At 35.7% G+C, this 72,089-nt stretch overlaps 6 protein-coding genes and 1 long non-coding RNA gene across 11 annotated transcripts in view; 4 read left to right on the top strand and 3 right to left on the bottom strand.

Moving 5' to 3' along the window:
* The window catches only part of dpy (fibrillin-like protein dumpy), a 166,973-nt gene extending 152,762 nt beyond the window's left edge, over positions 1-14,211 (bottom strand). The window contains exon 1 of the mRNA XM_025300206.1: positions 14,016-14,211. Coding sequence (XP_025155991.1) covers positions 14,016-14,025 — 10 coding nt within the window. The 5' untranslated portion in view covers positions 14,026-14,211. The remainder of the gene's footprint in view (positions 1-14,015) is intronic.
* Positions 14,212-33,870: 19,659 nt separating this feature from the next.
* On the bottom strand, positions 33,871-36,656 carry LOC105184600 (protein pelota). 2 transcript variants are annotated; one of them, XM_011143492.3, is made up of 11 exons: positions 36,550-36,656; positions 36,255-36,459; positions 35,830-35,895; positions 35,660-35,752; positions 35,427-35,577; positions 35,176-35,289; positions 34,971-35,111; positions 34,669-34,891; positions 34,371-34,563; positions 34,186-34,292; positions 33,871-34,073 (listed from the first exon to the last, which is right to left on the bottom strand). In XM_011143492.3, exons 3-11 carry the CDS (start codon positions 35,868-35,870, stop codon positions 33,976-33,978), a joined length of 1,161 nt encoding a protein of 386 aa, XP_011141794.1. In that variant the 5' UTR covers positions 35,871-35,895; positions 36,255-36,459; positions 36,550-36,656; the 3' UTR covers positions 33,871-33,975. The 2 variants fall into 2 exon arrangements, with proteins under 2 accessions (XP_011141794.1, XP_011141795.1); XM_011143493.3 differs by having other exon boundaries at positions 35,830-35,891.
* Positions 36,657-46,631: 9,975 nt separating this feature from the next.
* LOC105184599 (aryl-hydrocarbon-interacting protein-like 1) lies at positions 46,632-49,329 on the top strand. 2 transcript variants are annotated; one of them, XM_011143491.3, is made up of 7 exons: positions 46,632-47,051; positions 47,358-47,445; positions 47,569-47,748; positions 47,837-48,005; positions 48,258-48,405; positions 48,552-48,694; positions 48,775-49,329. In XM_011143491.3, the coding sequence occupies exons 2-7, from the start codon at positions 47,368-47,370 to the stop codon at positions 48,975-48,977; spliced, it is 921 nt and encodes a 306-aa protein (XP_011141793.1). In that variant the 5' UTR covers positions 46,632-47,051; positions 47,358-47,367; the 3' UTR covers positions 48,978-49,329. The 2 variants fall into 2 exon arrangements, with proteins under 2 accessions (XP_011141793.1, XP_019697635.1); XM_019842076.2 differs by having other exon boundaries at positions 48,219-48,405.
* Positions 49,330-49,581: 252 nt separating this feature from the next.
* LOC112588890 (uncharacterized) lies at positions 49,582-50,974 on the top strand. The gene is made up of 2 exons (XR_003113109.1): positions 49,582-49,855; positions 50,346-50,974. It is a non-coding gene; the product is annotated as an uncharacterized LOC112588890 (long non-coding RNA).
* A 4,816-nt stretch (positions 50,975-55,790) lies between these two features.
* On the top strand, positions 55,791-60,958 carry gry (trafficking protein particle complex subunit 11 gry). Of its 2 annotated transcripts, none has more exons than XM_011143486.3 (20): positions 55,791-55,979; positions 56,075-56,244; positions 56,325-56,513; positions 56,602-56,775; positions 56,853-57,020; positions 57,095-57,299; positions 57,380-57,553; positions 57,676-57,754; positions 57,848-57,902; positions 58,056-58,263; positions 58,344-58,549; positions 58,647-58,952; positions 59,034-59,236; positions 59,348-59,484; positions 59,561-59,773; positions 59,865-60,025; positions 60,130-60,352; positions 60,429-60,537; positions 60,627-60,703; positions 60,799-60,958. In XM_011143486.3, the coding sequence occupies exons 1-20, from the start codon at positions 55,791-55,793 to the stop codon at positions 60,814-60,816; spliced, it is 3,264 nt and encodes a 1,087-aa protein (XP_011141788.1). In that variant the 3' UTR covers positions 60,817-60,958. The 2 variants fall into 2 exon arrangements, with proteins under 2 accessions (XP_011141788.1, XP_025155993.1); XM_025300208.1 differs by having other exon boundaries at positions 55,924-55,979; positions 56,181-56,244.
* Positions 60,959-61,251: 293 nt separating this feature from the next.
* Positions 61,252-62,509, top strand: LOC105184598 (uncharacterized). Its single transcript, XM_011143488.3, has 3 exons — positions 61,252-61,452; positions 61,567-61,681; positions 62,130-62,509. Exons 1-3 carry the CDS (start codon positions 61,364-61,366, stop codon positions 62,259-62,261), a joined length of 336 nt encoding a protein of 111 aa, XP_011141790.1. The 5' UTR covers positions 61,252-61,363; the 3' UTR covers positions 62,262-62,509.
* A 1,927-nt stretch (positions 62,510-64,436) lies between these two features.
* On the bottom strand, positions 64,437-68,238 carry LOC105184596 (probable serine hydrolase). Of its 2 annotated transcripts, none has more exons than XM_011143484.3 (5): positions 68,024-68,238; positions 67,879-67,923; positions 67,311-67,546; positions 65,706-66,053; positions 64,437-65,583 (listed from the first exon to the last, which is right to left on the bottom strand). In XM_011143484.3, exons 1-5 carry the CDS (start codon positions 68,079-68,081, stop codon positions 65,335-65,337), a joined length of 936 nt encoding a protein of 311 aa, XP_011141786.1. In that variant the 5' UTR covers positions 68,082-68,238; the 3' UTR covers positions 64,437-65,334. The 2 variants fall into 2 exon arrangements, with proteins under 2 accessions (XP_011141786.1, XP_011141787.1); XM_011143485.3 differs by lacking the exon at positions 67,311-67,546 and adding an exon at positions 66,380-66,615.
* Between the last annotated feature and the right edge of the window lie 3,851 nt (positions 68,239-72,089).

Raw genomic sequence — 72,089 nt, 5'->3', positions numbered from 1 at the left:
TCGACCGAGCTGAGCGGGGAGGAGGTGGCGTAATGTATTTCGGTGTCTATACACGGTTATGTGTTATTTATAGCGTCTCACACTCGCGTTCGGATCGAGAGGTAAAGGAGTACCTGTGCACACATGATAAACGCCGGTGCGTGTCGCGTGGGGATTTCTCGGTTCTTTTCTTCCCTTTTTAAGACCAACTCTCTGATTGCGATCTCTCGCCCTCGGATGGAATGCGGTAAATAGTTCACGATTTTTGCTCTTATTTCACGAATGCGCTCGCGCAACCGCACGAGATCGCTGCTCAGCGAGATTCGCAGCATCGCGTATCGCGTTGCATCGCTGTGTATATCACGTGCATATGTGTGTATGCATACGTGTGATATATTAAGCCGGTATGATGATAACAATAATATGAATATATTTTTCCGTGAAAATGAATTTTTTCGTAAATTCTCGCTCCAAGGCAATGATTCGCGCCGCGGTAATAAGAGGTAGTGCATTCACAAGGGAACACAAGGAACTCGGAAATTCAAAAAATTCTGAAACTTTGTGTGGAAGTAAAGTAGTTCATCCGTAATGCAAAACTATATTTTGTTCGTGCGGAATGCCAATCTGAAGGGGTGAAACCACCTTTAAAAAAAGAATCATTTTCATTGTCAGCGTATATTTTTTAAAATACGAGGCATATGCAAAAATGATTTGTATGAAAGTTGTAGCGTATTTCATACTCTTTGCAACTGTGTATTCAGATTTTACAAAATTGAAAAATTTTTTAAACCTCCTCCCTCCTCCTCATTATTTTCACAAATTTTTGTTCTTAGGGTAAAGAAACGGTAGGTACTTTTGAATGTGCTCAATAATGCGTCTTGTTATCGAGTTGATATTTTCCAATACTGTAAGATGATAAAAACTTAATTCTAATAACATTACAACGTATTATATAATATATGAACGAGAGCAGAAATTAATTTGCTTATATAAAATTAATTACATGTGTGTGCTTCATTTTCTTCACTTCTTCATGTTACGTTCGAATAGTTTTTAAAACAAAATTCAGGAGGTGCGAAACTCTGTCGATTTTCTCGGTACACTTATCTATAATATTTCTAAACCATGTATATTTAAATAAATTTTGAAGGCTGAACGGCGAGAAATAATTATGCGGCAATAATTGCAATTTTAACATATTATTTTTAGATTGGAAATCAATTGCAAGATCTAACACCATGACAGTGTTAAAAATATGTTTAATAAAATTTGTATGTAATCTAAAGCTATATACGTCCGATGATTCTATCTGTACCTCTTCCAAGGCGATACGAAAATCTAATCGTCAGCGTAACCTTTGTTGCTGACATTGTTGACGCATAACATTTAACATTGATTAACCTTTGCAACTTGGATGATGTATGATGACAGGCCTGCTCACGGTTTGCGCTATCTTCGCGAATTCGGAGACGGCAATTCCTCTTACTTTATTGTATTTAGTTTCCTCACAATTAAAAGGATTGTACGTTCTTTAGCATTCATACGCTGTTTCATACCTATTCTTAAACATTAATTTATCGTTCCATCGCTGTTTCAAAAGCTGTAGTAGGACGTGTGAATTATCTACTGTTGTGATTACTGGTGTTCATATAGCATATATAGAACAGATAAGTAAACAATAACGAAGTAATATTTTTTTTAAGAGTTTTAAATCCTATCAAGACTATTATCTCACGTGCAAGATAAGCTTTTGTCAGCATACCGAGAATGATATGTCCATATCCGCAGCATCCCTATCCCCTGACACACACTATTTTTACATAAGCAAATTGATCTCTGCTCTCGTTCATATCTTATGTAATACGTTGCAATTAGGATTAAGTTTTCATCATCTTGCAGTATGGGAAAATATCATCTCGATAACAAGACGTAGTTATTCGAGATGTGTGAAACAAGAATTTTTATGTCGAATCGAATCGAATCGAATCTCATTTTTTAAATTCGAATTCAAATTGAATCGAATCTATGAAATTTCACTCGAATTCGAATCGAATCGAATGAAATTGAATCGAATTATTAAAAAAATTAACTATTAAACATGCAAATAATGATGGAAGATTTTAATATGAAAGGGAATATTGATATTGTAATATCGTTTTAAAGTAAAATATATATTTAAATATTTAAAGTAATTTATAACTAAGTTATTAATTATAAGTTAAGTTAATTACAAGTTAAGGATTCAAATATACAGGCCCAGATGGCCCGTTTTGTAGCTGATGCACGCAAACGATAATGTATTTGATTCCTATTCGTATTATTCGGATTCGAATTCGAATAGTTCGCATATCTCTAGCAGTTATCGAGTACAGCGCAATTCAAAAATGTCTACCTACAGCGCGGCGCCCGTAGCTCTATATAGTACTTATCTCTATTTCTAAAAGATGTAATCACTTCCAGTTTTTATTGTTATATATGGATAAATTTGATACATGATGCTCTTTATTTTTGTTCTAAGAACAATTTTAAAATTTTTTTAAGTAATGGGGAAGGGGAAAGCGGTTTCAAACATTTTTCAATTTTGCAAAATCTGAATATACAGTTGCAAAAAGTATGAAATACACTACAACTTTTATACAAACCATTTTTGCATATGCCTCGTATTTTAAAAAATATACTAAAGACGCTAAAAATGAAAATGTCCTTTTTTCAAGGGTAGTTTTAACCCCTCAAACTGGCATTCCGCACGAACAAAAAATAGTTTTGCATTACGGATGAACTACTTTACTTCCACACAAACTTTCAGAATTTTTTGAATTTCTGAGTTCCCTATGTTCCCTTGTTAGTCGCTTATCGATGCACTTTGATGATCCAAATTGCCGCGTATAATTTTCTTATCAAACATGCAATTTTAAAGGTGTCCATTCATCGGGGTTCTCGTTTTGCTTGGCGTTTGCTCCCTCGATGCTCGCTGCAGTGCGCGTTGCGTCGATTTACCTGCACAAACTGAGAAAGCGCGCAATGCAAAGTACATCAACGCGTTGCTTCTTTCTTCCTATCTTTTTTTTCTGGTGCGACGACGCAGCGGGAAATACAATGAGAGAGGAAGTTATGTTTTTCGTACCATTATTAACTATTTAAAAACATGTGTGTCAATCTCACCGTTTCACAGCCGTGAAATAGTGAAAGCAGAACTTTTTGCGCCACCTTCAGCTTGACCAATGCTGACCCGAAAGGAAACGAAAGCTTACTTATCATTCTAAATTAAGTGTCGCATGTTACGTTCGTACATGTAAGATAAAATGAACATTGCACAATACATCGGCGATTAATTCGCGAACGGTTGCATCGTGAAACCGTTTCTCAGTTGAGCGGAGTTAAGCGGAGGCATTTAACCTTATCAATGCGTTACTTCCAGTGCGTTCACGGACGTCGATTTGACGGACGTCATTTAACTTGGTCGCATCAACTCGACTGATTCTTCAGCGACTCAGCGGCGATTTCATTTAGCGTCCGACACAGCCGTTCGTCCACAAATTTCATTCGTCATGCGCACAAGAGCACGAAGTGAGAGTCGCGGTACGATGCGTTTAACGATAAACGTCTGAATATACGCGCGCGCACCGCACGGTGCTTTTTCAGCCTTAATTCTAGAACGAGAAGAGGAATCGACTAAAACCAAGGTTAAAGTTAAACGTTACCGCCGCCGCTGCCAACGACGAGGACGACGACGACGACGACGACGACGGTGGCCGCAGCAGCGGCAGCGGCAGCGGCGAAACCGGCTCTCTAAGACTCCACCGGCGAAGAGCATATATATACGGTGTTTCGTACGGTGCCTTCTATACATAGTTGCGAATTAAAATGTGAAAAGCAAACGCACGCTCACGCGTAGAGTGCTGAGCAGATTAAATTCCAGCGCAACAGGTAGATCGGCGCGAGGATATGGCACGCGAGCGCGTGAGTACGAACGCGCTTCCCCCTCCCCATGATTACGATCTTCCGCCCCTCACGGAATGCGGTAAATAGTGCATGATCTTTAATGTTTATTTGCAAATCCTGAAACGCCGGTCCTTATCATGCTCACCCACGCCGCTCGTCGTGACGCTTCTCTCCGACAAACTGCTGCTAATTATTCAAATCGCACATCTCAAATGCGGTCTCGCAGAGACTTAGTCGCGCGTCGTCTTATCGCGCACGCGTTCGTCGTACAGCCGAGAATACATCCGAGGACGCTCTCGCACAATTATCCCGATCGTCTGTCAATTGTAACGATCGCGGGCGCGGCGAAACCTATCCCCTTACCTCTCGACCTGGCCGCGACCAATGCATGATGCATTTGCATACGTGCGGAACTCCTTGGATGTTTGCACCTGCATGCAGCTCGGCCGACGCTAAGCGTGATTTAAAATAGCAAAAAGTGTACGCGCGCGCGCGTGCGCACGTCCGCTGCACCTCCCTGAGCCCGAGGATTTATATGGACATCGGTATTCCGCTCTTCTTCTTCTTCTTCTTCTTCTTCTTCTTCTTCTTCTTCTTCTTCTTCTTCTTTCTCTTCTTCTTCTTCTCTCTCTTCTTCTTCTTCTTCTTCTTCTTCTTCTTCTTCTTCTTCTTCTTCTTCTTCTTCTTCTTCTTCAGCTCACGAAAGGATGAGTGAAGCGCAAAGTTGCAGGAGGATGCAGTGCGCGCGAGTCTCTCTGTAATAACTGCAGCCACACTGACCTCAGAGGGCTGCTCCGGATCGTCGAGAATACAACCACGACGGAAACAATTGCGGGAATCGCAATTGCGGATCCTCGAGGTACGGTTGTCCGAGGATCGCAACTACGAAGCTGCATCCTTCTCCGCGCGGACGACGCATCCTGCGATTCCGAGGGAGAATCGCCAAGCCGGACGAATGAAACGGCGCGTCGCGAGGGGAACTTCATCCCGCGTATCGATGAATTTATTCAAGGAAGCTGCAAGCTGAAGTTGATCAAGCTTCGTAGCTCAGTTGATTAATATGTAAGACTTCTCTGTTTGAAATAGTACGCTTTTCAAACTGGTAACACACACTTAATAGTTTATTACCTAATAATTATTTATTAAGTCTGTGCATAAATTCTTGAGTTTTTCGGTAACTTAGTTTATGTATATTGAAGAAACAATATTAGAAGATACTAAGAAAGATTGCTGGTAAAACGCTATTAGATAGAAAAAAAACGACATAATTAGAGCGAAATGTGGAGTAGAGAACATAAATAAATATAGATGAAACCTATAGTTACTTATAGGTATAAATGAATGAAGGTACATAAGCGAAAACGAGAATGGTTTGAACATATCGATAGAATGCAAGAAGACCGTGTGGTAAGAATAGCTAGAGATAAATCACCTCTAGGATGACGAAGTATTGGACGACCACGAAATAGTTGGAGCCACAATTTGGACATATGAATGAAGCCAGTCGAAGATCAAACAGGCAATTGCCTATAGAAGAAGAAAAAAAGGAGAAGAAGAAACAATACATACATATAGGGTATCAAAAATACTTGGACAAACTTTGGGGGCGGGTTCTTCACACCAAAACAAGGAAAAAATGTCATGTAAACATGTGTCCGAAAATGTTTCGTTTTTTAGTTATTATTGAAAGTTTATGTTCAACGCGTTACGAGGTACAACCTAATAACTTAAGTCATGAAAGTCTGCGAAGCCATTCGACACCGTGTGGGAGTCTTTGAAAGGGTGCGACAGTCCATAATCCGAGGAGTTCATACGTATGTAAAAGCAAGAGGAGGACATTTTGAATACTTCCTATGAGCTGACAATTTCAAACAGATAATATTAGGCAAATCGGAAAGTTTCGTCCATCTAGCGGCAAGTAGCTATAGCGAAAACTGTCGTTAATCTCTAATGTCTAAACGAAGCTTAATGGGTTTATTTTGACATCTGTCAATAACATTCAATACATAAAGGTATACGTTTGCATCAATAACATTGTTTTTTACTGCATCGAAAATGTCGAAATTTGAGCCAAATAAGCGTCATTTGCGCGGTGTTAATCTTTTGCTTCAATTGGAAGAAAACTGCAGCTGAATCTCATCGAATGCTTGTAGAAGTTTATAGTGATAATGCTCCTTCCGATAAAACATGCACACACACACACACACACACACACACACACACGCACACGCACGCACGCACGCACGCACACACACAAGAGGTGTAAATCCGATCGTGCAACCTCCACGCGGTACACCTTGGGTAATGTTAATGCCGACGGTACTGTAACTTTGAAGCTTCATAACTCGGGATGTACTTAACAAAAAAATACTTTGTTGTAGTGTTTTGGAAAGCTCTTGAAATACGTTATAAGAATATGCCAAAAAAAGTAGGTCATTCTATTTGAAAAGTTCAAGGTGACTTTGCCCTGACCTTGTTGACGCTAACCAAGATCAAATTGATAAGATCAGTAAATAGATCATTTTAAACCTTACAACTTTTGCCTGTAACATTTTTTCCAAAAACTGATTGTTTTTGAGATATTTTATCGTTCGAAGACTTTTTGAGAACCCTGTATATTATTACATCTATATCATTTACATTATGTACATTAAAATATGATAAGTGGTATATGTATGATTGGGGCGGGAGTTCGCCTCTTCACCTGTACCTCTTCTCCATTTTAAAATGAACCCAATCTCTGCTTTTAGTGACTATATAATATTTCTTCGTATAGTTTAACATATGGATATTGATACGAAGAAATATTATACAATTACTAGAAATAGAAGTTGAGCTAGATTAGATTAGGATGTCGGGGAGGGAATGCTGGCGCAGTTTCCCCGACTCCCCCCACTCCGGCCCGCCTGGCAGGCACCCCGGGGAGGTTTAGCCGGTAAGAATCCGGCATAACCCCGACCTTCTTCCAAGGGGGTGAGATATCCATGAGAATTTCTCCCCCGTAAACAAGAAAAAGATTAGATTAAGGTAGGTTGAATTAGTTTTTGAGTGGGAAAAAAGTGCAGGGGGAGAGAATTAGCCCCTCCCTCACTCATACTGTTTACTGTATTATAATGTACATTGTGTCAAAAAATTATTTTTAGGAAAAGTTCTTTTATTAATAACTTTGTTATAACTAATGAGCATAGGCTAAAACTTTCACAACATTACTCAGGGTAATGACCTTGATAACGTGTTTCAATGTCATTGAAACCAGGAGGTGGTCCTTATCTCATAATAACCAATATTATGGCTTTGATGTCAAAATAGAGGGTTATCTTGGATCTAATCATTGTTTAGGACTATCGTAATAAATCCATTTCTTATCGCCAGAGAGTTACTATTTTCTCTAAAAAGTTCTTTCTTTTTTTCGAGCAAACTGTGAGATGCAGTTGAACCGGTTGCCAATAGCTCATTCAGATAGTTGATGTTGGACCCATTTCTCTTCCTTCTGAATCTTTCTAAATATATGTAAACATCCAGTATAGTCATATGATTAACGGCAAGCTCCACAGACGATTGAACTGCATCTTCGGCAAGCAAAGCTTCCAAATTTTCGTCTTTCACCTCTTGAGGCTGTCCAAAGCGATGTTTGTCATTAATTTCGAAACTTTCACTTTGCTTTGGAAATCTTTGGAACTAGGATTATATTTTGAGTTACAATATGCTTACTATACGTGTGGCAAATAATTCTGCTTGTTTCAGCAGCACTATTTCCTTGATGACAATAAAAGCAATGCAACATTTAATGTCAGATATACATCTTTCCGATTAAATTAAAAATATCTTTAAATAAACAAATATGAACTGTCATATATATATACAGGTTGAGTCTTTTTAATCTTAACAGGCAAATATTTCGAAAATGTGCAATTTTATAAAAAAATATTTCAAATAAAAGTTGTATGGTTTAGAGGAAGACATACAATAATGCTCTTGGTTTGACCTTGAATCTTGTATTTAAGGTCAGATGAAGGTCAACGTAATTTTTTAAACAAAAACCTCAACTTTTTATTATGTCTTCCTTTTCTACCAATTAATTTTAACAACTTTTGTCTGAAACTTTTTTTTATTTGCCTAATATTTTTTGAGATATTTAAGGAAAATTTGATAAGTTTTTCAATATTTAACTTTCGATATCTCGCTAACTATTTGTCAGAAGAAAAAGTAATACTAGACTTTTTTATTCTACTTGATCTTAAAAATATATTTTTATAATAATGCTCTAATTTTTATTAACTTGATGATTTCAAAATATGCAAAAGTTGATAAGTGAAACATTTTTTTGTAAAATTACACATTTTCGAAATATTTGCCTATTAAAATCAAAAAGACTTACCCTGTATATATGTAAGCTTGAAGGCAGGTTAGTTGTATTAACAACAGTATTAACAATAGTATTAACGTAAAACATAACTTAGTTGAAAAGAGAGAGAGAGATTACGCATCTAAAATTTTAGTGCCATCTAAATATAGCCCCAGAAACTTATGCATAGACCTAATATTATTCGTTCTTCGGACTGGACTCGCGATTTTATCGAGAATCATGCGATGAAAAAAATAAGGAACAAGTGAGGAAAGGAGTTTGTTCCTCTCTGTCATATCGTTTACTTTGAAAAATAAGTAGGATAATACCCAGGCATAACGCGCACAAGTGAAAATTACCGATGAGCTATTGGGAGATTACCCGAAGGGCAATGCTTTGATCAGCTCAATCCACAAGCTACGGGTTGATTCCAGCTTTCAAACTAATTAAAGGGTCGCGCGAGAAAACAGCTACAGGGGCGCAATGCGGCCCGTGAAAGCTTTACGATATATCTGATGTATTCGCCGTAATTTTCATACGGCAAAAATATGAGAAGCACGAGATATTCGGTTAGGTCGAGAGTATGATCCAATCTGCCGTGAGATCTTGGTGAATTTGTGAACTGCCATTGTCAGTCTGTTAAAGGCATAACCATAATGACAGATTACGTTAAACCGAAGTCGACGACGAAAGTATCGCATAACCGCAACACCGTGGACAATAATCGCGAGTTGTAACAGGCAAATCATCCGGTAGTACCAACGATGATTTCGTTACGCTTATTAATTATTTCCAGCAGAGACGCGCTCTCTGCGGCTGTGATCGATAGAAAGCATTTAAACTGGGTCTTGCGTGCAATATGTGTTTTTTCGTTACACAATCAGCACGATTGTCAGCATCAAGTTCAAACCAGATCATTCGCGGCCGCTAAAAAATTTCGAACGTGTTATGTATGCGCGCGAAAAAAACGAGCTAGGAATACATATCAGCGAATATATCAGCGAATTTAAATCAATACAACTCTCGCTTAGAATTTTATTTCTATCGTCTCGCCTAAGAAGTTTTATTCTTTTCTTTTTAATAATATCCCCACGATTACTCTCTTAACATTGCACTGTTAGGGCGAAGTACTTGAAGGTTTGGCAAAATAAATATGTTTGGATTTTACTGCGTGTGTCGGAAAGATTGAATAAAACATTAGACATAAGAGCACATTACGACAGAGGTAACGTCGAATATATACTACGAGAGTCTACGGCGATGCTTTTATTTACCGTAATAGGTGGAAAATTAGCGAGTGTAATGCTATGTAATCTGGAGGAACTGGTACCTCGAATAATCTCTATGACACAGTTTTGTTCGTTTTATTAAATCGAATAGTGCGCATTAAGCTAAAATGATCGTGCATATGTTGATCCATTTATTACTTTTTGCGTTCATGTGGTTTGTAGAATATATGTCACAACATTAAAAAACACATTTAAGAAATCCTTTATTATTAAACAATATCGAAGTAAAAGGAAGAAAATAGCGAGAAGTGACAAAGTATTGTATAAAATCAGTTGGCGAATTATTTTAGATAGGTCGCTAAACAAACATAATTAACAACTTTTCCAAACTGGAGTATCTCTCCGAGAGATTCTTACTATGTAAGGCTGCATTCTCGAACTCTATTAATAAAATTGACGTCATTCACGGTCACACCCAGCTGCAGAAAGGATCGAACCGGTTCGAAAAAAATGCAAATTCACTGTGTATCAGAGTCCTACTGCCGAAACACAAATATCTTATTAGTTCAAGTAACGCAAATATACCATATAATTATAACAATATATAGAAAAGTCTATAACAAATTTTTCCCACTGAAGTAACACTGAGTTCACACTAAGTGACGTTACATTACGAATAATCTTTCTACATAATCAATAATTATTGTTAACATAATTATTATTTGCCCTTTTGCTTTTGTATTATTCCCCGCAGTTTGCTTTCGTTCTCCATCATACGCGGAAAATCGTTAAGCGAAATATCGAACCACTGACGTAACCAATCGACCATCGCGGTTATTTGCTCCGCCATCGCTAATTTCCAGCGTTTCCCATTATGATTAGCGAAACTGTAGGTTCTACACACAACCGCGACCTCGGCAATGCCAAACCTTTCGCTATCGATCTAAACCGACGACAACGACGACGACGACTACGTCACGTACGACTACGTCATTGGAATCACGCTAAATAAATCGCCGCGGCGGAGTGCATTGCGTTTCAAAATCGTATTAACAATTGTACATAACAATCGAGTAAATTCTGGCATATAAAGTGAGCGGATAATCTATTTCCTTGGTAGACCGCATCGAGAACGAGAAGCAAGTGAATGACACGCGTTTACGAATATATTAGTGAGATAATGGCGAATACCAAATATGAACGTATTTGTTACAAGGTACAATCGTTGTTAACCTTTTCACCTCCGATGGCAGACATGTAGCCAATCATTCTAAAAATTCCTCAACTAGAACCTTACGTACGTCTAAAATATGATTAAAAGCGAAATGCAATCTCACGCGAGAAATCGCGAGAAATCCATGTCTCTTACCATATTCTTATGAATACTGCACCAGTCAATGCTTTCACGTAAACCGCGATCTAATAACACGCTCACGCCTCTTTGACGTACAAACCTCGAATAAAACGTATCTAAGCAGTTTAAAGGCAAAGTTTTCAACTCGCGCTGTACTTCTTTCTTGGTGAAAACGACGATGGTCGTTTTCTGATAAATTTCTGATAAAGTAACTTTCTGTAAAATTAATTTCATCACTTTTACAGCTCGCATCTTTCGGTACATAATGTGATGGACATTATGACAGTTTTGTACTTAACGGATGTTGCATGAGTCAAAAGAAGTACAATTTGAAAACATCATCTTTCTTCAGCGTCTCTGTCGTCTAATTCGGAGATAAGGAAGTTAAAAACAGGTGCTTTACATATTTCCAGGTGTAGTAGCGCCGAGAATTTTGCAAAGAATCACTTGGAAGATCGGTTCTGTCAGTCCACGGGTATCTTTGATATGCTCACTCGCTAGACGCGACTAGCTCCTCTTTGCCTATTCCCCCCATTTTTTTCTCCTTTTCTTCCCCTTTTTCCCAATCGTTGTGTCGTCTCTCCGGCCGCGTCATAGAGACCTTTTTTGCACGATGGCTTTATATCGTTCCCAGGCGCGCACGCACTCGCGGTGAAAACCGGATCCGAGAGCCGCGGTGGTATGCGTCTTGTCACAGAAAGTGTCCGCTCGAAATCATTGCACTTTAGAGAGCACGCTCGGAATAGGAATGTCGCGGATAAAAGTAAGATGCATATCGCTCTTTTCCTTTCCTTTCTCAAATCGAACCCAGCAGAAAAGAAGAGAGAGAGAGAGAGAGAGAGAGAGAGAGAGAGAGAGAGAGAGAGAGAGAGAGAGAGCGAGAGAGAGCGGAAAGGAGGGAAGGAGAACCTATTGCCAAGCTTCGATGAGTTCCGGCTTTTTAATGCGCAATATAACGGCGTAGGATGAAGGATGAATATGTGCCGCGTCGTTAGATGCGAAGAGGAGACGACAAGTCGCTTCTCTTTTCTGTTTTTGCGCTCCTGTCATCCCCAATATCAATTTAATATTCAATAGTTAGAGAGGGTATCTAAACAAGACTTCAGCGGAATCTTTTACTCTCGTTGCTGATAGTAGGTAGATAAATAAGCGGGAGATTACAAGAGCGAGTAGAGGGAGGGAGGGGGGGCTAACTGAATCAATGAGAACTGTGCGAGGAAAAGTATAACATGAGAGGTATTGACTTTCTGGGCAGGAAAAAAATGCCGGGTAATCGACGTTATTTGCGTCATTTTCGTTTGCGCAACGTGGCGATCTTGTAACAAAGTGCAGGGAGACTAGCAATAACTCCTACTAGATCATTATCCGCGCCACCTATTCCGTCCATACTCAGTCTGAATTAAGCGTTTGCTAATCGCCCTAATGCGAGAGCTTCGTAATACCTTCCTCGTCGAGAAGAAATCAATTGTGATAAGATATAATCCGTTGAATAAATCACCCGCGAGCTTTCACGTACGACTAACTGGACGCGTGCGTCGGATTCATCCTTCGTTTTTTTTCGTAAGGTGGGCCACTTAATCGAAAGTATGCACCGCGGTATATATATCGCCTCGGTCACTTTCTAAAGCGATTTAAAGTGTCTGCGCACATACACGTGGGCGCACACATACACAAACCGACCGTGTAACCGGAAACTACATGTTACCAATATTCGATGATACGATTACTTTCAAATATTTTATGGAGTGAGCGAAAGCTCAGAGATGCATTGCCGATTCGTAGTTACTCTAGATTTTCGAGTTTCTGCAACGCAGAATCGTGTGTTGCAACTATAATAAACCCACGAAGTGAAAGGAAGAAAGATCGAAAACAGTCCGTAAACAATCACGCATAGTAAAGAGAGAGAGGGAGAGACAGAAAAGCTTGTGTTTATCTCGTTATGTAAAAAAATAGGTATCTGATTTGCGTTACGCCTAGGCGGCCGCATAATTTCTGATCGAGCTGCCAACACACCTCGCGCATCATCCTTGACACCATCTGCCTAAAGGATGTACTAAAGGTCGGTACCGATGTACATCCTGATGTAATACCAGCAGACGTTTAATTTCACGACAGAGGCGTACAATATGCACGAACAGATTTTCATTTGACCAAGTGTTCCAAGTAGAAAGAAAATATGAGGGAGGGAGGGAGAGAGAGAGAGAGAGAGAGAGAGAGAGAACCTTATGATCGAATTATTTCATTATTTCAAGAGAGCAATTTCTCTTTCTCTCATTTTATCGATCAAGTTATCAGTCGGACGATATAACGAGATTTTGTTCAGAGAGCTACTTTGCAAAAACAAACAGGATCTTGTCATCAACGGCGAGATGAAAGTGCTTTTTGCATAGGAGGACTCGATGAAGGATCTCGCGAAGATTCTCGAGAGGGAGGAAACAATAAGACGAATTTTCGTCGGCCGTGATGAACTGATCGGGAAGAATATCGTCGATAAAAATGTGCATGTTACATTACGGGTAAACATCTGTTTCAAGGCGAACTATGCGATCCTTATATCGTGCAAGTTCGTAAATCATGCTCCAAGATGATACGACCGCCTTAGCGAGTCATCATTCGCAGGACGATGGAGAACAAGTTTAAGGATAAGCGGAGATTAACAGAGACGGACGCTCCCCGAGTCATGTCCTTGAAAGTCTAGTCCCAGAGTGATTCCAGTTGACGATAGGCAGTAGCGAATAATCTCGACCTTGACTCCCGAAGAGGCCAAAGTTGCGCGTTATTAGCCTCTCGATAATCGATAATCCTCGGGGGTCGTAAAAAATTCACGATACGTGAATTAATCGATCGATCTCTTGACGCTCGCCTCCTCCTCCGCATCTTGCGGACCGTCAATCAAACATCGTGAAAAAGATCGGTGCAGCCCGCGTACGCGCTATTGCGCTGAATTCCTCCAAAATAGATTTCTGAGAATTCTCTCAGGTTAATTCCCGTCGCTCCTCGGGAACGGGACGCGGGTTTCTCGAACGGGACCGATTAGGATATGTCCGAAACGATCCTTATGAGCCTATCGCGGAAGTGACGCGATGCGGTAGGACACGATACCCAAAGGGTGTAAATAATTTGGTACCAGAGATCTAAAATTGTTTTCGCGGACACCAGGACTTACCCGTCCCCATGGCTGACAGCAGCAGCCTCCTTCCGCCTCAATCCTTCCGCGTATCCAGGATGCAATCTTGGCTGAATTTGTGTTTCACTGCGCGAGGGGAGAAACTATATTATAAAAAAAAAACCAAGCCGCGACGAAGACGACGACGATCACCGTGGGTGATACGTCGAAAGGACGACCTCCACGTCCAATCGGGAGACCGCGGACGAACTGGTACCCGAAGAAGACTTTTGGCGAGACTTGGACGTGAGACAACCACGACGTCATCACCGGCCTGGTGTCTCATTGGCCGATGGTCCTCTCGACTTAGCTGCTTGCCTCTCTCTTTCTGACGGTTCCCTTCCTCTCCTTTTCCTTCTACAAGTTCCTCTCTCTGACCGCTTACGTACATGTCCTCCTCTCCCTCTCCCAGTCTCTTCCTCCTCTTCCTCCTCTTCTTCCCTCTCGTGCTCGTTTGCTCATTTGGCTCTCTCCCACCTGTGCAGCCGGTCGAGATATTTCCGTCTCGCTCTGTCGCATTCCCACGAGAGAGTACTAGACTCCGCACTGGAGTCACTACGTGCGCGAAGTCAGTGAGCTCAACGCCTGGAACCGATCTGCCCGCCTCGACTCGCGCGAAGGTCTGTATAAGGCATATGAAGCACGGGTAGTCGCGGTTAAAGTGTCTCGCTGGATAGACGATACTGTAGGTAAAGGTCAGTTAGCGTTAGCGAAGACAGACCCGGCGCCTCGTGTATATTTAGAAGGTTAACGGGTTACCGCACTCTCCGAGTCTTCAAAGTTGCGCCGATGGTTGCGAAATTCTTCGTGTATTGTATGTAATGTTGACAACAATGACAAGTAGGCATTAATATATTGAAGGAAACAACAATACATTGAGAGAGGAGCAAGAGAAATGTGTAGAAATCAATATTTTCAAGTCAGAGTTATTCAAGAGATCATGTCGAGATCATCATACTCTGAAATCCTTTAATAATCTATTTAAGTCGTCCAAATGTCCAACTACGCTGTTCGATTATTATTTCTTGGGTTGATTTACACACACTTGCTGCGCAAAGATAATATCATGGAATCCAATATGAAATATAATTGCTCAATATTTTTCACAAACATTATTGGCGATTATGCTAAAAGAATAATAATTATTATCTTCAAAGTAACAGGCATCCCTTTCCCGAAAGATTCAAGGATACCGATCGAGCCCGATAAGAAAAGTGTTAGGTGAGAATCGAAGTTTGCTGGTCTGAATATATCGCAGCTATCTGAGATTCATGTTCACCTTCGCGATCGAGTATAATTTTTTTTCTACTCGTTGCGATAATGTGTGTGTGTGTGTGTGTGTGTGTGTGTGCATATATGCAGTATATAAAATAATTCAAAATTACCATCCAGTTTCCCGCCGTGGTAAATATGTAAAAACTGAGCCGATATGTTAACGATGTAACGACATAATATACCATCGATGATAACATCTTATCGAGTAAGAATTCTCCGGGAGAAACATAAAATAAATGATTTGAAGACTGGGAGATACGAGCAAAGTAATATTAAGATACTTTATTTAGAGTGTGCAGTTGCTTTGTATAAATTAAGAAACGCTCGAATACTCATATGCGCAAGTTCAAATCTCCCTCTTTTCTTTTTGTACCTCTTGATTGCTGATTGAACAATAAATAATGAGACCGCGTTGCAAGCAGAGTCGTCATTTTCTACAACGAGTAGATTATTGTTCAGGAAGCCAGATCTTATGGATCACTGCTCGATGCCTCAAAAGATTGCACTGTGTAGCATGAATCGTTGCGCCGATCTGCGGAAGAGAAAAATTCATAGGATCTAAAGATCTTAACGAGTAATTACGTCGTCGGGAGTCCTTATATGTTGAGCATCTGGACGAGTGCCGGCTTGTTGCTCATCTTTGTCAGAACGAGAAGGACAAAATCCATGCCTGGAGTGATCCCTAGGCTATCAGGAGAATTCAACCGAACTCGAAGACACCGAAAGAGATTGGATCCACACATGCATGCGTTGAAGATACTTAGAAAGAAAGAAACTACACAAAGAAAGAGAGAGAGAGAGAGAGAGAGAAAGAGCCTCCATTTATTTTCAGTTGGATATGAGAAGATTCTTCTCAAACTTAATCCTTTAGTCGACGCGTTGGAAAGATTTTTCATTAGAAAAAGACGGGAACTGTTGATAAGTTTCCATGATACTCCCTGATTCAGCTGCTAATTTGAATATCTCGAATTTCATACAAGCTGAATGAATCTTCGAGGTTTTATTCGGGTTTAGTTGCCTACATAGTTCTACCTTTCTGGTTCCTTTCACTTAGATTTTTTCAAGCGTATTCTTCGTGACAGAAAAAAGGGAATGGGCAATTGCATTTTTTTTTCGAAGGTTTTGTTCCGTCTTTCTTGATCTTGGCGCGAGATCTTCGATTGCAAGAGACAACGAAGCGGATAATTACACAGCGAACTTTACACAGTTCTAATGACATCGTAGCCCGCAGAACCTATGAGCACGGTGGTGTCGGTGAACTCGGAGGCGCCTCAGGACATTTCACAGGCGCGGGTCGCGAGAAGAATCTGCGGACGTGCTAGTATACAGTTTGCGCCATTATGTTTAATTTATCGCGCGCTCTTGTATGCGGTTTGACCGATTCATGCGAGAGCCTCTCTCCGTACAGACATACGAGAAACACTCGAAACAATCAGTGTTATGTGAATAGAGCAGAACTTTTGCGTGCCGACACGAAGCTTTAACGAACACACACTCGCGCTGAAAAAGAAAAACTCGTCGTCGCAGCAGAATAAACAGACGTTTCCTAAATTTTATAATGTACCAGATAATGCAGATTCTAAGGAACGGATTAATTTCTACAAGAAGGGCAAGCGCTTCTTGCACCTTGATTTTACAGCGGGAGAACAAAACTCTGGGAATGTACAAATATTCGAGGAAGAAAACATCTGTGCTTGCGAGTAGAACTGATTGCAACGCAAAAGTTTATAAATTGTATAGTTACAAATTGTGAATTGTTACAACTCTTATAGACCGTAAATTTTTATGCCGCACATGAACGTTTTGAGATATAATCTGAATAGAACTTATTCGATCGACTCACACAAGTATAATTTACTCAATCACAAAATAATATTATTTTAAGGAACATGAATTTAAAATCAAATAAGAAAATACGACTAGTTTAAAGAACACTTATCCATTTTCATTTAACGAATGTGCATACAAAAGAATTTTGTAGTCATATCTCTTCTTTCTTTACTCACGAGTGTCTTGAGTGTTTTGACTACATCCAACTTCATGCTTTACATGTTGTTATTTGTGTTGAGCTTATCAATACTGGTTGCAATTTTCCTTCCAATTTCGGTCAAGTTACACTCTATGTACACTCTACGTGCATAATTCTCCCGTGAGTTGATTACAAGTCAAAATTCACGATTATATCTTGCCGAGAGAATGTCAGCTACGGACACAAAAATATATATATTCACCTCGCTCTCATAACTTATTCGTGTTCGACGTACGCTTACGGATAATTGAGCTAAAATAAAAAATTTCCTTGCTGACTCACTTACATTCACCATGTCTCGCTTTTCTTGCTCTCCTACTGATCGCAGTGCGATTATTTTCACGTTCGTTCGTTGCTTTCTGCTAGGCGCGATTATTTTCATGAATTGACTTTGAAAACTCGGATTACGACGTAAGACATGTGCGAATCAGCGCGAAAAAGGTTGTCGCTTCGTTGTTGCGATGAAATCGCTCTGTCCGCGCTATGTAAAGTACAGACCCCGCGAAATCATTCTCGGAATCTTTAGTAAGTAACGCGCAGTGAATAATTTCACCCTTTACCTTGCTGCGCTTCAAGAATTAGTACTGCTAGAGTTAATATGCCCACATCGTGAAGAGACATAATATTTGCGCGTGAGCACAACATGCAAATGAAGTTTTAATAAAATAATCACCGAATGTGTGGGGACGATGATAAAATTATCATAGTGCTCGGTAGACGTTCAACGAGACTCAAGATATCTACGTTTTATTGACGCGCCGCAGAATGGACGTCGCTGGTAATGCTTGCGCGCGCGTGGTGGCCATGCCTTCTCTGTCCTCAGCGTTCTCACCTTCGTTCAGCCAACGGCGTTCAATATTCTAGATGCCGCTTTTTGCATTTCGAGTTATATCTCACATAGCACGTAATATTACAACAATATCACAATAATATTACTTCCCCATTGCAATATTACAACGTAATATAATAGAAATATTATTAATGCATTATTACACAATGATATCACAGTAATATTAAAATGTCCGCCGAAATGCATCACAGCAATATTATAGTGATATACTATAGTATGTATGTGAAAATATTGTGAAAATATTGTGAAAATATATCATAGTAATATTGTAGTGATATGTCATAATAATATTATATAATACTGTAATACTGTGAAGTTACAGAATACTCTTACGGGAAAAAACACTCAAATATTGACTGTTCTTTCCATAAAAGTTAATTTTATGTTAGTTAATTTAATATTAGATTTGAAATGTTATCGTTGAAATGTTATCTTTATTATTAATATTATTTTATAAGAAATACACCGTGCAAATCATAATATCTTGGAATAATTATAACAAAGCAAAATAAATCTATAGAATCATGGCTTTGTCAAAATGCAAAAGCTTATAAAATTCCTTACCACGATAAATTTATTATCTTGCATACAATTATACCTACTAGAAAACTATATGCATAATAAATTTACTTTGATCACATTTTATTCCGTGAAAATTAATTATATGTGTATATACTTGTGTACATGTATGATTTTGTGATGTTACAAATATATTTTTCATTAATAATACTCAAACGTAAATATTGCAGCGCAGAGTGTTTATATATATGTATATATATAATAATTGTTTGAATAATATTAATGAAAATATGTTCGTTTTATTACAAAACAATATATTATCCTGCAATATTTTATTCATACTTTAATGCGATGTATAACTTTAAAAAGCAAGTAACAGTAAATGACGTCTCAATGACGTTTCTAACGTTCATAAGACATAATAAAAACGTCATTTGACACCATCTTGCTACTTGGGATGAGATATATTGCAATACGATATTGCTATATTTTAATATTTTATATAAACGTAATATATTAGTATTATTACTGTAATATTTCAACATTATATATAAACGTAATATATCAGTAATATTTTTGTAATATTGTATTATAATATATAATATTACTGGTATATTGCAATCTGACTATGATATTTCTGTAATATCACGTGCTTTATGAGATCTTATCGATACGACGTCGCATTCGACACAAAGAAAAGGGAAAAGATATATATTTCAATTGAGAAAAAATAAAGATTGTATAAAGCCTCTGAAAGTGAATTACCAATGAGAGAAAGATAGACTGACAGGAGTACCATCGCTAAATGTCGAGAAAGCGCGATAATTAAAATCTAACAACATGAAGATCCAAAAGTCAGGTGAGAATCAATGTTCCGTGCGGCGGAAATACGGGCGAGAGAGTGTGGCTGCGCGAGAAGGCGCTTTCCGAGAGCGCGGAGGTCCCGCGAATTCCTCGCAGGCCGATTCCTGCGAGACGCTAGTGTAACGGGTTCACCATGGACGGAGCACGTTCATTTGGTATTCCCTTCGACGACGTGTCTCATCCGCCTCGGCGGGACTATAGCCCGGCGACAGCAACGGCAGCGACGTAACGGCGTCAACAGTATTGGATCCCTCGACGAGGCCCGGCATGGCGAGACGAAGCGAGCACGCTCCTGGAGACGGCGGCTCGATCGGATTTCAAAAGCCGGCACGCGGCTAAGCGTCCGGTGTGAAACCGCCTTGTAAACGGTCATCGATGTTTTGTACGCCCCGTCGACCACGTTTAGGGCACGCGCCCGCATGAGACGAGATTACCACCAATGCTACACACTAGTCGCGTGTCCCTAACCGCATCCTGCGGAGAAAAGCGAGAGACAACTGTGCCCTTTTTGCATCTGACTAGGACAATAACGCCGAAGCCGACGATTCAGCCCTCTCGTGTTTCCTCTGCGCATCTCCCGCCGACAAAGTTAATTTCGTTGATTGTTCCATCGTTGTGTGACACAAATCACAAATTTTGCGAATTGGTACTCAGAATCGCTTACGTGTCGCCGCTTAGTTTGAGACTCGCCAGTTCCTCGTCGCTTGCGAAGCTACCGAAGTTTGTTTGAGAAAGTTCTCCAAAACAAAGATTTACTTATCTTCACGCGGAGGAACGAAATCTCGCAGCAATGATCGCAATAAAACAAGAAGAAACGAAATTCGCAATTGACATGCTCATCAGGAGGTAGGTTCCATGATTACACGAATGAGCATCTTCAATAGCACATAAACTCGTGGACGCGGTGACGGGTATTCGTACCTCCTTCATGCGATATTACACTAACGAAATCTCTCGAGGGTCTCAAACACGCGCAGTCTGCATGGGTCCTCCATTACATAAAGAATTATCTTTGACTATTCGCGAGCGGCTCGCTGCCGTGAATGGTCACGCCCGACGCAAAAAAAGTCGGCGAGTAAAAGACGCAATATTACTCACGAATGTTATAATTTACTATCCGCAAATAGACCGTGAGCACTACGGTTAAGCAGCATCACTTTTGATAGCGACGTGCCATAGTCGAGGTCGAGCAGCAGCAGCAGCACCAGCGGTAGGAGCACTGACGAGGTCTATCGTGATAATTGACCAATTTGCAAACACGGCAAAACGGCACGTGTCTGTCTCCCGATGCAGTGAATGATCGCCGGCCCGTTGATTCATCGTGGCCATTACGTAACAATGTAAGTAGCGCACGCATCGCGCGATCAGGCGCTCGCTCGCTCGCTCACATTCATGACAAACGATAATGCGTCTCTTTCCGTGAGCCAAGCGTGCAACAGAAATTCCTAGATTGGCCGATGCCGTAATGCGTTAACCGTTCTAACAATAATGCCATCGAAGTTTCCAGCTGTCGTGAGCTGATGTCACGAGCGAACGTCATGAAAGACGAGAAAACTACGGAAAGAACAGCGTTTGACATATAATGGAAGCGATTAAGCTCAAAATCTCGCTTTAAGGATTATTCGTTATCTAAAACATCTCGAGATTTCGTACATTTCTTGTTCGATTAATTATCTTATTTTATTCGCAAATAATTCAATACGCACTCATATGTGTGTTCATTTTTCGTTTCTTAACATTAAACGTGGAATTATAAATATTTGAGGGTCAAACGAAACGACTGATTTAACGGAGCAAATATATTGAAGGAAAAAATAAAGAAACAGAACCGAGAGATAATGAAACTTTTTTTCTGCTTTTAAATCTGTTGCGTATATCGAATTCGAATTAAGAAAAGCGTGGCTGACAGCGCTATTATCCGTTCTTTCCTTTTTTTATTGGAGAATGGCATGACGGTTACTCGAGCACGATAATGATATCATATGCGTTATGAGGACACATAAGCATCGAGGTGATACTTTTGCTTTAGCCGCTGAAATCATTATTGCTCCGCAAGTTCGTTTGTATCTGGCGTTGTAATCACTGCTGTGTGCTCGTTTATATCGCATGTTGAAATCACCGAAAAGGATTTGATATTGGATTTAGTTAGTATACAATTAACTCCAACTATGTTGCAACTAGGACTGCGTTCCGTAATTCACTGTCAATTCACTGGCAGTACTGTAAAAGCCGTTTCAAAACTCAATGTAACACACTGCGATGGATCTGCGAAAGAGCAATGACGTCATAAATTTTGTCGTCATTTCCTACTTTGGCTGCTGTGTCCTGAATGTTGCAGTACAAAATGGCGGAAGATTTGACGATTGTAAGCAATATGTCGATAGATTCATCAAACAGTAACTTTGATGCCGAAACTAATATTTCTTGTAAAATGATAATATCAGAAAAAGATGTGGAGAAAGTATTAAGGTAAGAAATTAGCTATAACCAAAAAACAAGCGATACTTGTTTTTCCACAGGAATTGTATAACTGTCTGATATCCCACTTCTCTCTAGCATTAGCTTTACTAGTTCCATTATGAGATAAAATGTATTTTGATATAATCTAAAAATATAATATTCTTTTTAATAATATTGTAGATATCATACATACTACAAAGCTTACAAAAAATTAAAAAAATTATTGATGTACCGAAATGATTTTTAAATTCAATATCCATATATCGAGACTATCTTTTACAACGCATTCGTGGCACGTTAACTGCTCTATTTTCTTTTAATATTGTCAGAATTTCTCCTATTTCAGTATCGCTATCAGATTCACTTAAATCAACAGTGATGCATAGAACATGAGTAATTACTGCACTTTTTTCCATATCAAATATATCTAATATTTTTTTTATTAAGGAAATACCAAAGACAATTTTGCATTTTAATCTGACGACATTATTCCATATACAGGGTGTTCATTTGAAAACTTTCCAGCTAATTATCTCGAAAACTATGAAAGATATTAAACAAGGATATTAAAACACGTGTTCCATGATTTCCATGAGTTCCATGAAAGGGAAAGAGAATGGCATTATCAGTTTTTTATTTAGAGGGCGTTTTCTAGGTCATTCGAAGGTCAACCTTGTTTTTTTAAATGGAAACCTATATTTTTTATTACGGGATATTATTCTACGTAAAAAACCAGCAACTTCTGTAGGAAACATTTTTTTGTCTGAGCACTATGTTGAAGATACTTAAGAAAATAGCAAGGCATAGTTACTTTCAAAGGGCCTAAGCATGTAAAATCTGTCCCCGCAGATATCGGGTTCAAATTCATGCTATAAGTTCACGTCAATGTGATATAAAATTTCCCTAAATAATAACTTGATATCTCCATTTTTTTAGGAGATATGGAGGGGGAAAGAAAAATTAAAAAACTTAATTTTCTTGAAAACGGCTCGACCGATTTTGATTAAAAAAATATATTATGAATATCAATGAGACAGTTTTCTAAAAAAAATTAAGAAATTTTTTTAACAAAAATAAAGATAAACAAAATTTTTCTAATTTTTCATTTTTTTTCACTATGTTGCACCACTTGAAAAAATTGAGCAAAAATATGTTATAGAGGATATTCTAGGGAATACTTATGTTTAATATAATTGGTGTAGACAACCTCAAAAAAATTGTTGAAAATTTAAAAAAATTTGTTATCCTTATTTTTGTTAAAAAAATTTCTTAATCTTTTTTAGAAAATTATCTCACTGATATTCATAGCATATATTTTTTTAATCAAAATCGATCGAGTCGTTTTCAAGAAAATTGACTTTTTTTATTTTTCTTTCCCCCTCCATATCTCCTAAAAAAAATGAAGATATCAAATTATTATTGAGGGAAATTTTATATCACTTGACGTGAACTTATGGCATGAATTTGAACCCGATATCTGCGGGGGCAGATTTTACATGCTTATTCCGTTAGGTCCTTTGACAGTAACTATGCCTTACTATTTTCTTAAGTATCTTAAGTATCAGCATTGTGCTCAGACAAAAAAATATTTCCTACAGAAGTTGCTGGTTTTTTTATGTAGAATAATATCCCGTAATAAAAAATATAGATTTCCATTCCATTTCCATTTAAAAAAACAAGATTGATCTTCGAATGACCTAGAAAACGTCCTCCAAATAAAAATCTGATAATTCATCAGCCATTCTCTTTCCTCTTTGAAATTATGGAACACGTGTTTTAGCTTTGTTTAATATCTTTCATAGTTTACGAGATAATTAGCTAGAAAGTTTTGAAATGAACACCCTGTATATAAAATGAACGTCATCAGCATGTGACGTCAGCTATTGCAGTACTTAAAATCCCGTTCCGTTTTCTTTGTATTACAGTGCATTCGACAATACATTCGTAAAGACAAAACGCTTGTATCAATGCACTGCGATGACGTCATGTTTGCAGTACTGGCAGTGAATTATGGAACGCAGTTTAAGTTCCTTTTTTTAATTCTTGTTTTTAAAATAAAACAAAAGTCTCTTAGAAACATTATTTCTTCGTATAAAGTATAAAAATTGAGAGATGTAAAATATATATGACATAGAAGATATAAAAAAGTGAAATATAGAAAATAAAAAGTGTAAAATATAGAATATAGAAAAAATAAAAATATAAAATATAGAAAATGCAAGAAGAAGGAGTACGAATAAGTAAATAGAAGAAAAATCCATTTTAAAAATCGTATTCAAAAATATTGTATTAAATAGGTATACCGCAATAAAAGTGACGTATAAAGTAAATAAAAACAGAAAATCTTGTTGAAAACTGCTACATGTGTATAAGCTTAGGGCACTAAAGTGTTTAACTTCATCACTGCATCGAGTTACTCATAACTAGAATCATGAGCGATTCACGGAGATTCATGAGTGTAATGTATGTATAGTAACGAATTTTTTAAGCTGTAAGCTACGCCGTATAACGGAAGAATCATAAGAATGGAGACTACTTTACTTTCTGTTTTCAATATACCTCATTATGCGTTGTGATTAACAACTCAATCTCGTGATTACTTCGCTTGCATAATTATTTGGTTATTCCCACGGTGAACACCTGTTATTGCCTTTTTTTCCTTTCGTCCCTTTGCTTCGTAGCCAGCGTAAATCTGTCAACGCAAAAAGAATCTGATCTCTGTAAAAAATTAAAGAAATCGGCTTTAGAAGAAGAAAATCGGCGAGAGTATGAGAGAGAAGAAAAGAAGGATCTTGCAAGATAGACTTTTTTATCTTTGAAAAATCACACATACGTATGTATGAATTGTAGAAATGTTTGAAACTTCTTTATTTTGGTATGAAAGCTACTTCTTCTACATCATGAATTATCTATTCAATCTCTTTCCTGAAACGAATTGTAGCAACTATAACTAATTACAAAGTGCGATACGGAGAAACGGTAGATAATTTTTCTTTTTTTACGAAAGCGAAAGATCTTCATGTCAAACGTACAGCTTCTACCTAAAAAAATTTTTTTGTTTCATTTTAAATTATTTCAACGGATGAATTGAAAAATTCTTTTTCATAAAAAAACTCGAAAAAATGAATTTGATATATTTAGAATTAAAAATTTGATTTTATATCAAATGTATTTTTTATAATGTACTCAGTGCACAAGTAACTTTGAGTGAAGGCGAACTGTTAACGCAACGTTACAGGACGAGAAACAAAAAAATTATATAGGAATGGCACTTTCGCCGAAATCGGCGACTTCGCGGAGCAGTATTTTCGAGAACTCCGCGATTTCGCAAACGGTTGTATTATAGTCAGCTACGTGGGCAATCGAATGTCTGTGTGCGACCCACGCGCGCGTCATCGCATTTCACGCCAAATCGAGCGTTGGTATTTTCTTTTCGCTGAAAACGAAACATGCATATATATATATATATATATGTTAAATTGTTAAAATTTTCATGGCTTTGAATTTGCGCAAATATATAACATCTTTCTTTTCATTTTTGTAAGAAAAAAATTATTCCATGATCTTTTTATCCGATGCAGAAAACGCGATCCCTTTTGATATAGATATCAAAGTAAATTGCGACAGATTGTACTGAAATATCGAAAAAACCGCCATTGATAATTAAATCAACATTCCTGTCCAGTAGAGCAAAAATCCAATTGGTACATGTTGATTTCACATAAAAGTGTAATATAGGCGTATCCTGGATGTGATATGACGCAGGTGCGCGATGTGTGGATCTATAATAGCCAGCAAAGTATCATCGAGGTTATTCGATAGGCACCCGAGGTCGAGCAAAAGACGATTAGGATATTCTTCGGCTGCTCGCTCGTCCGTTCACTCGCAGGTTCTTAAGGACAACGGTTCTCAGGATGTGCGGTGGAGATGGGTTGGAACAGGAATAGCGAGGATGACGTAAGCGCCCAATGTGCACGCACCGCACACATCACATGTCCATGTCGCACGTACGCATACACCTATACACGATTCCGGACCCGTTCTCATATTAGTCTCACCGTCACGTTGGCGAGAGCATCGGTTCAGTCACCACTGTAAATAACCGAAGAAATCAATATAATTGGCTAGCTGCCCACGATGTTTCCTTCTCACCTGAGGTATTTTCATTTGGAGCTTTTAACTTATTATATCCTGAAAATGCAGATATACATTATGGACTCTGGAACTTACGGTCGGAATTATTGGGTCTATGCATAATTCCGTAGCGAAAATCGAATAAATTTCAAACGCAAAATATTTAGCAAAAAAAAACGATTTCAATCAACTAAATATGTTCCATTCTATTCAATGACTTTCTGCCATCTCTCCACGAGTTTCATTATCCCTCTTTCATAGAAGTCCTTTGTCTTTGCAAAGAAGCCATCCAACTGGTTTTTGAGAACGTTCAGGGAACTGAAGGTTTTATTATTCAAATTGTTCTATAGCGGAACAAGTGATAGTCTGAAGGTGCAAGGTCCGGACTATACAGTGGATGCACCAAACATCCCACCTAAGCCACAATAACTTTTACCGGGTCATCAGAGAAACGTGTGGTCTAACGTTGTCCTGGTGGAACACAACGCCCTTTCTGTTCGTCAATTCGGGCCACTTCTGATCAATTGCTCGTTTTAATTTGGCCAGTTATGAGCAGTACTTGGTCAATCATTTTGTTGGGTGGCAGCAGCTCATAATAGACGATTCCTTTCCAATCTCACCAGATACAGAGGATGACCTTCTTCAGGTGTAATCCAGCCTTTACGACCGTCTGAGCAACCTCTTCGCGCTTCGACCATGATCTTTTTCGACTGACATTGTTATAAACAATTCACTTTTCATCACCAGTGATCATCCGCTTTAAAAATGGTTCGTTTTGATGGCGTTCGAGCAGCAAATCGCAAGCTGAAATTCGGTCCATTAAATTCTTTTCGCTCAGTTCGTGCGGCACCCAAACATCAAGCTTGTTTACCATCCCAAGCTTCTGTAAATGTCTCGAAATAGTTTATTAGTCAATGTTGAGATTATGTCCGATCTCTGTAGTCGTCAAATGCTGGTCGGAGTCGATTAAAGTCTTGATTTGATCGACATCAGTAGTGACTGGCTGACCAGAGCGAAAAGCATCTTGGAGATCAAAATCTCCACAACGAAATTTCGCAAACCACTTCCAATACACACTTTCGCTTACGACATTCTCTCCGTACACGGCGCATATCTTTTTGTGAGTTTGCGACGCGTTTTTGGTTTTTCGGAAATAAAAAAGCGAAATGCACCGAAAATACACCGAAAATTTTTTCTTCCATGTTCAAAATATAATTAAATTTCGTATACATCACGGATCTCGATGAATACTTTCTTAAAATCGGCGCAAATTTCAGCTTTCACTTAATGTACAACACTTCATATGTTTGATACATATGTGAGCGGAAAAACAACTGCGAACGACATCTGTCGGAATTTCACTACGGAATTATGCATAGACCCAATATAATAAGCATGTCGCTTAGTTTGAGCTTGTATCTTCTCGTATCAAGATAAGAATATCATGAAACAGGATATTTTTTAAACAGATTAAACAATTTAAAAAGAAAACCAAACTCCGCTTCGTTGTATGCGGAGAAGATATTATAGATTTTTTTCGTATACATTATTTACAATTTTATTATATTTTTTAATAGCGCAACAGTAAATTGTCAGTAGAATTTATCTTGGGTAAACTTTCATATTAATGTTCTAATTTTCAATATTCAATAACTTTATTTTTAACATACGTTGCTAAAGTCATCCTCTGAGTACGTTCAAAAAGTTTTAGTCTCGTCGTTCATTGTTTATTAAAAGGTTATTAATAAAAAAAGTTTGAAAAACAAGTAATAATTAATTTTAGCATTGAATTATTATATTTCTACATATACTATACGCAGTATATACAGGGTGCTAAATTTCAAACGTAACAGGTAAAAAATCTCGAAAGCTATGAAAGATATTAAAAAAAGCTGAAACATGTTTCATAATTTCGAAGGGAAAAGAGAATGGCATTATCAGTTTTTTATTTGAAGGGCATTTTCAAGGTCATTTAAAGGTCAACTTAATTTTTTAAAATAAAAATGCTTAATATTTAAAATAGAAAGCCCAATTTTTTATTATATCTTCTTTTTCTACCAATTAATTTTAACAACTTTTGTCTGAAACATCTTTTTATTTATCTAATATTTTTGAAATATTTAAGGAAAACTTGGTAACTTTTTCAACATTTAACTTACGATATCTCGCTAGCTATTGTCGAAAGAAAAAATAGTATTAGACTTTTTTACTTTATTTACTATCAAGAATATATTATTATAATAGTGCCTTACTTTTGTTAATTTAATAATTTTGAAATTTCCAAAGGTCGATAAGTTAACAAAAGTTAGGACATTCCATTAGACAAAAATCCATTCGATGTTTGTTATAAAATTGTCCAAATAATCGTCGAAACATATAATCCAATTTAAAAAAGTGATTTGAACCTTAAAATCTCCGAAAAAGATGATCTTAAGAAACAATGTTCCTATTATCATATTTATCCCCTTAAATACCCTTATGGAGAAAACACTCAAATATTGAGTATCTACACTCAATATTGAGTATATATACACTCACATTTGAGAGTAAATTCGAACAATTGAGTATAGACTAGATACTCAATATTTGAATATTTTTTCCGTAAGGATAGTATAATTTTTTAAGATATTTTCTCGTCTTATTAAACGCAACAGAAATATTTTAATAATTAAGCGATCAAAATATATATGAAATACTTTGTATAATATTATTGTATATTATACCATAAAATTGATTTATCGTGAAGTAAGATAAAATTAAATTAATTTAAGTTAGGTTAAGTTAAATCAAATTAAATAAAATCATATATTAAATATAAATTAAATAATAATAAATTAAATATAAATAGATCATTGTGTCAGTTTGTAAAGATCCCCCGCGTACCAAGATTTCAGATAATCTCGTGGAAAGGATAAATTTTTTTCCCAAATTGTTGACGCATTTGGCAATCATTTACGATTGCACATGTGTAAGGAAGGAAAATCTACCCCCTTATTCCACTCAATATGATCTGGTCAAATCGAGACAATGATCTATCTATATTTAATATATTTATAAATAAACCCCAACTCTTCCCCAGGAGGTGAGATACACATGATGTTTTCTCACATTAAAAATAAAGAAAGGATCAAATTAAAGAAGAGTAAGTTAGATTTATGTAAGATGAGGAGCTTTGTCTACTATTATATTACTTCTACATACAAAATATAGGCTTTAGTACTGAAGTTAATTACCATAAATAATAAACAATGAGCGAGGAAGTTAAAACTTTTGAATGTTACTCAGAACGATAACTGTGACATGCGTTACATATATTACGATTCATCTAGATGTTCATCTAGATTATTAACATTAATATGAAGGTTTACCTGATTATTAATCGATTTAGTCGAATTAATCGAATTAATCGATTAGAAAATTATCTCTACTACAAAATTCTATGATAATTTTTATTATAAAATTCTCTGCATATATATAGGATGCTAAATTTTACATGTATCAAGTTAAATATTTCGAAAGCTAGATAATATCGAGGTCCGTTTTTTTTTGGTTGTATTGTTTCGAAGAGAACACATTTTGATAAAAAATTTTAATTTTAGGTGGAGTCGTCAAGGTGAAATAAAAGTCAAATTATTTTTTAAAATAGAATTTTAATTTTTTAAACATCTACGTTTACAGTCCTTATTACGATGAATTTAACGACCTCAAGTTGACTAGAAGTTAAATAATGGAAAATAACTCAGAAAAGGAAAATATAATAAATTAAATAAAACAAAGAAAAAGTAAAATTTCTTAATAAATCTTCAATAAGGACAAAATATCTTAAAAAAAGAAGGGCTTTTCACTGTGAAATGGAGAATTCTGTTAAATTAAGTGTTCAAAATGTCTCCTTACATCTGTGTAAGCCTGCAATTTTCATTGAAAATCATTAAGTACTCTTTATAATTCGTTCGCTGAAATTATTTACTTGAAATTTTACGCTTCACGTATTCGTTGCATCATATTTTCCGTGGTAGTTGGAAAGTTAACGTAAACAATTTCTACTCCAAAAATTCTTTTCCAATTCTACTCTATGAATAATAATCTAGACAGGTCAAATCAGGTTGATCCCAAGACACTGAAACACATTCTTCAACCTTTTTCTCCATTATTTGATCTCTAATCATCTTGGCTATGTAGTCGTTAAATTCATCATAATAAGGGCTACAAACGTTGATGTTCAATAAATTAAAATTCCATTTTAAAAAATAATTTGACTTTTAATTTACCTTAACGCCTTCGCCCGAAATCAAATTCTTTTTTTTTTATCAAAATATGTCGTCTTTGAAACAATACGACCTAAGAAAAAACGGACCTCAATATGATTTAGTTTTTAAAGCAGCTGACCTATTACATTTGGAATTTAGCATCTTGTATATCTTATATTTAGATTATTCATGCTGCAGTTACGTATAAACGGCTCAAAATTACTGACATTAGAATTCGTATGTATTAGTCATAATATGAAGTAAATGATTTCTAAAATTATGTTCTCTGTCGAAATAGCATAACAATAAAATAGTTTAATAATATATAAAAAAAGCACGCTGTATGGTTATGAATAAAACTTATATAGGCACAAAAGCAAGAGAAATATTTGTGCGTTACGACACCGTAAAATTTATTTATTCGTATTACAGCTCAAAAGTAGTTTTATGTTTTATGTTTTGTTCCATACGCACGCCTTTGTAATATAATTAAAATATATATGCGGTATTTTTAAGCGCACAAGAATATATTTTCAGTCGATCGTTAACAATAAACGTTAAAAATGAAAAAGCTCATGAGAATTCGCGCTTCAACACGCGAGAGACTTTGAATACAATTAAACGCTTTGCAGGTGACAGCTCGCCTGAAGCAGACGTTCGTGTCTAGAATCTGAATACGAAATTACGCGCCATTGAACATGCTGCGAAAATCACAACGGCGGTATAGCAATAATGAATTCAGTATTTACCTTCGCGAACTAAAATGTAGCTTCTCGAAAATGCATTAACACCCGCATATTTGCATCACACAATGCAGACACTAAGTGCGTATACAAGAAATAACGTAACTTAGAAATATTAACTCACATAACATATAATTTACAAAAATATCATAGTTAGATTAGCAATATACCAATAATATTACATACTATAATATAATGTTACTGAAATATTACTGATATATTATATTTATATATAATGTTGAAATATTATGGTAATAATACTGATATATTATATTTACATTAATAATATTATATTGCAATATATCATATCCCAAGTAGCAAGATAATGTCAAAAGACGTTTCTATTATGTCTTATGTATATTAAAAACGTCATTGAGACGTCATTTAATGTCACTTGCTACTTTAAACGTTATACATCGCATTGGAATATGAATAAAATATTTCAAGGATAATATATTATTTTGTAATAAGACAAATATATTTTTCATTAATATTATTTAAACATATATATACATATATAAACACTTTACACTGCAATATACATTTGAGTATTATTAATGAAAAATATATTCGTAACATCACAAAATCATACACAGGTGTACATACATACATATAATTAACTTTCACGGAATAAAATGTGGTCAAAATAAATTTATTATGTATGTAGTTTTCAAGTAGGTATAATTGCAGTAGTGGTAAATTTATCGTTATATGGAATTTTTAATTTTTGCGCTAATGTTTTGACAAAGCTATGATTCTATAGATTTGTTTTGCTTGTTATATTATTCCAAGATGTTGTGATTTGCACGGTGTGTTTCTTATAAAACAATATTAACAATAAAGATAACATTTCAATGATAACATTTCAAACCTAATATTAGATTAACTAATATAAAAATAACTCTTATGGAAAAAAGATTCAAATATTGAATGTTTACACTCAATTATTCGAATTTACTCTCAAATATGCGGATATATACTTAATTTTGAGTGTATATACCCACATTTGACAATAAATTCAAACAATTGAGTGTAAACACTTTTTGAATGTTTTTTTTCCGTAAGGGTATGCTATAATTTCACAGTATTATATAGTAATATTACTGTATGACATGTCACTACAACATTATTGTGATATATTATCGTACACACCCTGATAGCACATGTTCTCCTGGGGACATCCTAAGGACGTCCTAAGGATGAAGAAACATCCCCAGGACATCCTCAAGACGTACTCTGGACGTCCTCTGGATATCTATGTTATTAGAGCACACATATAATATTACTATAATACATCACTATAATATTATTATTACCATAATATTACCGTAATATCACTATAATAATGTAGTAATATTTCTACTATATTACGTTGTAATATTGCAATAGAAAGTAATGTTATCTTAATATTACGTGCTATGTGGGAAATTGAAGGAACGGACATTTAACAAACAAAATCATTGAAAAACTAAAATCAATATGATCAAAGCAACAGCGGTGATGAAGAACTAAGACATTTCCAAACTGATTACCAATTTCATAATTAGCAATTCTCTTCGTGAAATAGATATCATTCGTCCACAACATTTCGCGAAATGACAAAACGCGCGATTAAGATTACGAGATTTACGGATTTTAATGTCGCTGTAAATTCGCAAATATGTTTTCTCCGAATGGTCGTAGAAATCGAGAGAATTTGTATTCGCGTAGAAATATGCACTTTTAGGAACATGTTACAGCTCTGTTCCATTCACGCTGCACCGGAGACTAGATCCAAGGTGATTTTGCAGCCGGTACACAAAGTGACCGGATGCACCGGCAATAACGTATCCGCTATCAAATGGTTCTGTCCTTCAATAGTATTTCGCCTAGCAAAAGTCGCGCAGATGATTAGGAACATGATCGGCGTGCCAATATACGTCGACGATCTAATAAGACAAAATGTAGCCTATTATAAAGCAACCACCTTCTAGTGCGAAACACCTCAAGATCAACGTACGACCTCGACAGCGCTCGTTGTGCGAAGCAGCGACACATGAAGGAGTTTTTGCACGGCGTAGCGCGCAGCTATTATAAAACATAATTGCTAAAGTAATCGATGTTACACGGACAAAAAACGCGTTCTTCGCGCTTCTTAGTGGCATCACCATGAATTTAAAGCACGTTAAAGGCTTTCTTGCAGGAAGGCGAACGCAAGCAAATTTTACGTACACGAATATAATTTATCTACGAGATATTTCGATCAATATACATATCACAATATATCAGGAATTTTATAATATCGAAAGTTTAAATATTATTAGTCACTACACTCATACGTAGTATGGGCGCGTGGTAGTCGGATTATCAGGCACAATACATACCTGTAGAAAGTTTTATGTGCGCGTGGGCCAAAGTGCGTGGGTAGACTAGCCTTCAAAGTTCTACGCTGGAAAAAACCAGGATCGTCAAGTGCGTGGGCTTTCAGTAGGAGGACCAAATAAAAAAAGTGTCTGTCATTATACATAACTGTAAGTTAGGTTGATTGGAAAGGTGGTCTCATAAATACCTCTGTTTCGCATAAAATCTGATCGCAAATAGAATTCTGATATGTATTATATTTAACGATATATAAAAGAACTAGCAAGAAAGTAAAAGCAATCGATATGACGGAAGTCATAAGAGTCGTTAATGAGATTTATACGGTTTCTTGAGTTGCGACATAGTATAAACTGTAAAACACAAGATCGTTACATTTGTGAAATAAATACAAAGATTATCATTCTCTTTTATTAATATCTTTTGACTGCGCACAACATAAGTATATACAAAATTGCATAGTAACATGTCACTAACTCTTCTAATCATTTTCCGAATCGCTACCATCATCGCTCTCATCCTCTAACTCTGGCATGGGAAAACGTAATAAAGCTACTATCCCAGTCAACTGATCTAATTCTGAAAACCGAATCATATTTTAATATGATGAGATCGATGAGTATAATTTATGCAATTTTTTGAAAGTTTCCAATGCTCTAAACTTAACAGAGATTATTTACATAAGACTTACGTTCACCCGAAACATGCAGGCTTGAAAATATTTTGATATCGCCACCTGAATCTTTGACATTTTCGACCAATTCCACATATTCCTTCCTTAGCGCAATGTCTTGGCATCTACATATAGAGAATCGTGAAAAATGCGTTGTACAACAGAAATAACACTGAAACGAATAGCAAAGAATTAACAATTACCTAAACAATTTATCTGATATAAGCAAGGTTTCAACTGCTTGAGCGGCAGCAGCTTTCTCAACATGTTTTTTGCCATAAAATGCTCTAGCAGGATCAATCTGTAGAGTGGTATAAAATGCTTCTAGAGCCCTCACTTCTCCTGCTGCTTTAGTGTCAGAAATTCGAGATATTACAGTAGGATCACCCAATACCTCTGTTATAACAATGAATCATATAAATAACACAAAAATAATTGTAAACAATTTGTATTTTGCTAATACTACTGTTTGTTCATGTTTTGCAGATACATATATATTACCTTTCAATGAATGTTTGAAACCCGAACTAGCATGAACTAGCAGAAATTTACTTTTGTTCTCTAAAATAAGTTTATTATCGGACTTAACAGCTTGTTGTATCATATAATCCATAAACTGATCTTTCACAAAACCTGGACTGGCGAGAATAACACATTTCACCAAGTCAAAATTGATGTGTCTTAATATACCCTGCATGATGCTTTCGTAAAATCGTGTCAAGCCCTAAATACATGTCCACAATTAGAAACTCATGTGCTTATCATATAAAATATTTATAGCATTAATACATAACACTTCAAACCTTTTCATGTTGTGAAACATTTCCTTTCCTCTTTCTTGGTATAACTTGATCGATCTTTGCACGAACTATTGTCATGTTGGATGTTATTAAACAAATGTGTGCTATACCTTCCTGCATAATAGCAGCAGCTACATCAGCATTCTAAAAAAAATAAATGTTATCACACTGCAACATACATAATTCAATTTTCTAAAAAATTATTAACCTGTGCAGGATCACAAGCAGTGTCAACTCTTTCCAAAGAGATCGAATCCCATTTAGCTTTGGTAATGACAAACTTTCGATTTTGCTCTACATCAAGTGTATGATATGCTCCTGTCTGTACAAAAGTTAAGAAATTACTATATATTCTGATATTTATATGATATTCTTTTTTATATGAACCTTTTTATATGAACTATCATTTTAAATATCACAAATATCCTAAACTACATAAATACTGTTATTTAATGATACCTTAACATATTTATTTTCTTCCACATTTCTACCTTTAAGTCTTAGAACACAGGCTTGTGTATCAAAGTCGATATTCTCTACACTTATTTTAAGAGTAGTTCTAACTCTATAGCTGTTAGAACTACCGGTTGCAGATTCCATTTGCACTTTCCTATTTAAATATAAAAATATAATTAACAGAAAAATATCAATAAATTAGATACAATTATTAAACAACAAGCTTTTATATATACCTAATAGTAGAACAGCTTACAAAGTCTCCTTCGCTAATGAGATTATAAGCATGCCACATATCCTCTGTATTTTCAGGAACAAGAGCCACACTTCTAGATTTATAAGTTTAAAAATATTAAGTTTATAAAAATTTAAGAAATATGTAGAAATATATATGAAATATATTTACCCTTCTCCATCTTTATCTACATTCCTTGATACTAGCTTCATCTTAACAAATATATTTGTGTCCTATCTATAAAAATATAGACATGTAATACAAGCGAAACACTTACTATATCTGCAAAACTAAAATTTGTAAATTAAAATTACATGTGACCAATGTTTGCCTTGTTTCGATGAAAGTTAGGTTTTATATATAAGTACACTTAAATATATACATATATATATGTATATGCATACACACATATATAGACACATATACATGCATTTGAAAGGCATTTAACATTAATATTTTTTTAATTAAGACATTAATATTTTTATTATGACAAAAAACAATCACTTTGTAAAAGAAAATTTTATATAGGTTAACTCACAACATCTTATATGACACAAAGTATAAGAGTTATAATTAAGTTATAAATTCATTCTTACATTTATTGCACGACTATATTCCTAGAAAAAATATTCGATTCATGTCTTGCTTTTATCCGTAAAATTGCAAAATAAATTATGCCATATGTCAAACATGATCCTCTCGCTTTCGGTTCGACGATTTCATACCCAACATGTGATCAGTAGATAACCTCAAAAATACTTCTTCCAAATGGTGTTTATAGATTTGCTCTTTTTAGTTGAACTATAATTGTATTGAAATCGAAATAGAAGAATGAAAAGAACGCGAGATAATACAATAAAATAACTAACATAAAATTATATTAGTTCTTACGTGCGAAAATATCATCGACCAATTTTGTTCATCTAAGTTTTGACAATAAATTGATCTCAATGTATATTAATGTAACATCGCAGAGAATAAATAAATTTAATATTTAATAATAAATATGAAAACTAGAGATTTCAAGCTTTAAATTGCTTTTTAAACTATTTCGTTATCATCATTTTTGTAGAAATTATAACTTATTGAAATTTGCCTATATATCAACAGGCCTATTCCAAAGTCAGTTTCGGAAACTTTGTTTTTAGTAGAGAGGAACGTGAGAGCGGCCAACACGGCGTTTTCAGCGACACCGATTTTCCGTACTGGGAAAGGACGCCATCTACATCCATTTTGAGAGTAGAACTACGATGCTACATCCACTTCCGGGTTTCGGCGGTAAAACCTGTATGTGGTGGCAATTCGTGCTACATCCATTTTTAGGAGGTTTATGTCCGTGCTACAACCATAATAGCGTACTTGACAAGCACGGTCTCGTACATTGTTACGCGTCATAACATGAATTAACATGTTAACATGTGCAAAAAAAAGAATTGACATTGTGTATGATTAATATCATGAAGAACATACGAAGTGTCCGGTAATTAGCTGCCAACCCGAAGTGTGAGGATAAATTGGATTGAGACAAAATAGATTGGGTTGGGACAAAAAGTCCCACACCGTTTTGCGAGATTCGCAATAATTATCGAGTTATTAATGACAGAAATCTGAGGAGTAAAAGCGCGCCGACATAGATGATTCGAAAAGCATTGCAGCTGCTCAGGGCAACGATCATGAATCTTTTCCCTAACATGAACTAATAAAAAGTGAAAGACTTCTGTGAATCAGAGAAAAATGAAAAATTTTATATGAATTTGTGAAAATCGAAACATTTCACACGACAATTGAGTCGTTCAACATGGCAGTTGCATTCTGGATAATTCTTAATGAATACCAAAGAAATCAAAATGATCAAAATAATAATGTCCGTGTAGTCCGAAGGATATTACGTGACACGCAAAATCCATTTGATATAATATCCAAAGAAAATGTTTCAAAATATGTATGTACGTATCGGAAGATATCAAAGACTATTAATACAGAAAATAGGCCGAATATGCATATGTATATGTCTCTTAGGATTGCGAGACGTGAGAAAATTTAGAATAATTTTTATTTTATAAATATATACACACGTTGGCATTCCTTAAGTTGATAATTCGAAGTTGAAATAATACTAAAATTGCAAACGGAAATATATGTACAGAGTGTTTCACAAATTCCTCGCTCCTAGGAATTCACGAAGACATAAAACGGATTAAGATAAATATAAAATTCCCATACCATTTTGCGATGTGCGCAATAACCGAGCTACATTACAGAAAGCATTACCCAGCTAATTACAGAAATGTAATGAATGAGCACGCGCCGAGATGGTATCGAAAAAGCAACGAAACTGCTCGAGCCAAGAGCGGCCCACATGATCTAACGACAGTTGCCAGCGTACAAGAAGAAGAAGAAGAAAAAGAAGAAGGACAAGCCGCCGACAAAGTAAAACACAAGTAAGCTGGTGAGGCACCCGGGCGAAAGAAATGGGGTTAAGCGACAGAACGACGGCTGACGAGAAATATAATCTAATCGGAAATTTTAAGGTAGCACTCGCTAAATATTTCCGTCGTTATGTCGTCACTGCAAATTCGAGTGTGTTGTTTTCACACGTGTGAGCGTGTAATTAGCTCAAGCTTTCTTCATACGATTTTTGCAAGATTTGAAACGACAAAATTCGTTCCCCAAAAAAGCCTCAGCCAATCGTACGCTCGTATGCGTATAAATAACACATTTGGATTTGTATCTCGAATCTTTCGAAAAAAATCGATACTTGCACTTCCGGTTCTCACAGAGAATGTCTAAAAACCTCCCTCAAACAAGCAGTATCTATGATCTTGAAATTTTCGTGGATCCCGAAACTTGTAAAGCGCAAGTTGGAGGAACAAGAATAGTTTTATTCGCGGTACTTCATTCCAAGATGGTACGTGCGCTGAATATTCTCCACATGCAACATTTTTCGTAGGCACGTCTCGGGACATTTTTTATCAAGCACGAGCGACGAACTTGTGCAAAAAAGAGCTGGAAAACTTTACGAGATGTATTGTTCGGAGAACAGAGGTTATCCGCGGATGTCACTTTCCCCATACTTATCCGCAAAAATAATCGTAATGCGGATTAAACAGCCGCGGAAGCAGCTGCGAAAGGAAAATTCATGCGGTTTTTACGACCTCACTGGTAGCAGGCTTCTTCTCATTTTTATCATCGACGAAAGAAGCACCCCCATTTTAAAGAGCGATTATAAAATGCGCGACTACTTTGTCACACTTATATCATCAACTCCCGCTTCAATTTCCCATCTCCGATAGAGTTTCAACACACGATCAAGCACGAGTTCTGAAGATTCAGTTTCCCCGAAGAAATTAGTCGGGGGACGTTCGCAGCCGCGGTGGAATTTAACGTTCGCGTTCGCAAGGGCCTAACATTTTACTCGTGAAGAGACGCCATCGCCCCTCTTTTTACAACAGTGCGGATGTTTAACTTCTTTATTCCTTATTTTTCGCGACAATGATACCGCAACGATGCCCTAACGAGGCAAGTTCGCCTATAACCAACGTTCCTGTATCTTGAGCCGTAGGAGATATCGAAAATTACATTTTTAAATCGTACTGTTAATATCTCCGCCTCTACTGGGAATTGAAAGTCGAGCTTCATGGTGAGAATAGGGTATATATAGGACTAAATTGTGGTAAAGGCGCGTTCCTATATCTTGAGCAGTTTAGGATATATCGAAGATTATATTGTTAAGGTGTTAATATCTTTGTTTCTACTAGGAATTGAGAGTCGAGCCTTATAGTAAGAATAGAGTATAGATATCACTATATTGTGCCAAAAGCGTGTTCCTGTATCTTGAGCCGTTTAGGAGATATCAAAGGTTAAAGTTTTTAAATTGTACTGTTAGTATCTCCGTTTCTACTAGGAACTGAGAGTCGAGTTTTATGATGAGAATATGGTTGATATAGGACTATATTGTGGCAAAAGCGCGTTCATGTATCTTGAGCCGTTTAGGACATATCGAAGGTTAAAATTTTTAAATTGTACCGTTAATATCTCCGCTTTTACTGGGAATTGAGAATCGAATTTTATGGAGAGAATAGGGTTGATATAGTACTATACTGTAGCAAAAAAGCATGCCTGTAGCTTGAGCCATTTAAGAGATATCGAAGATTAAAGTTTTCCAAATTATACCGTTAATATCTCCGCTTTTACTGGGAATTAAGAGTCGAATATTATGGTGACAGTAGGGATGATATAGGACTATATCATTGCGGCAAAAAAACGTGCCTACATCTTGAGCCGTTTAGGAGATATTGAAAATTAAAGTTTTGCAAATTGTACCGTTAATATCTCCACTTCTACTGGGAATTGAGAGTCGAATTTTATGGTGAAGGTAGGGTTGATATAGGACTATATTGTGGCAAAAAAACGTGCCTGTAGATTAAGCCGTTTAGGAGATATCGAAGGTTAAAATTTTTTAAATTGTACTGTTAATATATCCGTTTCTACGGAATTGAGAGTCGAGTTCTATAGTGAGAATAGGGCTGATACAGGACTATATTGTTGCAAAAAACAGGCCTGTATCTCTAGCCGTTTAGGAGATATCGAAGGTTAAAATCTACTAACTTGTACCGTTGAAGTTTCTGCTTCTACTGGGAATTGAGAGACGAAATTTATGGTGAGAATAGGGCTGATACGGGACTATATTGTTGCAAAAAAACAGGACTGTATCTCTAGCCGTTTAGGAGATATCGAAGGTTAAAGTTTTCCAACTTGTACCGTTGATATCTCCGCTTCTACTGGGAATTGAGAGTCGAAACGTATGGTGAGAGTAGGGCTGATATAGGACTATATTGTTGCAAAAAAACAGGCCTATATCTCTAGCCGTTAAGGAGTTATCAAAGGTTAAAGTTTTCCAACTTGTACCGTTGATATCTCCGCTTCTACTGGGAACCGAGAGTCGAAATTTCTGGTGAGAATAGGGTTTGTGCAGGGCTATACCTTGGCAAAAAGACAGGCTTGTATCTCAAACCGTTTAGGAGATATCGAAGGTTAAAATTTTCCAACTTGTACCGTTGATGTCTCCGCTTCTATTGGGATTTGAATCGAAATTTATGGTGAGAATAGGGCTGATACAGGACTATATTGTTACAAAAAAAAACAGGTCTATATCTCTAGCCGTTCAGGAGTTATCGAAGGTTAAAGTTTTCCAACTTGTACCATCGATATCTCCGCTTCTACTGGGAATTGAGAGTCGAAATTTATGGTGAGAATAGGGTTGATATAGGACTATATTTTGGCAAAAGCACGTTCTTGCCGTCTCTTGAGCCGTTTAGGAGATATCGAAGGTAAAATTTTGAACTTGTACTGTCAGTATATCTTTTTCTATTGCAAATTGAGAGTCGAGCTTTATAGTGAGAATTGGGTATATGTAGTAGTATATTTTGGCAAAGGCGCGTTCCTGTGTCTTGAGCCGTTTAGGAGACAAAGGTGCGTTCATATATTTTTAGCCGTTTAGGAGATATCGAAAGTTACTTTCCGCAAACTTATCCGTAAAAATGATCAAAATGCGGATTAAACAAGCCGCGGGAGCAGCTGCGGAAGGAAAGTCAATGAGATTTTTAGGACTTCAACAGCAGCAAGCTCTAATTTCTTTTCGTCTTTATCACCGATGAAAGAAGCGCCCATTTTTAAGAGCGATCATAAAATACGCGACTACTTTGTCATGTTTATATCATCGACGTCCGCTTCAATCTCCCACCCTCGATAGAGTCTCAACGCACGATCTAGCGCGAGTTATGAAGATTCAGTTTCCGCGAAGAAACTAGTCGGGGGACGTCCACAGCCGCGGTGGAATTTAACGCTCGCGTTCGCAAGAGCCTAACATTCTACTCGCGAAGGGGCGCTATTGCCCCTCTTTTCACAATGGTGCGGATGTTTATCTCCTTTTTTCCTTATTTTCCGCGACGATACCGCGACGAGGTGCTAACGAGTCAAGTTCGTTTATAACCAGCGCTTATGTCAAGAGTGCTTCTCGGGAACATTCCGCTCGAGAGATTAATGCTGCGATAGAAAACGACCGGAGGCCGCTGTGGTTTAAAGTTAAATTGTAGCAACGGCATTGCTATCGGGCAGCTCTGACACGGGCTGCTGGCATCCGTCCATGACGTCTGCCGCGCGCCTTTGCGATTATCGGGAAATTCATAGTTTTTTGGATTGCTCACGCGATTTCAAGTGGCCATAATATATGGCGATAATACATGGCAATATGTGGCAATAATATGTGGCAATAATATATGGCAACAATATACGGCAACAATATATGGCAACAATATATGGCAATAATGTATGGCCATAATACATAGCAATAATTCATGGAATATATTTGTCATTACAAAAGTCAATGCAAATTTGCGGCATGCACAATGTAATAATAAAAGAGCTCTCTGCGAGCATTGAGTCAAACACTCACTGATGATGATATTGGTGATGTCCCGTTGCATCCAACCAGATCAATCAATGTCCGCCCATGTCCGCTGCCACTCTTCATGTCGCGCAGCATCCATCTTGCAGCGCGTCCCACGTTGATTACTACACTTTCACCACACTTCCGCGTCGCGGTCGATAATTGTATAAGAGCGGCGATATTTGTGTCAATTAACGAAAGTTTTACGTCGACATCGTTAGAAACTTTTTACGCGCTGCGAAACGGACTCTAGAAACTCGATCAGCTAGGAGCAAGAACCGTGTGAAAATTTATCAATTCGTCCAACAGATTTTTACGGCGCTTTTCGCAATCGCGTTTGAAAAGTCGCGAAAATGCGGGAGTATCGATATCTACGAGAATATTCGCGAATGCATGCGAGAAAAGATTAGACGATCAGAAACCGGTTGCTCCGAGGGAACGCAAAGAGAGAGAGAGAGAGAGAGAGAGAGAGCGGGGCAAAGTTTTCACGCATAACAGTTCCGTCACGACGAAGCTTACGTTCGCGATACTTTGACGAAATGAGAATTTAAGCTTTCTTTATTACCAGGATAAAAACGCGGATAAAAACGCGTATATTGATAACCGCGGCCGCAATCAAAGGCACACGAGCGAGGATACCTCAAGCTCGGCGTGCGCTGGCGCAATTTCTGCGCGCAGTATACGCTACTCAAGACAATAGGGATCGTGATGAATGGACAATATTGCCAAATAATTCTACAGCCTGTTTTGGAAATAAAAGGAAAATAGCCAATGATATCGGCATTTATGCGTATGAATATATTTTACACGGACAATTGAATATTGTCAAATAATTGTCGTTAAATAATTCTGCAGCCCATTTGAAAAATAAAAATGAAGGAACTAATGACGGTATCGCGTTTGTAAAAATATCTCTTATTCAGATGATTGAACATCAAAAGAGAATCATTCGGTATTTTAAATCTCGTATGTGATGCAAGCTATCGATCAAGTAATCCCCTGATTATTTCGAGCAATGTATTTTATTCAACGTCACAAACACACACATGCAAAATCTATTTGCAATTCGCATTGACTGGAACGATGTTTTATCTCCCATAGTTCCACATCCGTCATGCGGAATTTTGCTTATCTTTTCATTTTGCATTTACTCACCAAAACGACTTGCAGTCAGAGCCGGCTACGTTCCGCTTCAACTCTGTAACAAAAAATTCACATTTGCTCATCAGATTTGACCAACGAGTGCGGGCGAGTAAAAGAGTAGTTTATCCTCTGCGATCCTAATTCAAGTCGAGCCGGAAATTATATCCCAGCTCTAGATCGCCAAAGGTCAAACAGAGGACTATAGTAAATTTGTAAACTTACCTTCAAGCCGACTCTGCTTGGCCCGAACCGAATCCTCCGGTGCGGCATCCGCGTCCGCCGGATTGCTGTTGCTTTCCGCAACAACTGAAACAGAAAAATAATTCTCTCGGTTGATAATCTGCGGTAGAGAGAGAATATCTTGATCGGGACGAATCGAAAATACGGAAATATTTTGATACGGGATTTTTACCTTTATATTTTAGTTCCAACATTGAAAATTTAAATGAGACATGAAGCTTTCAAGAGAGTTGATGAGGAACAAGTTGCAAAGGCAAAGATTGTAAAGAGTTGAACACAGATGTGTAGGAAACTTGTAAACTTTACCTTCCGGCCGACCCTGGTCTGCCCGAACCAGATCCTCCGGTGCAGCATCCGCGTCCGCCGGACTTGCTTCTCGCAACATCTGGAACAAAAATTTAACGTTCCTGGTTGGTAAGCTGCGAAAGAGAAAGAATGTTTGGTCGGGATGAGTGGAGAATATTCGCTACGATTTTTGTTCTTCATTGACATTAATGTCTAGATAGGAGCTCTTGAAAGAGCTGACGAAAAAAAATGATAACAAGAAGCGGAGACAACAGTTGTGTGCTCTCGAAAATACTCTTTTACGAATGGACATTTAAATTTAGATCCCGTAATGAGAGTAAACAGACTTGAAAGAAGCGTTAACTGAAAACAAAAAAGGTCGCAGTCTAAGAAGCGGTATGACGTTGAATATTCTACACAAGACCGGTATACTCATACAGTTGGAAATTATTCAGAATGTTTGATTAAGAACATGATGAATAAGAGATCCGCATTCATGGACCGTTATCCGTCTCTGTCTGGATCAATATCTTTTGTATACAACAACGCAATAAATAGATAGACAGAGATTAATTGCAAATTTATAAAGTGATGATTAGTAGTCGGATGATGACGGATTGTGAATGCCGAGCGCGAAATTCCAACTTCTTTTCCCCGAAAATTCGTCAAACGTCCGCTCTCGTTATCGGAGACCTCCCACATAATAAATGATTCCACATACCTGAAAACGTGACGTATCGCTGCCGGCGTTCTGCTTCCCGACTGTTGAAGTCCTCCGGATTTCACTCGCTCACGCTTCTAATGCCGATACTCGCGATTCGACCGTGCAGTTAATGAATGAGATGCCGACGCGATGCCGATTGAGTATCTCGAGCACCGACGAGATATATTTCTTTTAATTACGAGACGGAAGTGACGAGCGCGTCGCACACGGCTGCTGTTGATGGAATGAGGTCGAATACACGAGGTGCGCGAGTATTATAATACGAAGGGCAAAAAGTGTCGTCGCTCGCGAGCCGATCAACACAATCGGCGCGATATAAACATTGCGGGCCTCGACGACGGTTAAAGCAAGAGAGACTTGCCTTTGAGCGTCTCTTCTTTTCTCGAAGGTTCCAGAACGACGAGGGGAATGCGAGGAGGCCTTTCAACTATACGCGATATTGATGCTCTATTTATTGATTACTAAAAATAAAGAAAATTACTCTGTCAAAGCATCGGACATTTGTTAGCTTTATGTTAATTAAAGAGGAATGTGTACGATTAAAAAATGTGTTAGCAACTAATTGTACAGAGTGTCAAAGTTGTTGTGACGCTGTTTGCGAAGAATAATTAAAGGTCATGATAGCGTTAAAGAGTGGAATTTCATCCCGTGCGAATTTTGTCTCGTTCTTATTTAATGTTAGTCGTGTATAAAATGTCGTATTTAAAAGTATGTTTCGGATTCGTATTTAAAAGTATGTTTCGGATTCACGAGATTTTGTCGTGAATTCTGCTTTGCGAGAATCTCAGATTGGATCGCGGTCCAATACTTTGCAATGCGACGGGAAATAGAATGTGAAAATCTTGTACGCCTCTGAATCCGAAAACAATTAAGAGAAGTGAATACTTTTCAATACGAAAGTTCGCATTTGAAAATTATCGATTGCGATTGAATACAAGGTATATTTGAAATGGATTGAATCCTTATTAATGCGAAGCATTCACCACTGCCATCTCGCATTTAGCGCGGTGAAATTTAATGGGAACTAATACTTTTTAGTCCCTTTCTTCGGATCAGAAAGCAAAATTCAGACGTATGCAAAATGTCAATACTTTTTAATATGTTTCAGTTCGACATTTTATACAGGGAGATTATCCGCTGCGGACAATAACTCTTCTACTTTTCATCTAATATTCAATGATGATAAATAACATTTAATTGCATTCGTTTGGCTTTTTTATTTCGAAAATAAAATATATACCAGGGTAAGATTTTACCCATGACAACATCCACGTGATTTTCTTTGATGCTTTTTTTAAAAGTTCAAATATTTCGTCGACTCGCGGGATATTTATAATCGGAGTCTCGTGACATTAACACGTGCTCCTCCGAGCGGATGGAATGCTCACCGACGGCCACTGTCAGTGCCACGAGCGAATGTCCAGAGCGAACGGGATGCTGAATTCAGAAACAGGACGAAGTGAACGGGACGCGGGCGATACATCATGCGTCTCCATACATGTCAAATTATTTATTATATAAGAGACTTTGATACGGCAATATATATTCGAAGATTTAACATTTAATACGTACTTTTATTTTTTCTACTCCCCTCCCTCCCTGCCCCTGACTCTTTTTAGATCACCGGGCATAGTCTGGCATAGAGATGGCAACTGTGGTTACAGCACGGACATAAACCGCCTGAAAATGGATGTAGCATAGACTTCCACCACATGCAGATTTTACCACCGAGACCTGAAAGTGAAAGTACTATCATAGTTCCCCTTTCAAAATGGATGCAGATGGCGTCCTTTCCCAGTGTGGAAAGTCGGTGTCGCAGAAAATGTCGTGTTGGTCGCTTTCAGGTTTCTCTCTGCTTCCAGCCATACTCTTACAGCTATTGTAGACAAGCTTAAAGCGTGGTCTACAATGGCCGTAAGCAGTAAGAAGAAAGCGTGAACAGTAAGAAATGGACCAACCACAGCTGATTATTTTTGTCATAATCGACTGTGATTGATTTATTTCTTACCGCTTACGTTTACTTCTTACTGCTTACTGCCATTGTAGACCACACTTATGACAAAAATAATCAGCTGTGGTTGGTCCATTTCTTACTGTTCACGCTTTCTTCTTACTGCTTACGGCCATTGTAGACCACGCTTAAGAGAAACGGAACGGGCTATGCACTTTATGCCCTGCACTAGGCATCCATGCGTCTCATGCGAGAAACGGAACGCATCCGTGACCCAACCTTCCTGCTCTTGTGCTCGCACGCACGATGTTGGTTCACAGTCTCGCCGCATGAGGCCCTCAAAGTCAATTCTGGATTTGCCTCTGGCTCCTGCAGACCCATGCAGATCCTTAAACGCGCAAATAATAATTTATTTAAATATTATAATGAGCAAAATATATAACATCAAACATCATGCATTTTTTTTAATTTCTATATAATTTATATCAGACTACTATATATTTAAATGAGACCATATTTGTTATTGATGTTCATTTCACATACACAATACCTGTATAATGATAAAAAAGATTCTCTATTTTGGTGTTATTGAATAGTATTATGTAAGATCAAATAACTTATATAATAAATGGATTAATATTTTAATATTTCAAAAATCATTGTATTGTTTTAATATATTATTTAGTATATTTAATATTTTAATATATTATAAATCTTAAATTTCATCATTATGTTTTTTAAGTATACTATTGAGGTTATGTAATTGTTTTCTCATAATCTAGCATAATTGCATTTTGTATAACATGATGTAATAGGATAATGATATTTTATCATTTTGTTGTTTAAACATAAAAGGTCAATGTGTCATTGTGTTTTATATTCACTTATTAATTGTTCATATTATTTAGATATATTATTATGATGAACGACGAGTACATAGTGAAAACTATCCTGCATGCAGGAACAAAAACTATTAATTTTATACCAGGAACAAAGGTTTGTAATTTTATATTTACTTCTAATTTCTCTCATAAAGCCTTTATTTAATAAATTTTTAACAGAAAGTGTTAGTTTACTGTATATATATGTGTATATTGTACATGTATATTAAAATTTTAGGTTATATTTCATTTTAAAACTACAAAATGTGATTATAACAAAACAATAATAGATGATAGTAAAGCAATGGGAAGTCCAATGGAACTGGTATTAGGGAAAAAATTTAAACTTGAAGTATGGGAAGCAATTGTACAAAAGATGGCATTAAATGAAGTTGCTTGTTTCAAAGTACACAAGAGTGTAAGTTGTAATACTTGTTATAACTATGTATCTATTTTAAAGCATATTTTTTTAAACATAGGTTTTTTCATGACAAACTTTGTTTTAGCTAGTGACTGCATACCCTTTTGTGTCTAAGACATTAAGAGAGGCTGGCAAGCCACAATCACAAAAACGTAACCATCATTGTTGTGGTGTTACTCTACAAAACGAAGGCGTCGGATATGCTGATTTAAATGAGCTTATAAAATATTCTCAAGATCTGGAATTTACTATAGGTATAATATAACATAATACATATTAATGTATTGTACTTCAAAATTTCTTAATTACTAAAGTTTTTTATGTTTAACATTTGAAAATATTTTTTAATGCTCTGTTTAATGGTTATATATTTTCTATTTTTATAAGTGTAAGAAATAGTTTTCTTATAATCTGAGTATATGATTTATCTAAGAAGCAGAGCTAACAAAAATTTTGTTACATCTTAGAACTTATTAAAGTAACTTTTCCAAATGAATATGAAAAAGAATCCTGGCAGATGACAGAAAATGAAAAACTTGAAAGTATTCCATATTTAAAAGAAAAGGGAAATGTTCTTTTCAAAGAGAAGAAATATGATAGTGCATCAGAAACATATGCAAAAGCTATTGGAATGTTGGAGCAACTCATGCTGGTGTAAGACATTCACGATCTTTATAATGTATACTTGAAATCTATAATAAAATTTCAAATAGTAAAGACATTGATATATATGTGTATATATATATATATATATGTGTGTGTGTGTGTTTGTAACTATATATATATATGTAAATTTTCAGTGAAAAGCCAAATGATGAAGAATGGCTGTCTTTAAATAAAATGAAGGTACCATTACTTTTAAATTATGCACAATGCAAATTATTAAATAAGGAGTATTATTCAGTCATCGAACATTGTACAACAGTCTTGAAAATGGATCCAGGTTATATAAGAAATACCAATACTAATACTAAATTTTGCAAAAGCAAATATCTGATAAATAAATTTATTTTCATGTTGCAGAAAATGTAAAAGCACTTTATCGACGAGGTAAAGCGTATATTGGTGCGTGGGATGAGAAAAATGCTATTAAAGATTTAAAGAAGGCTGCTGAGATAGACCCTTCCTTACATAACCATACTGAAAAAGAATTACAGATTTTTACAACAGCTATTAAAGAAAAGGACATTGCACAAAAAGAGAAATTATCGAAATTGTTTAAATAAATATATGTATATGTATATATATGTGTGTGTGTATATATATATACACACATACTAGGTACATACATACACACATGCACACATATGACACATGCACTCACACACGAATACATTCACATATACACATTCATACTGCAATATTAATCTCTAAGTAATTGTGTTGATTAATTTATAGAAATAGACATTTTTTTTCATTTTAGGAGGTAACTCTAGGTTATAGTAAAAGGTATATAACTCTTTACTGTAAAATTTCTCAATTTCTGGGATGTAATATTAATTTTGCTTTAAAGTAACCAGTATTATTAATATGTAAAGTTAAAAATCTTCTAACAAGTAAATTCGGGGAGCGTCAGACGCCGATTTGTTTCCAATTTTTTATAGTTATTTTTTATGTCAAAATATGAAGAAATCTGTTATCATTTTTAGCTTAAATTAATTTTTTCAATTTTTTTCGAAATTTTTGAAGTTTTGCACAAGTACACTATTTTATATATATTTAAAACAATATTTCTTAAAAATATATATATCTAATTTGTTGAAACTTGCACACATATGTCGCCGATTATGAATCAGAACCATTTTGTAAAATTCAAAATGGCGGATCTAATATGGCTGACATCATTGTTGAAAAAGTATTCAGTTTTACGCTACATCCCAGGTAGAACAAAAAATCGTAATAATATAATTATATCAAAAAAAAGTTATTTTAAGACAAATCAAGATGATGTCATTCGATATAGTTTTCGTGATGGTTTGATGATGTTTTTTTTGATATTGAAATAATGTTATGGTGACTTTTAGAACTGCATTAAAATAGAAAGTCACAATAATATCAAAGTGACGTCAAAATGACAAGAAAATGATCTAATCATGATTATAAAGTGAGTTTTTATAGTCTTTTATTACTCATTTTGAAGTTTTTATGATTTTTTGTTTAAATGATAATATAGCTTATACCCATACATATACAATGTCCGAAAAACATTTTAGAGATATATTTCTAAAATATTTCTAAAATGTTTTTTGGACATGTATATGTATTTGTGTATGTATGGGTGTAAGAAATATAGGATAAAAAATGTGAATGTGAATATTTGGATGTTATTTTGAGGGTTTTTGTCGAACGTTAACCCTCATTTGGGTATAACCTCCAATTGACGATCCGAAATCACATCCAATTTGAGTGTTTTTTCGGTATATAACACCCAAAATTGAGCGTTTATTCCGTGTATAACACTCAAAGTTGAGCGTTTTTTATCGGTGTTTAACACCTAAAGTTAAGCGTTTTTTTAATGTTAACACCCAAAATTGAGGGTCTTTTTTTTCATAAGGGCTCATATACATATATGTTATATGAACAATTTTTTGTAGGAAAATCTACAGTTTACATTACACATAAGATTCCTGAGGATAATAACGTCATTAAACCTCAAAGATTCTTAAATATCGCATATGGGGCATTCCATATGAAGTGATACACCCAAATTTTCAAAGTTGTACGATTATGCTGAAATTTGCACAAATTGTAGTCCTATCACAACTAAGATTTTTGGCCAAATTGTTTGACTCACGACCAACGAGTTGTCTAGTAATAGAGGCTTGAAGTTTTAACATTTGGGCCGTTGTGTCCAACTTCAAACGCCGGTAAGTTCCAGTAGACTATTCCGATTTTCAAAAACAAGGAGTGATTTCTAAAGGTCTTTTTGCGCCCTTTAATCCTATGAAATCAGTTTTGTTTTTAAGTCAAAATTTATTTAAAAGTTTTGAAGGATAAGAAAGAAATTGTTTTTTCTCAAATTCAGACATCTTTGATTTTCTTCGAAAATATCTTTAAAAAAAGTAGAATTCTTGCCCTTTAAAATGATTCCAAGATCAAAATGGGCAGACTTTTAGTTTTCAAGATACAGTTTGTTTTAGGACCGAGCGCGTCACGCACGGTGCAGCTCGGCCGCTGTTGCAAGTGCCACGGATGATCCGATCAGTTCTATTGCTTGTGGCCAGACATGATGTGATCTGTGTCATATATCATATATATATATATATATATATGATCAAGCCATTTACTATAATATATAAACACCAGCAGCTTCTCTTTGCTAGGCTCATTATCACATCTTGATTAAGGATCACTTTTATTTTGATATCCTTATAACCACCGCGATCTTGCCTCCATTTCCTGGATCAACCACCAATCTTGCTTTCGTTTGTCGGATTACCCGCCGATCTTAGTTGGCTAGACATCTTATCATAAAAACCTCGATAACCTTGAAACGGCTGACCCAAAGTGAATATAATTATAGTATTTTGAAAGGGTCTGAATAAGAGGACTATAAGAATATGCAATAAAAGATGTAGGATTACATTTAAAAAATTCGAGGTAATTTTCACCTGACCTTGGCGACACAACCCAAGGTCAAACTGATAAAGCTAATAAATAGTTTTAAGTCTTACAACTTTTATCTAAAACATTTTTCTTATAAAACTTATATATAAGTTTTATCTAAAAACTTTTATCTAAAACATTTTTCTTATAAAACTTATATATAAGTTTTAAACTTATATATATAAACTTATATAAACTGTTACACAACTGTAACGATATAGTCAAGCGATATAAATATTTCAGAAACTAAAGTGATTATTTTAAAGTGTTTATATTTATAATGCAGCATATATATTCTTTTGCCATTTTTATATCATTTTTGTATCATTTATTGTCAATGACGTTTAAGTGACAAATAAAGTCATATTGACATCATTATGATATCATTATGACTTCTATGTTCTACCTGGGATTCGATGTTGGGTAATCTTCCGGCTCTATCCAGCAAACAAACTTATTTTAACGTCAAAATCTGATAAAAAATGAACAAGAAATGAACAAAAAAAGAATGAACAAAAAACTTCAGAAATTTAAAAAAAAATTGAAAAAATTAATTTAAGCTAAAAATGATAACAAATTTCTTTATATTTTGACATTAAAAATAACTATAAAAAATTGGCAACAAATCGGCGTCTGACATTCCCCGAGATTTACTTGTAAGAAGATTGTATATTCTTGTTTATATATGATGATATTTTATTTTACTTCAAAACTTATTTCTTTTTCTATGTTATATCTAAAGACTGCAAAAATGTAAAGAATAATTTTAACAAATTAAAATTTGTATATTTCATCAATAAAAGTGTGTTTATTAATTGCAAAAATAAATTGCACATAGATATATATATTAATATTTAGTAACGGCCGAAAACTCACAAAAAAAGCAAGTCTCGTCGTCTTTACAGATAGAATTATTGTGATACGTATCCAACAGGACAGAACAGAATTTATCAGTATGCATGATTATATGCTGCAAATAAATTGTTAAACTTATGAAAAAAGGCCATCTAATAGTGCAAATTAAAAACAGTATTTAAGAAGAGCAGCGGTTAAATTTTGAACGAAATTAATTGTTTTATACGAACCTTGACTCACCGGCTATGTTTAGTACAACAAATCTCTTTCTATTTATTTTAATTATTCGATTTCAAAGAAATTTTTACCTGCGTGGTTTTATCTGTTTAATTAGTTTACAGTACAAACATATCCCGATCGCGCGATACAGTCTGATAAATTATTTGATAAAAATTTTCTGCATGTAATCTGAGACATTTATTTTTCCAAAATACTTTCCCACATTTTTCTAAATATTAAAGGATATTCTGAACAATTTCAGAAATTATCAATATTGTATATTACATAAATTTTTAATATAACATTAATAAATGCAGGAAATCTTCAATATATCTTTAAATATATTCAAAAAAATATACGAAAAGTGTTTTTCCGAGTCGAAATATTTGGTCTCATGTCAAGTCTACATGTTCCAGAAAAGTTCTTCTTTATGTCTCAACATGGAGAAAATAACTTCCAATTAATAGCATTAAAGAAATACAGTTCTGCAATTGGTTTATTCTCTTATGTGTTATGTGTTATGCAAAAGCCTGTGCTCTTGCTCTATGGAAAGGCCCACGCTATGGGCAAGAGCACAAGCTTTTGCATAACACATAATACATAACACATAAGAGAATAAACCAATTAGTTTTTTTCATTTCCCTCCTCAGGACAGAAATGAATAACTCTGATTGGTTGATTCTCTTATGCGTTATGTATTATGTATTATGCGTTATGCAGAAGTTTGTGCTCTGGCCCTATCTGATCAGCTGTCTTCCCACGTAGTTTCCCCGCGTTTCTTGCGCGAGTGCTTTATTCCAGGTTATGTTGTCTAGTGGATACAAAGGGCCGTATTCATAGTCGGATCTTATATTTAAGACCGTCTTGAGTTTACGTTCAGATATTAGATGTACAACTTTGTTTCCGCCTTTTTTTCCGAAATTCGAGGCTTTATTGTAAAAAACTGATTATACATTTATGATTCAAAGTATTGTCCATCGCTGGCCACTACTTTCTCCCATCTTTCGAGCAGCGTACGAATCCCGCGTTGAAAAAACTGGTCATCTTTGAAGTGATCCACGAATCAATCCAATTTCTTACTTTTTCATAAGACTGGAAGTGCTGGTCAACCAGACCGTGTGCCATTGACCGAAACAAGTGATAGTCAGAGGGAGCAACATCTGGAGAATACAGCGGGTGGGGTAGGACTTCCCATTTCAACGTTTCCAAGTATATCTTGACTACTTTCGCAACATGGGGTCGAGCATTGTCATGCTGCAAAATCACTTTATCGTGTCTCTCGTTGTATTGCGGCCGTTTGTCTTTCAATCGGCTCAAACGTATTAATTGCATTCGATAACGATCGTCTGTGATTGTTTCAGTCGGTTTTAACAGTTCATAATACACTACGCCGAACTGGTCCCACCAAATACAAAGCATGACCTTGGAACCGTGAATATTCGGTTTGGCCGTCGACGTGGAAGCATGGCCGGGATATGCCCATGATTTTCTGCGCTTGGGATTATCGTAATGAACCCATTTTTCGCCTCCAGTCACAATGCGATGCAGAAATCCCTTCCGTCTTTGCCTTTCAAGCAACTGTTCACAAATAAACAAACGCCGTTCAACATCTCTCGGTTTCAACATGTACGGCACCCAATTTCCTTGCTTCTGAATCATTCCCATGTCTTTGAGGCGTTTTGAAATTGCTTGTTGAGTCACTCCCAATGATCGTGCCAATTCTTCTTGACTTTGACACGAGTCTTCATTAAGTAATGCCTCCAATTCTGCATCTTCGAAAACCTTCTCTCCTCCACCGCTATGCCGGTCTTCAACGTGAAAATCACCGTTCTTGAAGCGTTGAAACTACTCACGACACGTTCTTTCACTAATAGCGGCCTCATCATAAGTATTTAAGAGCATTCGATGAGCCTCAGCCACAAATTTCTTCATATTGAAAATTAAAACCTCCCGCAAATTACGAGAATTTGGCTCGTAAACTGACATTTTCAATTGAGAATAATTTTATGATGCAGACACAAATCGACTAATGTTTCTATGGGGTTATGTTGACAGATGCCCAAGATTTATTGCATGACGTCTATGATCTATTTATTTCGACCACTACTTACCGCTAAAGCCATCTATAGGAAAACGGCGAAATCAAAGTTGTACACCTATTCTGTAGCTAATGAAATGATCTATACAGAATCTGAAGATAAACTTAAGACGATCTTAAATATAAGACCGGACTATGGATACGGCCCTAAGTAACAGTTACGTTACATTCACATTATATATATATATATATATATATATATTTAATATATATATATTTATTTTTTGTACTAATTGTTTCTTTTTTCTTCAAAAGCCTTAAAGGAATAGGAACAGTGAAAGTGTGTGCAATAAAAATGAAAGAGTGTGATATTTAACATTTATATATTATTAATGGCATTAATATGTATTGTATTTATAAGAAAGTTTTATATTTCATTTTTATTGTAAGGATGCTAGTAAGGTTTTCCTGCAGTTTCCCTTACTTTACAGCGAATGTTAATATTCATGTCTACAGTTGTCTACTGTTATTAAAAAATACAATAATATGTTTATTATTAATTATAAACATTATTCTATTTATTTACAAAATTTTTTTCTCCCTATAATTCTTCTTATATTTTTTCTTTATTTTCTCCCTATAATTCTTCCATTTTTTATTTCAAATAAGGGATCTTATGCTCATATTAGACTATTTTTAGATTGAAAATTACTATTGGACTAATTAAAATAACCATGATTTAGATTATCTAATTTACTCGATTGCAATTTTCAATGCATAGTATAACACGGGCGCTATAATACCTTAAAAAAGATACGACACTGAGACTTTTACTCAAGTAGCGAACTCTACGTCATTTCATGCATGCGCTGTAGCGTGGCAATATATTTCATCTGACATCACTGCTTGAAACTGGCATCACTGCCCTCTTTCTGACAGGACTTTAACCTCTGCCTTTTAAATTTGTAATGTTACTCCTCGAGAATTCATAACCTAAACCTAAATTGTAAATGTGCGAGTGACATATATATTCTAGATTATTGATTTATGGTGTCTAATTGCAAAATAATTTGCTCTGTCTCCGCATTACGTTGTGTATCTTCATAAGTATATTTAAATGTTTATATAAGAGAATTGATGTATTGAGAGATTAAAAGGAAAAAGTCTACTATAGAGATATAACAAGGAATCATATCCACAATCAAAGATATCGTCTTACAGTTTGTAATAATACGATACATTTAGCATATTTCAAATAATGAGTGAAACTTCTGAACTACCAAATACTTGGCTATTACCTTTTCAATAAAAGAATTCAACAATGTTTGAACTACCAGCAGAATTGACAGCTAAGCCTTTAGCTTTAATAGGTTTGACAGGATTAGACATTACAAATCCAGTCTATCGATCTATCTGGGATGCATTTAGTAACAACCGTAGACCAGATGGTGCAGCAGTTCAGTTTAAACTGCTCAGTCAATCACATGAGTTTCCTACTGTTAAACCAAAGGTATAATATGCTGACTACTAAAATATATTTCTAAAAAAAAATAAATTAAAGATAATTACTTCATATTACTATATATTGTTTTTTATATACTTTAGCGTAGTTCATATGAGTGGTATATACCTAAAGGGATATTAAAAAGAAATTGGATGAACAAATATCTCAATGATATTCCTTCTGTAGTTGTTGTATTCTATGATTTAGACTGGAATGACCCTTTGTGGAATGAAAAGAAAATGGAATGTGCTTCTAGAGTACAATCATTAAGGTAATGAAGAAGTTATCATAATATATTGATTGTATATTGCCATATTAATATAGTATTTAACTTAATATTATACTTTTTAGAGCTGTCCTTGATGGAAGAAGTACAAAAATAGCTGTAGTATTGATACAATGTGCTGTTCAACCACCACCTGGTACTGAAGATGTAATTGCAACTGAACGTGCAACAGCATTGTGTGGAGCTTGTGACTTAACAGCAAAGTTTTTGTATATTCTACCACATGCTGATCATTTATTTGGATATACATCTAGGTTCTTGATTTTTTATTTCTCATATATGTATATATGTGTGTGTGTGTGTGTTTTTAAGAAATAATTCAATGTTTTATTTTTACAACAGGCTAAAGACAGCGCTTTATGATTTGGCACAAAACTTTTATCATCATGAGTATCGAAATGTTAAAAGTCATCGTGATCAGCTCACTAAGAATGTTCATCAGTATTTGTTTGTTCGTCATCAATTTAAAATGGCATTCTTAAATGAGCTCAAGCAGGAACAACATCTTGCTCAGAAGTAAGATTAGATTAGAAATACAAAAGATTTATTTATATATATTCTAAGATATATATATACATGTGGATATATTGCAGACATTATATGCAAGCTTATCACAATCTATTGGAAACAAGAATGACAGATGCAAATGCAGTAGAAATCAAAACTGTTGCTAGTTTTATAAATTATAAGTTATGCAAGATAATGTTCAGCTTGAATCTTCCAAAAGATGCCATCTCTCAATTTAGACTTCATACAGAGAGGTATAAATATTTGCTATGATAATTATAAACTTTTGCAAGTTTTAAATTTTAACAATAATAAGTAATATTATCAGATTTAAGTTAAAAACTGGACCGAAAGAGCTTATGTTTGAACATCATGCTTGGATGAGTAGTCAGTTCTCCACATTTGCTGAATTATTTGATGAGGCAATTCGTCAAGGGTTACCCGCTGTTCAAACGCAACATCCAGGTTATTATTTCCAATTAGCTGCTAATCATGCAGGTTTACGACAGACTGCATGTAAAGAATTGTGTCAAGTATGAATAATTTTCTAATAAATATTATACTATTCTGAGGTGTTTGTAAAAATTACTTGAATTTAAATTTTCTTTTTCAGAATGTAAATAGTTATCCAGATCCAGATCCATTAGCAGGCGAAGAGAAACTTGAATTTTATGGACAACGTCCATGGCGACCTGGAAAATTGAGTGCGGAGCCTGCAGACACGGCCAAAGAAGCTATTGGTATACAGGCTTTACAATATAGAGAGAAAACTTCAGTTAATCATTCTGTAAGATAATTATATGTGTGTGTGTGCCTATGTGTATGCGTATGTGTGTATAATATATATAATGTGTTCATTTTTAAGTAAGCACAACTAAGAGAGTCTCCATGAGAAATATTCTTTTTCAGATGATAATTATCGGTTTATTAGGAAATGCGATATCGCAATTCAAAGTGTATCGTTGTCCACGGATGCGACGATTGTTAGGTACGATATTTTTTCGCAAACAGAAGTAACAATAATTTGCAAAATATATATATAAATGCAAAATAAATATATAATTATATGATTTTTTTTAAGTTGTGCAAATGGCAGAGGAGTACTTCAATGCTCGGGATTATGGCAAAGTTTTGACGTAAGTTAAAAATATTTTTTTTCTCTGCTACGATATAAAAGTTCTTAGCGAGTGATGCTTTATTATTAAATAACAAAGTCATTAATCTTGACATTATTTCATTTAGAACATTTTCTTTTGTTAATGTCAAAATCGTAAACTTTTATTGCTCAGATTATTAATGCATATGTTATGGGAATATCATGGAGAACGATGGCCAGTTTTGCTGACAGATATCTTGAAAAATGCACTGCGGGCTGCGTATCTATCAACTAGTATTCAAGATTATCTCACTCTAGCCCTTGAAGCTTTGGGACCCTCTACTACATTCTCAGAAGAGCGGCAAGCTATTATTTATGATAATATTATGAATATATTACAGGTAATACATTTTGAAAAAACATTTTGCTATTATTATATAAGTGACATATAATGCGAAATAAGAAAATTATTTGATAACAGAAAAAACCACCAAATCCAGAACCAGATTTGCCAGATGATATTAAGCATTTAGCAATAGAGAAATGGACATTAGAATTAAATCGTCCAGAGCCAAGTATCTTTACAATTGATGACAATAATATGACATCGTTTGTTGATCTTAAAGCACGATTTTTGCAATCGACATATGCAGTGAATACGATGATAACAATAGAAGTTATCATAAGGTATTATTGTGTTTGAAAATCTGTCTACTGTTTCAGAAAAATATATTTTTCAAGAATTGCAGAATATAACTTTATAATAATCTCTTTGATTATGCAGGAATTCCTACTGTGGCGTTATTGAATTCAGTAATGTGTTAATAACAGTCAGTGGTCCAGGTTATAATGCTGAGGTTTCAGTTAGCAATATTCAACAGTCTAACTTTGTTTTCCAAGCAAAGGAGACGAAGAAATTTTATTTCAATTTTAAAGCGCCTTATCAAAATGATGGTGTCGAAATTCGTATTAGCACAGTTTCATTGCAGATAGGTGATAATGCACATTGTTGTATCATACTAAGATTTTCAGCTGTGGGTAGAGAAACGAATTTATTTGACCGTTTGTATCCTGAAATACAACAACTTCGGTATGTTTGTATAGAGAAGAATCTTAGTATTTGTTATAGATATTTCGAAAAAAATTAATATAACTTTATCTGCATTAACAGAGGCGAATTTGAGGCGATAAGACCTTCGATTCATGCAGAAATCAAACAAGAAGAATCCAGTTTGAATGTACATACAGAATCCAATAATCCCGCGCTCTTAGGCGAGTGGCTACCTGTAACTATACGTCTATCAGCTAACGAGGATGTAACTGCTATTTCTTTACACGTAACACTCGCACCAGATGGTAGCAATGAACAATCAAGTATGTTTTCATTTTGTTTTTTTTTTATAAGATAATGTTTTCTTTTTTCCGTCTAATTTTATATATATATATATTTTTTTAAACTAAACTATTTTAAAATATTTATTTCAGCTGACCTAAGCTTAAACATGCTTAATAAACAGCCCAAAGTATCAATTTCTGTTAATAATATGAATAAAAATTCCTTTGTCAAACACGTTGTGTATATTAGAGCACATAAAGTGGGCGACAGAAATATCATAATAAAGGTATACACACTCATGACTTAATATGGCAACTAATTACATTATAATGGAATGTTATTAATTTTTAATTATGTAATAGGCAGAATATTCTAAACCTGAACAAATTAAGGGAAGTAAAGAATTGTCATATACATTAGCAGTTAAAAAATCATTTGAAGTAGCAACACAGTTTTATACTACACTGTTTGAGCCACTAACAAATGGATTTGTTAATGAACCATTTATTATTATGCCTCATATTACATGTGTCTCCCCATGGCCTATAAACATTTTAAGTACATCTATAGAATTGGTAAGCTCACAATGCATATTTATATAATTACTTCTGTATGATGCATTAAGAAAATTAGAGTTCATCATGATAAATTTACATTCAAAATTAGGCGGATTCTATTGAAAGAGAGAACAATTTGGATAACAGAAAATCTATTTTGACGAATGTTACACTGTGTGACGGTGAAGCAGGGACCGATGCCTATTGCTTAATTCCAAAAACAGGTGGCGAACCTATCAGTACCGGAGTATATACTATCAAATGGAAAAGGTAAAAATGGCTGTTGGATATAGTTTATGACACACTATATATCTCTGATTTGTCTTAATATTAATTTATCTTTATATTAATTTATCTTTATTTTATTTTTGTAGAGCGAATGATGAAACCGCGTTAGAAACTAGCAGTAGTGTAACTTTAGCTCCTCTATGTGTCAAAGATGCGGTGATCGGATTAGAAGCCAAAATGCCAGCCCATGGTTGGGTTCGCACGCCATTTTGTATATCTTATTTTATAAAAAATTATTCCGATTATCTCGTCACTTTACGTTTAGCTATGGAAGGCAGTGATGCTTTCATGTTTGCTGGGCAAAAACAGGTATCTATCAGAGATAGGCTTCACGTATTTATGCTACATAAAACGCATATAATAATTTACTGTATGTCTATTTTAGGTTGACGTTTATATACTACCTAGAAACGTACGGAAAATTGATTGGATCTTACGACCGTTAGTCGCTGGCTTTGTCGCTCTTCCAACATTATCACTAACTGTACCTGCAGGTAATGACGTTATATACAACTGCATGAAGTAACTTAAGAATTCTTGTTATTTCTATTTCTCTGAAACAAACGATGCTTATGACATACAGATGAGGAACATAAGATGGGTAAAGCACGTCTGTCGGAGGTCGTAGAACGTTCATTGCCGAGTCACATATATATATTAGTAAGTGAAAATAATAATGAAATATGTTCAGTTATGTGTTTTTTCACTGTTCATTTAATATTTGCTATGTTGTAACACATACTTCATTTTTGCAGCCGAAATCGCAGTCTTAGCAGAATAAATATGGTTGGTATTAAGACTCTTTTTATGAAAGGAATAACTTGTTATCAAATTATATTATAAAGTTAGTTATACATTTTGAGAACAGGCAATCTGATAAGTTTGTAATCTGTTGAATATAATTTATTTGAATTATTTTATATGTAGTTTCTCTAGCTTAAAAAAATATATATATATAGCTTAATATTATATAATTTTTAAGTTTTAACAAACGTTAAATGATAGCAACTGTATCGCCGCCATGTCTCATGCATGTATAAATATCGACCGCTTTTGCGAGCGTTACGTCACGCGTCACCTTAGAAACCATGCGACTAACGATATATCAGTAGACAGTAGACAGTAAAATAATTTTTCTCTTCTATGTTTTTTTATTATATAACGTGCTTTTAGTCAATATATATATAATCGCTCTAGTTTCTAATATATATTATATTAAATATTTTAAAGTTTCTAATTATATATATAAATATATATATATATATGTATATATATAAAATATCCACGCGTACACATGGTCAGTTGTAATGGTGCTACGAAATGGCGAGAAATGGCAGCATCGATATCGGAAGTGTTTTTGACGAGTACCTGCAAAAAGAACAGCAATTCGAACAAGAAATAGAAGAACGGTATTTACATTGATAATTTTTAATATTGGCTAATATATTGTAATTAACATGTCTATATACATACATATATACACACTTGCGTGTAATTATCTCATATTCTATTTTATTTTACAGCAATAAATTACATCATGAAACACACAATAGAAACGTCAAAATTCCTGAATTGTCTTCCACGAATCTTCTTATAAACGTGGAAAAATCTCACATTCGTAATCAAGCTCTTTTGAAGGTTTGTTGAAATAAATTTTTTTATATAAAATATTGCAAAAAAAGTCTTCGCAGTAACAATGAATTTATGTAAATTTACGTACAAATTTACGAATTTTATGCATGTATAAAGATATATCACTTTTGAATAATTTGTAGTTTATTGATTAATTTTACGAGTAGACGACTAATGTTATTCAGCTGAGATTTATTATTTATTATCTTTTTTATGTCTCTTAAAAATTTATCGTTTAATTTAAGAAATGTTTTTGACCATATGCTAGCACGAATAAAACATTAAACATTTTTCTAAATTTAAAGGCTAAAATAGTATTTTAGCACAGAATAACGCGAGATATTTATGAGATTATATATGTGTTATATATATCAGATATATACATATATATTTCATACTATTAATAGATACACACATATATATATAACAAAACTTATACATTATTTCATAACAGGATCTAGAGATATCTAGAGCGCGTTTGAGAACTTACGCGTCTTATACGCCGACCGATGAGGAATTACAGCAGATTTCGTCGGCCTATCGAAATCACTTTCGTAAGAAGCTCCGAAGTACGGATTTTCGATAATGTCGTTATTCACGTGACCAGGAGAAAACCACTGATGATCGTTAATCCAACTCGATAACTCGAGCCGAACGAACAAACTTCCAAATGAAAAGTTTGTTGATCGTTGGGATCGATGAATCGAATTGACTATTTGTGCGTTATTTATTGGTATGATTACACTTTCACACATTGAATAATATAAAAACCTATTTAATATTCGAAGAATTTAGATTTGAATGTAAAGCGCGGGCAATTTTTTTTTATTTGGATCTCTCACTTATGTTTCTCTATATTGCGTTCATATCATGTCGTACTTCTAGTTGACGGACTTGATTGCAAACAGCGAATGTATTATTTTTATAAAACAACGTTCGAAACGAAATATATAAAATTCATGTATGTACATAATAACTTGCTCACAATTTATATGAATGTGGATCATCGCTCATAATAATTGTCACTAATATACACTACATGCAACATGCCACGAAAAATATTACATTGCGATATCAATGAATGTTTTAGACGAAATCCTCGCGTTAAACATGCGACTCACCGTAAGTGAGGAACGTATACTTACAGTTGACTACTCGTCTTTCGACGAGACATGAACCAAAAGCTGAAATCTACCTAGCGAGCTAATTTACACTCTAATCTACCTGTGCAAAGGTCTTCGGGAGTTAATTATAATAGTAAATAGCGTTACCTTTTAAGGCCCGTACGGCGATCGCTTACCGTTTGACGATACGCTGCGAACAGATCGATGGATCTCTTTGTCGCCGACACCAGATTGTTGGTAAGCTTCATGAGGGAGATTTAACGCGGCGGGAAGAGACATATAAAGGAGACGCGCGAACGGACAAGTGCAAGCGACGTGTGTTCCGCCTGTCTGTATGCCATATTCATATTCATTTTCTACGTGTGACCGCACTATTATCGCCGATAATTACTGGCGCGCACAACTTGCACGTCCGATAGGACGGCCACGTTTCAGGAGCTACCTGATAAGAGTCCAGGCCAATAATTTGCTGGTAACTCGCGTTTATACCTTACGCCTCAATACATTTTTACACACGACCTGCAAAAGCCACGGATCTAGTCTTGACCTTCGCTTCTTCGTCCAGCCATGTTTATATGTCCGCGTGACTTTTTGGCCCGTTAAAAATGCACGCCATCAGTTTAAATTCAGACGGCGAATATTGCGAATTTTACTACCGGCCTCGTGTGTCACACAGTGCAAACAGCTTTCCGCGACAGCTTCGAGCAAGGTTGCGCAATTTATGCAAATGTCGCAGGCGCACGCCGTCCTTGCACATGATAGTTTCACTTACCTCTCTCGCATATTCGTAAAATATTGGACCGAATTCTAGACGAAAACCACGTAGCGACTTCTGCACGATTCCGTGTGTTGCGAAGATTTCAGGGGGACTGAGAGACGCGCGAAATGAGAAATGCGATGAGCTGTATCGGCTACTTCGTGGCGTATAATTTTGTTATTTCTTCTACGTGGCATAGCAGCAGCTGAGCAAACGGAACGGCGCTGTGACTTCTTACTTTGACCATTGTGTGACATTCGAAAACATTTGTATCAATAGTCTTTATTCTTTCGAGGGATAAACCGTATCTTTTCTCGCGGTTTTGGTCAAGGATCTCCAAGATTGTATTCTCTATGGGACAATATTTATGAAACTTACCACAGATTTATCTAGATCATTGCGCGTTACCTCTGTGATTTTGCACAATAGCACAAACACAAATATATACACTTAATTTTTATAGCATATGTTGAGACTTATCTATCTGGAGCATGTCACGGATCTCATTTTTTAATCCACTAAAGGACACGCTTTATGGAATTGATATAGAATTATCGTCTCTCCACGTTATCGTTCGCGCGGTTGCATAAGCATAAACCGGTATAAGTTTGTTGCATTTGACTACCAGACAGTCAGGTATTAATGCATTATCGCTATCGTCAGTGAAACGTAACGCTTACTAAACGATAGACTTGTATTATTGGAAGTAATGTTCGGCGTCCTCGCTATTTTGCGCAGACCAGGTAACGTTTTTATGTATATTAATATTTTGATTTAATAGTTTTGCTTATTAAAAATGTTAGTTATGCAATTAAATGTTAATTATACCTCTATTATTTTATAAATAGAAAAAGGAAAAAAATATTAACATATATGCGTATTAAAATGTTGCATATTCTTGTTATTTAAGTCAATTTTTTGTGACATACAGTTAAGATTAAATGAGTAAACAATCATTTAACACATCTACTAATCGTTTAATACATCTATTTTCTTGAAAGTACCTCTGATAGACGTGATAATTCTGTAGATCGACGTTCCTAGCTTATTATATCAAAATTATTACATATCTACGCATATACATATATGTGTGTCAGTGCGTGTGACGTATGTATACATACATATATAGACAGCTTTTATACAAGATCTCATTTATAAAATTAATTTTATTTTTGAAAATATGTCTAACAAATATTACATAAGAATGACATTACGTTTCTTATTTCTTTAAAGTAATTTGAGCACAAAATCAATATATTTTCATTTCTTTCTACTTTTATACCCACATAAATAGCACGCATATAGGTTTTTTATTTATTAAAGCGTTAATTATCCTCTTCAAAAAGAGTTTTGTTTTTACGTACAATAATAAAACAATGATTGCGTTCAGCAAAACGGAATGTTATTATTAATTAAAACGTGTCATTTAGAAAATAGTAATTTGAAAATTTAATTACTGTACTTTTAAGAATTTTGGCTAAGTTCAAGATTAGATATTAAATCGATTCACTGATTATTAATTGCTTGTTAAGTACTTTGTTCTATTAAACATTATTAATATAATGAATAAATTTATTTCCCTATTATGTTTAATGATAAGGTTGATACCGTAAAATATATTGAATATTTGTTAAGTTCGACAAATTATAACGAATAATGATGTAAGCACATATCAGAGATCAATTTGTAGCAATGTGCTTTTGAATATCATTGTTTATAATTGAGAAATAAGGACAAATTTAAGTAACTACTTTAATAAATAAATAACATTACTGATTCTATAATAGAAAATTTGTTATTATAGATACAATTTTTTCAGGTGCATCCAAATGTACGTGATGTGATCCTTCCACTTCATGGTATTCGAATTTCCTAGCTTGCACTTTTATTTTTTCCAGTACTGCATAGTAATATTCAGATCGTTCAAATTTTAATCCAGGAACAGCACGAATATTGAGATAAGCGCATTTTATTTGAGATGCATAAGTAAGTACTAATTCTAGAGATGGCATCCCCAAAAATGCAACCTAAAAATAATATCAATATCAATATTAATATATATATAATAGATCTAATATCCTTAAAATTATTATGCCTGTATCTTGTAATTATTATCATTAAATAATATAATGTAAGACAAATACTTCACCTTTAGTCTTGCATCACGAGAAAAAACATATTTTCCCCTTGAATATGCTGGTTCTATACCACGTTTCATTAATATTTCTGCTGATTCCTTTGTTATAGAACCGTCATAAGCCTTATACACTATATCAAGCATTTCATCATATTCATAACATGGCACATTATCCAGTGACAATAATTCATATTTTAAGAATTTGTCGATATATTCTCCAGTGAGGCTAGCTATTTTTGTGACATCTTGTACAGCTGGACTAACAATATCCAAACTTATGAGATGATTAACTTCATCAGGATATGATGCTGCATATAGAAAAGATATGGCACCACCCAGTGAATGCCCAAGGAGGCTTACCTAATTCCATAATACAGTATAATTACAAGTTTAAACTAAGTGTATGAGTTATGATGAAAAAAATGAATTAATATTGCAATATATATATGTGTAGATTAAAATATTCATATTAACATAACTTCCATATATAGTTAAAATATTGATTGTCATGCAGTATATTTGAATGAAACAAAAAGAATATTATGTAAGTGCAAGCAAGGATGACTGTTAAATTATATAACATAAAATAAGGGCTGAATTATTATATAAGATCGATATTAATTTGTCTATAATTTGTCTATAATCATATAAAAATAGAGTGGGTAAATTTACTTTTACCCACTAACCTTATTCCATTTAAAATATTTAACGATTCTACGAAGAAGTATGACACCGTCCCAATGGACGTAATAGAATTGACTTTTTGGATAATGCGAAGATAAACCATGACCAGGCATATCCAAACAAAGAACAGAAATATCTTTGGACAGCAATGGTATCAATCTGTCAAAAGTGCCTGCATTTTCCTGACGACCATGCAATGCCACTATCGGTTGGAGCTCTTTAGGACCCCACCATTTGCCTGCAGTCATACAATATAAATTTCTTAATTTGATTTCATTTTTTAATATATATTTAATCAAAGGTGCGCATATAAATTTTTTGCTTTTAAGAATCTGTAATGATTTGATAAATAAAGAAAGAAATATATGTATATATAATCTTTGAAAATGAAGCAGTTGTAGCATAGCTAATAAAGCTCTTTCTTGTCCACCATATGGGATTTGTGACATAATATTGTTTTGTGACAAGTTATACAACGATTTTGTGATTCTTTTAATATACTTTTCTCATATTATATATAATATGCTGTTATATAAATTAATACTTTGAAATGTTATATAGCATATGAATAACAGTCAACCTTTCTTGACATATTTCAATTATAGTTATTATGATGGTTAAGTAATGCAATATGAATATTAAATAGTGTAAATTAAAAAAAAAATTTCGATATTAAATATACTATAGCATGAAATATAAATATCCTAGGCCAAACATATGCAAACTAAATAATTAATAATAATAGATAATATAAACAAACTTTATATATTTAACAAATTTCACTATGTGTGCAATCATGTTGCATTTTTGTAAAACATAGTATACATAAAATTCATGCGTTTATGTATTTAATATGTCATTTTTTAATATATTATTTCTTTGATCATAATCAGAGAGATATCGTTGTATAACTATAATAATTTGCTAGCTAACCTTGTCCCATTTGTAATATTTAATAATTCTACGTAGTATAAAAACCCCATCCCAAAATACATAGTAGAATTGTCCATCTGGTAGATGAGAAGAGAAGCCATGACCAGGTAAATCTATGTTCAATATAGCTATATTTGATGGCAACAATGATGCCAAGTTGTCAAATGTTCCTGCATTGTCTTGCCAGCCATGTATTGCAATTATAGGCTGTTTATTTGTTGGCCCCCACCATTTTCCTAAATTTATCAATATGTTGAGTTTAAAGTATCGTCTGCTTATTCAAATTTTAACAAACTTTCTTTAAATTATTCATTATTGATTATGTTCAATAGGATCAAAATGCATAATTGATTAGCAGTTTGAGAAATTGATTTTGATACATATAGATGCATGTATATATGTCTTAAAATTAGAATATTTATTATTATTGTGTTTACGAAATGTTGATTAGCTAAATTTTTAGGAAGGTTCTATTTCTACCAGTACAAATAAAATATGTTTCAAATATATTTCCAATTAATATTTGATATGTGAAGTACAATAGGATAAACATGTTAGTTTTACTGACCACTTATATGACCCCACGGCATCGGTATCTTAATCTCTTCAGCATCTATAACAAACAAGTTTAATCACTATAAACTTCTAACTAATAACTATTTAAACTATCTTTTAAATATGTGAGATTGTTTTCCAAATGTCAAACAATTTACCTCTTTCCTTACATCCGTGCACGGCATTGTCGGAAGAGCTATTCCCATTGGTATTCATTTTGATATAGCAATTTTCAATAGTCTGACAATCTACACTTATAAAATACTTGATCCTAATATGCCATTCGCTCTAAGCTTTACTCGCAAGCACTGTTAGTCCGTCACGTCGGTGAGACTAGTCAAGACTGCGAGGAAAAATCTCTAGTTATTATTCTAACTTTCCCTTCACAGAATACGCCGTGTTCCAATATTCACTGCCAGCATTGAAAATCTATATAATATACGTGACACAAACTATATATTTTCAGTACTGGCAGTGAATTTTGGAACACAGCCGTAGTCTTCGATATGTGTCACTTTTAGTACAGAAAGTGCAAAATAGTGTAATTTTATTTGTAATACCTCGATTAACTAATATTTCTTTATTCTTCTTTTTCTTCCACGTTTCATTTTGTTCTTCGATACATGGAAATGTTGCACCGTTGTGTCCAATTATTCTTTATGAATCATAAACTTTTTATTACTGCTAGAGAAGATTGTCAGTAACAGCATAATATATTTCAGCAGAGAAATCGTACGATATTTTTCCTTGAGAAAATATTTTGTAAATATTACATTAAAATATAGAGATATGTTTCGTATTAGAAATATATATTTTTTCATATGTGACACGTGCGCGATTGATAAAGTAAATGTTATGTAATGCCACTCGAGTAGCGTTGACATTCACTCTGCTTTAATGCAATTCTATATTGCGATTGTATGCAAAGTGACTCATGATAAAGGATTTTTACTTATTCGTTATCATACAGTTTATCAGTAGCATGTTGTATTATGCGCAAATACACACATAAAATGTAAAAATATGAAATATAATATTATTATTTATTCTAGCAGACTGACGTCATTAGTACGTCATTTGACGTCAGTTTGCTACCAGGGTATATTATAATATTATTTATTCTGTGTGACTATAACAATCAGTCGGAAGAAGGAAAATTTTAAGTCCATGATGATGTTGCACAGTAAATATCTATATAATACAATAATTATATAGATTACACATATAATCCCAGCACACACAATATAACTGTTGTATAACTTTTATATAACACAGAAGTAACATGCAATATAATGGCTGTTACACATTATTAATATTGAAATTATATAATTTCCTATTATAATTGCAATACATCTGTGTTATGAAACTATCATATTCGATTATAAAAGTATAACAGCAGTATGATTTAAATATAATCACCAATCAATGATAAATCGATCATAACGTTGTTTTGACATTGATTCGATGTCGTTTCAACCAATCATTTCTTATTGAGATACCATGCAATAATACTTTTGTGTAAGCCCAGACAGCATCGGACATCCAATGGATGTACGTTTCACGTCCAATTTATGTCCGTATGTCCGTGGACATAAATTGGACGTAACAAGGATGTCCTTATTGGACATCGGACCTGTAGGACGTCCGATGTACGTCCATCGGATGTCCTATGTCCGAAGTTGTGACAAACGTACGTTCTATGGACGTTTTTATATAAAAAATGGACATATAACGGACGTCCAATGGACATCCGTGTGCTGGCTGGGTTATTGGTTATAACCAAAATTAGCAAAAAACATGTTTCAAACAAAAAGATATATTTTTTTGCTTAAAGTTGCTTACATTAAGCTGTTTTTAAAGTTTAAATATGTTTCAAACATTGCTTAAAACATGTTTCAAATGTGATTTCTAATATTCGTTTCCTTTATTTATAATACGTCGGTATGGTTAGAAAATCGCTAGAAAATCAGCTGCAAGACCAATATTTCCACTTTTGATTGGTGGAATATTGTTAGAACCTTCAATTTCAACAGTTTTAGATGGGAAAATATAATGTATTAAATAAACTATATATATTTATATATACAGGGTATTTGATAGCTGATCATGCAGACGAAGGTTGGAGATAGATTGGGTGTAGCCGAGAAGAAAAGTCATGTACCATAATGTCAAATTGGCAATAGTTATCGAGTTATTAATTAAAACATGTGAGCGCGTAGAGAGCGAGCTTTTTCTTTATAGGTTTTTCCTTATAGCTCGCTCGCTCCTCGTCGTTCGCGCTCGCTCGCTCTTCATCGCGCTCGCTCGCCTCTTGTCGCTTGCGCTCGCTCGCTCCTCGTCGTTCGCGCTCGCTCGCTCCTCGTCGCGCGCGTTCGCCTCTTGTTGTTTACGTTGCTCCTCGCCGCGCGCGCTTACCTACCGTCACTCACTGACTCCGCCTGTATCAAATGTCTACGTGCTTACTGCGGCCGCCCTCCGCTCTCTACGCGCTCGTTGGCTCACATGTTTTAATTAATAACTCGATAACTATTGCCAATTTGACATTATGGTACATGACTTTTCTTCTCGGCTATACCCAATCGATCTCCAACTTTTGTCTGCATGATCAGCTATCAAACACCCTGTATATACAGGATGGGTGGTTATAAGTTTACAACCCGAAGTGCGAAGGTAAATTGGATTAAGACATAAAAGTCCCATACCGTTTTGCGAAATTTGCAATAATTATCGAGTTATTAATGACATAAATCTAAGGAGTGGGAGCGCGCATAGATGATTGGAGAAGCATTGCAGCTACTCAGACCACAATGCGGTCCAGTCGATCCAGCAACTGTTGCCGGTGCGCGGCGAGGGGAAAGACAACGCGCTGCTATTCGTTGTTTTATCTTGCCAGACCTATGTCTCGTCCGCGTTCCCGCCTGCTCGGCGAGACCTCGGTCTCGCCTCACGGATCCGGGGTCCGAACGACCGAGGCCGTTCGGACCCCGGATCCGCGAGGGTCGGCCAGCATGGCCTCCCACCGCTCCATTGACCCGGGCTCTGGCTTGAGATTTCAGGGCCGCCAGGTCCTTGGCCGACACCGCTTTCGTCTTCCCGCGGAGCTCATGCACTCTCCAATATAGGATGCACCGCTTTTCAGCGATGAGCTCCACGGGGGGGGAAGCCAGCCAGGGTCGTCGCCGCCGTATATGACACGGTGCGGAAGGCCCGGATCGCCCTCACGACCACCGACCGCAACGCCTGACGCATCAGGTGCTTATGTAGCGGTCGGTGGCCATAAGCTGGGGCACCCAGATGGGCGCCCCATAGATGGTGACCGAAAGAATCACACCGATATACAGGCGACGAGCGTGCCACCCGGGGCCCCCTGGATCTGCATCAGCCTGGCCGACGCCAGGCCGGCTTTTCGGACCCGAGGGGCCAGCTACTTGAAGTGCGGCCCGAAATCTCATCGGCCGTCCAGCATCAGGCCCAGATATTTAATGTTGGGCCCGGTGCGGACGCAGACTCCATCCATCGAGACCTGGGACTCCGGCGGCGCGCCGCGGCTACCGTCGTGAAAGAAGACGGCCTCCGTTTTATGGGGCGCCACCTTCATTCCAGGCTCCTGATGAAGCCCACCACGGATGCCAGAGCCGCCTCCGCTCGGAGACAGGTATCCCCCCATCTGCATAACAGATGACATGGCAGTCGGAAGGAAGGGCGGAGCGAAGCACCCGGTCGAATGCAATGTCCCATAGCAGGGGGCCGAGTACCGATCCCTGCGGGACACCGCATTGCATCGCCCATCGGCTTTGGACCCCGCCTCTTATGGAGTAGGCGAGGTCCCTGTCCCCGAAGTAGGCCGCTAGGATTCGCCGGAGGTAGACAGACACTCCGTGATATTCGAGGGCCCGTCCGACGTTCGGCCAGAGCAGGGTGTTGAAGGCGTTCGTGATGTCCAGAGACACCGCCAACAACACTCCGCCCTCCTCCTCTACGACCACACGGGTCAGGTCCCGGACTCGCTGGACCGCGTCCAGCCTCGAACGTCTGGGTCTGAACCTGTATTGTTGGTCGTGGAGGTCCGGCCCCCTCTGGGATAGATGCTGGACGAGGCAGTCCGCGATAATTCGCTCCAACGTTTTGCCCGCCTCGTCAGATCGGCCAGCAGGCAGATCGGTCTGTAGGCCTGTAGGCCTGAAGGACGACGGATTGCCGGGCGCTTTGCCCTCCTTCGGGAGG

This window comes from Harpegnathos saltator, unplaced genomic scaffold, assembly GCF_003227715.2.
Source record: "Harpegnathos saltator strain DR-91 unplaced genomic scaffold, Hsal_v8.6 scaffold333, whole genome shotgun sequence".
Taxonomy (NCBI): Eukaryota; Metazoa; Arthropoda; class Insecta; order Hymenoptera; family Formicidae; genus Harpegnathos; species Harpegnathos saltator.
Note: the sequence above shows the minus strand (reverse complement) of the source record. Positions and strands in the feature narration are given on the sequence as shown.

Bases quoted from the DNA above. Each gene is read 5' to 3' on its own strand.
- LOC105184600 (XM_011143492.3), bottom strand. From the start codon at position 35,870: ATGAAGCTAGTATCAAGGAATGTAGATAAAGATGGAGAAGG. The intron at 34,892-34,970 runs GTTTGAAGTGTT...ACATGTATTTAG, and splicing joins ATGTTTCACAACATGAAAAG to GGCTTGACACGATTTTACGA. The intron at 34,564-34,668 runs GTAATATATATG...TTGTTATAACAG, and splicing joins TTTCAAACATTCATTGAAAG to AGGTATTGGGTGATCCTACT.
- LOC105184599 (XM_019842076.2), top strand. From the start codon at position 47,368: ATGATGAACGACGAGTACATAGTGAAAACTATCCTGCATGCAGGAACA. The intron at 48,006-48,218 runs GTATAATATAAC...GTTACATCTTAG, and splicing joins AGATCTGGAATTTACTATAG to AACTTATTAAAGTAACTTTT. The intron at 48,695-48,774 runs GTTATATAAGAA...TTCATGTTGCAG, and splicing joins AGTCTTGAAAATGGATCCAG to AAAATGTAAAAGCACTTTAT.
- gry (XM_011143486.3), top strand. From the start codon at position 55,791: ATGTTTGAACTACCAGCAGAATTGACAGCTAAGCCTTTAGCTTTAATA. The intron at 58,953-59,033 runs GTATGTTTGTAT...CTGCATTAACAG, and splicing joins CCTGAAATACAACAACTTCG to AGGCGAATTTGAGGCGATAA. The intron at 59,774-59,864 runs GTAAGCTCACAA...ATTCAAAATTAG, and splicing joins TAAGTACATCTATAGAATTG to GCGGATTCTATTGAAAGAGA.
- LOC105184598 (XM_011143488.3), top strand. From the start codon at position 61,364: ATGGCGAGAAATGGCAGCATCGATATCGGAAGTGTTTTTGACGAGTAC. The intron at 61,453-61,566 runs GTATTTACATTG...TTTATTTTACAG, and splicing joins GAACAAGAAATAGAAGAACG to CAATAAATTACATCATGAAA. The intron at 61,682-62,129 runs GTTTGTTGAAAT...ATTTCATAACAG, and splicing joins GTAATCAAGCTCTTTTGAAG to GATCTAGAGATATCTAGAGC.
- LOC105184596 (XM_011143484.3), bottom strand. From the start codon at position 68,081: ATGAATACCAATGGGAATAGCTCTTCCGACAATGCCGTGCACGGATGT. The intron at 67,924-68,023 runs GTAAATTGTTTG...TGTTTGTTATAG, and splicing joins GCACGGATGTAAGGAAAGAG to ATGCTGAAGAGATTAAGATA. The intron at 66,054-67,310 runs GTTAGCTAGCAA...TTATGGAATTAG, and splicing joins AATATTACAAATGGGACAAG to GTAAGCCTCCTTGGGCATTC.